Source organism: Brassica napus, chromosome C2 (genome assembly GCF_020379485.1).
Source record: "Brassica napus cultivar Da-Ae chromosome C2, Da-Ae, whole genome shotgun sequence".
Taxonomy (NCBI): domain Eukaryota; kingdom Viridiplantae; phylum Streptophyta; class Magnoliopsida; order Brassicales; family Brassicaceae; genus Brassica; species Brassica napus.
In genome coordinates, this window is record NC_063445.1 from 14,885,460 (window position 1) to 14,945,211 (window position 59,752).

General features: G+C 31.4%; 5 protein-coding genes and 2 long non-coding RNA genes across 36 annotated transcripts; 2 read left to right on the top strand and 5 right to left on the bottom strand.

Annotated features, from left to right (window-relative positions):
• Nucleotides 1-1,838: 1,838 nt before the first annotated feature.
• LOC106400906 (NDR1/HIN1-like protein 6) lies at nucleotides 1,839-4,938 on the bottom strand. Of its 5 annotated transcripts, none has more exons than XM_048748223.1 (7): nucleotides 4,301-4,938; nucleotides 3,123-4,065; nucleotides 2,942-3,021; nucleotides 2,740-2,851; nucleotides 2,582-2,658; nucleotides 2,364-2,479; nucleotides 1,839-2,118 (listed from the first exon to the last, which is right to left on the bottom strand). In XM_048748223.1, exons 1-2 carry the CDS (start codon nucleotides 4,749-4,751, stop codon nucleotides 3,770-3,772), a joined length of 747 nt encoding a protein of 248 aa, XP_048604180.1. In that variant the 5' UTR covers nucleotides 4,752-4,938; the 3' UTR covers nucleotides 1,839-2,118; nucleotides 2,364-2,479; nucleotides 2,582-2,658; nucleotides 2,740-2,851; nucleotides 2,942-3,021; nucleotides 3,123-3,769. The 5 variants fall into 5 exon arrangements, with proteins under 5 accessions (XP_048604180.1, XP_048604182.1, XP_048604181.1 ...); XM_048748225.1 differs by having other exon boundaries at nucleotides 1,839-2,479; nucleotides 2,942-3,018; nucleotides 3,123-3,183; nucleotides 3,872-4,065; nucleotides 4,301-4,845; XM_048748224.1 differs by having other exon boundaries at nucleotides 1,839-2,479; nucleotides 3,123-3,183; nucleotides 3,872-4,065; nucleotides 4,301-4,845.
• An 866-nt stretch (nucleotides 4,939-5,804) lies between these two features.
• On the top strand, nucleotides 5,805-8,739 carry LOC106381831 (callose synthase 2-like). 14 transcript variants are annotated; one of them, XM_013883046.3, is made up of 9 exons: nucleotides 5,805-6,176; nucleotides 6,376-6,467; nucleotides 6,551-6,651; nucleotides 6,759-6,880; nucleotides 6,980-7,093; nucleotides 7,206-7,288; nucleotides 7,368-7,422; nucleotides 7,504-7,591; nucleotides 8,321-8,739. In XM_013883046.3, exons 1-6 carry the CDS (start codon nucleotides 6,043-6,045, stop codon nucleotides 7,222-7,224), a joined length of 582 nt encoding a protein of 193 aa, XP_013738500.1. In that variant the 5' UTR covers nucleotides 5,805-6,042; the 3' UTR covers nucleotides 7,225-7,288; nucleotides 7,368-7,422; nucleotides 7,504-7,591; nucleotides 8,321-8,739. The 14 variants fall into 14 exon arrangements, with proteins under 14 accessions (XP_013738500.1, XP_022569495.1, XP_013677220.1 ...); XM_022713774.2 differs by having other exon boundaries at nucleotides 7,522-7,591; XM_013821763.3 differs by having other exon boundaries at nucleotides 5,806-6,176; nucleotides 6,980-7,058.
• LOC106381832 (sm-like protein LSM8) lies at nucleotides 8,107-10,165 on the bottom strand. 3 transcript variants are annotated; one of them, XM_013821771.3, is made up of 6 exons: nucleotides 10,041-10,165; nucleotides 9,764-9,818; nucleotides 9,631-9,671; nucleotides 9,478-9,552; nucleotides 8,528-8,580; nucleotides 8,107-8,440 (listed from the first exon to the last, which is right to left on the bottom strand). In XM_013821771.3, the coding sequence occupies exons 1-6, from the start codon at nucleotides 10,101-10,103 to the stop codon at nucleotides 8,350-8,352; spliced, it is 378 nt and encodes a 125-aa protein (XP_013677225.1). In that variant the 5' UTR covers nucleotides 10,104-10,165; the 3' UTR covers nucleotides 8,107-8,349. The 3 variants fall into 3 exon arrangements, with proteins under 3 accessions (XP_013677225.1, XP_022569498.1, XP_048604186.1); XM_022713777.2 differs by having other exon boundaries at nucleotides 9,925-10,130; XM_048748229.1 differs by having other exon boundaries at nucleotides 9,966-10,125.
• Nucleotides 10,166-12,174: 2,009 nt separating this feature from the next.
• On the bottom strand, nucleotides 12,175-13,035 carry LOC106381833. Its single transcript, XM_013821772.3, has one exon. The coding sequence runs from the start codon at nucleotides 12,870-12,872 to the stop codon at nucleotides 12,348-12,350; it is 525 nt and encodes a 174-aa protein (XP_013677226.1). The 5' UTR covers nucleotides 12,873-13,035; the 3' UTR covers nucleotides 12,175-12,347.
• A 5,459-nt stretch (nucleotides 13,036-18,494) lies between these two features.
• Nucleotides 18,495-18,946, bottom strand: LOC125581950. Its single transcript, XR_007319739.1, has 2 exons — nucleotides 18,848-18,946; nucleotides 18,495-18,759 (listed from the first exon to the last, which is right to left on the bottom strand). It is a non-coding gene; the product is annotated as an uncharacterized LOC125581950 (long non-coding RNA).
• A 2,223-nt stretch (nucleotides 18,947-21,169) lies between these two features.
• LOC106441218 (microsomal glutathione S-transferase 3) lies at nucleotides 21,170-22,402 on the top strand. Its single transcript, XM_013883041.3, has 4 exons — nucleotides 21,170-21,473; nucleotides 21,640-21,715; nucleotides 21,799-21,971; nucleotides 22,073-22,402. The coding sequence occupies exons 1-4, from the start codon at nucleotides 21,361-21,363 to the stop codon at nucleotides 22,146-22,148; spliced, it is 438 nt and encodes a 145-aa protein (XP_013738495.1). The 5' UTR covers nucleotides 21,170-21,360; the 3' UTR covers nucleotides 22,149-22,402.
• Nucleotides 22,403-42,344: 19,942 nt separating this feature from the next.
• LOC125581951 lies at nucleotides 42,345-44,867 on the bottom strand. Of its 11 annotated transcripts, XR_007319747.1 has the most exons (11): nucleotides 44,769-44,867; nucleotides 44,624-44,697; nucleotides 44,458-44,535; nucleotides 44,125-44,368; nucleotides 43,906-44,001; nucleotides 43,630-43,816; nucleotides 43,439-43,548; nucleotides 43,242-43,313; nucleotides 43,081-43,108; nucleotides 42,966-42,995; nucleotides 42,345-42,885 (listed from the first exon to the last, which is right to left on the bottom strand). It is a non-coding gene; the product is annotated as an uncharacterized LOC125581951 (long non-coding RNA). The 11 variants fall into 11 exon arrangements; XR_007319750.1 differs by lacking the exon at nucleotides 43,242-43,313 and having other exon boundaries at nucleotides 43,439-43,535; XR_007319744.1 differs by lacking the exon at nucleotides 43,242-43,313.
• Between the last annotated feature and the right edge of the window lie 14,885 nt (nucleotides 44,868-59,752).

Sequence of the window (59,752 nt, forward strand, 5' to 3'; positions counted from 1 at the left end):
GATCAAAAACTTATCGAAAAATGATATTAAACCATTTGTTAAAAACGAGTTCCCACGATGAAGTGTGATTCCCCTCCTTTAATCTACTTTATTTTTTACTAGTGGTATTCCGGCGCTACGCGCCGGGTTCGTATGTTTCATTCTCTAATGATTTCAAAATTATTTTTTTGATCATTTTGATAGTGGTTAGTGATAGTAGTGTATCTTTGTTTTGTAGTCGTTTAGGTCAAAGAAAATAGCATAAATGGATTTTTCAACTATTAATGCAATAAATATAAAATAAATAGTTGATAGTTTAACCAAAATAAATATAGTTGAACTTAAAACATAAAGTAAAATCTAAATCTAAAAAATAATAATAATATATAACATATAAAGTTTAATAATATATGTCAAAATACTTAAATTTAACAAAAAAAATAGTTTAAATTAAATTTTTGGATGGAAATGCAATAGATATTTCACGTACATTTGGTATTTGAGTTTTTTTAGCTATTTGATATATTTAATTTTGATTATTTATGTATATTTTCATGTACTTTGGATAACTTCAAAATATCTTATGGATATTAAATCTGAAAATAATTAATATATTTACACAAATAAATCTAATTCGGATACATTCGGATACTCGAAATATTTTGGTTCGGATCGGGTTCGGTTCCAGTTCTCTCTAGATTCCAAATTTTTGAACTCATTTAAATAATTAATCAGTTTTGCTTTGGGTTCAGTATTACTTTCTCGGATCGGAGTCGTTCGATTTTTTGAGTTCGGATTTTTTTGCCCGCTCTAATTGAAATGTTATTTTGACTTTATATGTAGTTTATATTGTTTTGAACACATTTTTGCAGTAGGAAATGCAGAAAAGTTTTGAATAATATATTTAAATTATAAAAGTTTTTGATATCAGTATTATATTAATTAGTCTAAAGCGTTCTGCTTAAAATTCAACGTTCAAGAATTACGTATTCATTCATATGCACAGTTATTGTATGATTGAATAAGTCTTAAATATAGAGATTATACAAATCAGATTGGCAAATAAAGATGGGAAAGTGCAAATTGAGTAATTCCACGCTCTGAAGATTTTCTTGGCTTTTATCCAATAAACCAGTGAAGTTAAAATTCTCAATCAATCTTTGAGGCTGTTTGTCCATTAATGCATTCTTTAACACCTTCCCAGTTGCAGAGATCTGTTCCTTGCCATGGAATCAAGTTGGACGGATCAATGAATTATCTTAGACTCAGTAGAGCTTCAACGTCGCTTGATCTCATCGTAGAAAAATATGATGTAAACATCACTAAGAAGAACATGTAGAAATAAGAAGAGTAAGAGGCCATGATCGAATCGAACATAAGAAGAAAGTTTGCTACTCAGGTTTAGTAATAGGCATGTATTATCCAAATTCTTGGTCACGCAAACATAACATGTAAAATGTTACGTCAAGCCAATGCTTCGTTGAGCTGTAATTAGCAAAAGAGCAGTTGAGATGTTTATTAAATCTCACTTCTTTCTTCACTCAGCCCTTTTTAATACATTTGTGTATATTTATGAATCATATATTTGCATATTTGGTCATATATACATGTGCTTACACATGTGCCTCATTCAATAATGGTTCATAGTGGATATCAGAGAATTTAAAAAATAGAAAGTTTTGCGTCTTTTTATATGATGTCCATTCAACTTACCTTTCATCTTAGCTTCAACACGCTAACATAGTAAGCACGGATAAGAGTTGTGTATAAAAGTGAAGTAAGTTCTGATCCTACTTTCTTCATCTGAACTGAAGGAAAGCATAAGCAGCCATATCACTCATTTTCTTGGTCCTCCCATACGCACTAATCATGTAAAACTAATCCGAAAAATTATTCAGAACACATCTGGTTTACAGTCAATAATACACTTCTTGACAGGGTCAAACATAAGAAATATCGTTTGTCATGACTTTGATTCAAAAGTTAGTAGTAACTCACCTTATCCCTGAAACCAAAATCAACATTTTTAACCGTGACTACCAATCTTCCATTTGTTCCACCTTATGGTGACCGAATTTTCATCTGCTCTGGCTGAAATAGCTTCTCAATGAGTTTCTGTTCTTGGAGCTTTTTAAGTTTCTGTTATAACCCAGAAAAAGGGGAAACATAACCTCAAACTTCCATAGCCAGTTCACAGATAAAAGAGGAGAAAGAATAGTGATATAGCCCATATGCTTAAGAAATTGTGGACATTTCAATCGATAATCAGCAAAGTAAAAGAGTAGGCAAGAATAATGAAGTAAATTTGTGCAGCTTGCTTATTTTTTATGCAGTAGTAGCAGGGCCAGAATTTGCACCAGCACTAAGCCTAGTGATTAAGGTACCTCATAACTCTTTCCAGAACCAAGCATTGGAAAAGCATGTTTCAGTTTGCTGATTTAAACTTCCACTGATTTACATTCATCTGCATCTCTAGCGTTGCAGGCTTTCAGCCTTCCTTCTGCACAATAAAAAGGAAAAAAAAAGATAATATTTACTATCTAGTACATGAGTCTGATATTCAATAAGATAAGTAAATAAAAATTTAGATACTTGCACATACATTTTGATATAGAGTGAAGATATGAAACCAAGCTTCGAAGTCATCTAATTCATCCCAAAGTTTGTTCTGAAAATGTTCTGTAATAAGAAACAGAAATTCATGAACCAAATTTGATCTTATCAGTAAGCACAATGAAACAACATTCAATACAATTTAACCTTATTTTGATTTGAAGAGAGAAAGATGTTTGTCCTTTAATCTAATCAATTGACTTTGATCATCATTGTCAAGCAACCTCATCATCTCCAACGTTTGAGTTTTGATTTCCTTCTGAATAACCAAGGAGGAAAGAGTCCGTTAAACCATAACATATCCCAGAGTGAAGCCTTTCGAAATCAGAGTCCTTATAGAGATTTTCACCTTGGAGAGATTATCTTAGTTGTTATGAATATCTGAGACCCATCGTTCGTTTGCATCATGACTCTATCAACATGGATCTTCTGATTCATATATATAGATTCATTATAAAGATTAGAACCCTCATTTAAATATTTTTAGGATGTCAAAAAAAAAAAAAAAAAATTTAGGCACGAACTCTTACCTAATTTCAGTCGCCAAAGAAAGTACTCACGATTCTCCTCGTTGCTCGTAACACCGAAAAGCTGAAAGATATTTCAATGATGATCAGGGTGATGGGTTCTTCAAGATATCGAGGTGAATCAGATGAAAAGGATGATTGAAGGTTTGAAGATTGGAACTGTTATAATAGAAGCATTAAACCAAAATGGATGCAATAAAGTAAGGAAGCTGTAAAGGTTAACATGATCCATTAATTTGTAACTTTTGAGAAGAATAAAGGGCCAAGAATAAACCGTAAAGATCTGATGAACAAAAAGTCTGGAAAAAAACCAATGCAAGACATCAGAACTGGCCCAACGAAAATTAACTCAAGATGATTTTAGGAGCTGACAGGTGTCAAAAAATGCTCTATCCTTCCTGCTGACGTGGTTTAATAAGGAGAGAGCAAAGCCTCCTTTATTGTATAAGATTTTTTTTGTTTCATAAAAATTGATTTTCTACGTTTCCTAGAAAGCAATTATTCGTAACAAAAACCAGTAATTTGTATAACAAGGGTCTGACACAAGAGTGTAGCTTAAAAGGAGACTTTAATGAAAATATGAATTACAAAAAATGAAAACACAATACAATACCTTACCAAATGACAAATAGAATACCTAAGAAACAGAATTATAGCCTGAGCCTAAACTTGCAGCTACTACTTTGAATCTTAATAACATTATTTGGAGCCAAACTATCCACAAATACACCACATCGAACCAGGAATCTCACCTCCATCAGCTTCAACTTCCCGAATTTGATTCGAACCGGCTGGTCAACTCTTAATCTCAATGGTATATTCCCGGTTGTTTGTTGCTGCTCTTCTAATGTTGTCATTATACCCGCTGCATCCTGAGTTTGGCCAGACATTTCTACGTCTATCACTGTGGTATTTTCATGTCCCTGATAGAATTTTGGCAACGATCCTACAAACGAAACAGACAAAATGGATAAATCAGTTTGTATATTTCTTTACAACATTAAATCGTTTGTATAATTAAAGTTTTGAAACCAAGAAAAAGAGAAAAGCTTTGAAACCATCCAAGTGCCAAACCAACCCAAAGGAAAGCGAACCGGATTATACTGATATTTTGAAATTTTGAAGAGGAAGCAACGTAATCTAAAATATATTAAACCGGAATAAACAAAATGCGCACGTACCCTCGCTGAGTTTGGTTTCGTTGTACCACACGGTAATCTTGCTCCCATCTTCATAGTAAATCCCGATCTTCTCGTTCGGATTCTTAGCGGTTATAGTCACGTTAAAAGCCGTGGACAAACTCGAGTCTTGGTTGAGTGCAAACTGGGTGAGCTGCAGCCGGTCAATAGAGTAATCCGGTAGCTTCGGTTTAAATACAAGGTAGAGTATACCAATCGTCGCGCCTACTGCAACAACAAGGAGCAAGAAAAGGCAGAGTGTGTAACACACGCACCTGCAGCAACAGCTTCTTCCTCTCTTCCTCGGCGGAGCCAACGGTACGTATGTGGACCGTTGGGTCAAAACGTCTTTGGCCGGGTCTCCTTGTTCTGATCTAGAGGCAGCACGTGGTACCAGAGGAGCCGATGCTCGCGCTGATGGGGCTTCCGGGTGTATTTTCGGGTGACGAGACATTTTGGAGAATTCTTGATCACACAAATACTAAGAAGAGTGGTGTTTGTAGATCTTGTTTAGGCGTTAGGGAAATATAAAGGAGGTGTGACTTTGAAGTATGGGGTTTTAAAGTCAACACGGTAAGGGTATTTCAATGGAAAGACAATCTTTCAAGATTTTATTTATTTATAAGTTTATATTATAACCTATTTTGTTCGAAAGGAAATGAATCTATGGTTTTTGTCTACCTATATAACTTTATGTTTCAATACAACCTCACACGTGTTTATGAATTTGTTTTTGTGTTTCAGATAGCGGTCATATATGGGAATTTAATTTAAACCCATAAAAATATCTAAGTTTTAGTAGGGTGGGTAGCAAAGATTTTATGTAATTTATATATGTGAACTTGCAATAGATGGCAAAAAATATGACTATTGGCAAAAAATATGACTATTTAGGAAAGCAACCATACCTTATCACACAATATAATTAAACTTTATCTATTTGATATCATTCCTTTCTAAATGATGTTTTTTTTCTTTCCTTTGTATTTTCTCTTTAGTCTTTTACTCTTTATCTCTTAAATCTTTTCTTCTAATCTTTTTTTTTCTTCGTCTTATCTCTTCTCAAATACTTTTTTTTTATTTCCTTTACTTGTTTCTAAACTGTAAAAAAAAATTGAACACATATACACATCAAATCATATTTTCAGAATAACACATAATTTTAATCTAGAAATAAAATTGAACACGTTTTCGATTATGTTGATGTCTCGAGTTTTATTTTGTTGATGCTAGTGACGATATACATTTGTTGACCTAATCTCCTTAGACTTTAGGGATCAGTGTTCTCATGCATTCCGTCATGGCTCAATTTTCTTATTATATATCTTCTTAAAATGCAACTGGATTTTGTTTTCATTAAATTACAATTCGCAACATATTCGACATAAACAACTATTAATGATTTTTTTGTGTGTGTTGACGTATTATATTTATATATCGTCGTCGGAGCGTTTAAACAAAACTTTCTAGAAGACTACTTTCTGTTCTTTAGACCATGATCAACGGTGACTCTTAAAGGGGTTCTTATGCTAATTTGTAATTAAAAAAAAAGGAAAACAAAAATTAATTTAAGACCCGTGTCTTAATTAAGAGGAGGAAGAGCCGAGTCTTGGAGACACGTGTTAGAAGAATAGAGAGTTTGGTGTTTCTCCCCTTTCTCTCTTGCGAAGGATCAATCGACGATTCATCGATTAATCTCTTCCTCAGTTGTTCTGTCGACGATTCATCACCAAACCTCGGCGGTAATGGCGACGAACAAAGGGGAAGTTTTGATGCTGGAGGCGGCGCCTGAGGCTACGAAGCCTTGGGCAAGCGCGGCGAATGCAGAGGCCTTGGGCTATGAAGCCTTGGGCAAGCGATTCATCACCAAACCTCGACGGTAATTTTCTGATCGCTATTTAATGGCAGTCTCTGTCTTTTCTCCTTCATGAGCCTTTGATTAACTCTTTTGTTTTAGCACATATAGTTTTGTAAAAGCTCTTTAAATTTGAAGAAGTCTTCATCAAATTTTTTTTTTGTTTGAGGATTTAGAAGATGTCTCAAACTACTGGTAAACTCGGAATGGTTACTCTGTACAGTGAAGTGGTGCCATCATCTCTTGTGGAGATTGCTCCTATCCTCCGTGTAGCCAATGAAGTAGAAGCTAGTAACCCTCGTGTTTCTTACTTATGTGAGTTGAAATAATGTAAAAGTCCCCTGATGATTTGATCATATCAAATGAATTGTAAACAAAATTCATTGGCTGTATTTTAGGTCGGTTTTATGCATTTGAGAAGGCATGTAAGCTTGATCCCACATCAAGTGGTCGTGGTGTTCCCCAGTTCAAGACTGCTCTTCTTCAGCGCTTAGAACATGTATCATCACTTCATTTACCTTATTGTTAGCTTGCTCATAAAACTATTGCGGCATGGGGAATTGAGGATTAAGTGTCAGTTTACCTTATTTTCTTAAACTTGTGCAGGAGAATGAAACAACTCTCGCAGGAAGCCAGCAGAGTGACGCACGCGATATGCAAAGCTTCTATCAACTTTACTACAAGAAATACATCCAGGCTTTGCAAAACGCTGCTGACAAAGATGACCGGTTTGTGTTTGATGGAACTGTTTGTTCGGATCGGTGTTTTATCTCTATCTTTTATATGTGTTTTCATTCATAAAACAAAGGTTTTTTTTGGCCTTGTAGTGCTCAACGTACAAAGGACTATCAAACTGCTGCTGTTCTCTTTGAAGTCTTGAAGGCTGTTAAGGAAGTGCCTGTTGAGGTAGTTTTGTGCCTCGTACTTCTATTCTTACGCAGGTCTTTAGCCATATGATTTCATGGAGGAAATCTTGATATCGCATGAATAAGGTTACCACATTCTTGTCTCACTTGTTTCTGTTTATCCTTTTTTCTTGCTGGTGGATACTAGAAGGCCACACAAAAGTTGAAGAAAAAATCCAAAACGACGTGGATCCTGATAGTCAAATTCAGGCTATAAAGAGATTTCCTAAAGTTAACCAAATAATCATATCCATTTATGTTTAGTCATTTTCTTAGTCAGAAAAATTAACACTTACACACTGTTCTACAGATACAAGCTATGGTTATCGCACTTCGTAACACTAGGGGTCTACCATGGCCAGCAGGTTATCACTCTTTTTCTCTTACATAATTACTGGCTTTGGACTTAAACACACCGAGATTGATCTCGAGTCTCGACACTCTAGTTGGTCTCTGTTTTCCAGAATGCAAAGACTAGCTCAGGGGCAGAACGAGGAGATTGAAAAAGTTAATCGCGAGAGGAAGTATCATAAGGTGATAATATTAATGAAGTATTTATACAAAAATATTTAATAATTTTTTCTTTATATACAAAAATGTTTAATAATTTATTTAATAAATAAATAAATTTTATTTTTATATACAAAAAATATTTAATAACTTTTTTTAAGAACCCTTAATTAAGAAACCCCCATTGAACTACTCAAAATAGGAGTTTCTTAACAAAGGTTCTTAAGCTATATTTATTACTAAAAAAATCATTAAGAGCTCCATTAGGAGTTTCAGGGTTAAACATGCTCTTAAGTGGTCTTTTTCGCATTTGAGAAATGATAACTGATACTCTTGTTTCAAAATAGTTAAATTTTAAATTTTTGGAGACCGATTAAAAAATTACTAACTTTTATTCAGTTTATTATAAATAAAGTTAATTCACCTAATAAAAAAATTATACTGCAAAATATAAATAGTAACCAACAAACATCAAATTATGCATAAAAACTTGAAAAAAGCACTTAAAATAAAAAACAAAAAATATTCTAAAACATCACTTAAAGTGAAATGAAGAGAGTAGTAAATTTCCTCATAAGTTTTGTATTCGCTTACAGAATTGGAATCAAAAGCTTACTAAAACATGATTAATAAATAAAAGATCATAACACTAGAATATCGCAAAAGAAAGCTTTCGTTTTGTGGTTTATACACAAAGCAGATAGATAGCAAGACAAACTAATTCAAATTGTTCACAATCTTGTCATTGTTCAGGCTTTGTCGTACATCATTACTATTTTCAATCAATGCACGACGGGTTTCAAAGGATGAGCTCTTAGTTTCGAAAAATCCAGACTAGCATCGAGCTCTTCGTCTAGCTCCCCAATAACACCTCTGATCAAACATAACAATTGTAGCGTTAGATAATCAATCAATCAATCGATGATGGGTCAACATGAAAATGTGAGGATGAGATTTTACATGTTGTCGCCTCTGATAATGTACAAACCCAACACAAGTTGTTGTACTCCTTCCTGATATATCAAGACACGTAAAACACCAACACATTCAGAGAGTGAAAACCAAAGTAAGATGTCTCAATCCTCTATCAGTAACTTAGAAGTGACTTTGTTCATGTTTGAGCCCACCAGACAGTAACGGAAGTGATTAATAAGACAGTTAAAGACGCAACTCTTTTGAAACCATCCATCCACCCTTTTCTGTTTCCTTACATGTTTTAGACAGAAACAACATGGAATCCGAAAGATGTATCCCCAATATCTATCATTTGGACAAAAGCATCTCTTGATGAAAACAAAAGGGAAGTGTTCATTCATGTATACACACTGTGGATAAAGATTTGACTTACCTAGACTAGCTAAAGCGTTTCAAAAATGTTCTCCCAATATTTTCCAATCAATTATGACACTGATGATAGCATTAAATCTGTTTCAGTGCAAGCTCAATTTCAACACATATTGTAGCTGCCCACACTTTTATGTCCTTCCATTCAGACAAAGTATTGCAGGAACTAGCCTATCTTAAATGTACATTCCTTAATATTCTGTTGAAAAGATGGCACTACAGCAAATAAATCAAGCAATGTACATTATTGGAAAAGACGTACGACCAACTAATGACATAATATCAGACAAAGAAAGGTGCTCTGACAAGTAACAAAAGTTATAACTAGAATCCAAGTGAGCTTGCCCCTCTATCTTTCTAGTCTTATCAGTTCACTACACAAAGAATTTGGAGTGGTAACACATCACAGAGACGTGAAGAAAATGACTCCATGGCTAGACCACTCAAGAAGACTAGCCATCAGGTCACAGACCGGCTAATAATAGTAGAGAATAGTGTTTGCACCCATTTGATTGTGTGATAAAGGGGAAAAATTCAGATGAAATACTCAAAAAACAGAAGCTTACCTTTGTGGAAAAGACGCGTTCATGAGATTCATCCAGAATTATATTAGTCGCCTGGTCAAAACCTTTGAGAACTCCCTGATTCATCCAGAACTACAGTTATTTTATTTTCCTTTGAAATCAATATAACAAAAAAAGAGAGGGTAATAACATTACCACAATGTTGCGTCCATCGTTTGTAATAACCGAAATGATCTCTGCAACACAACCCAAAAGCTAAGATTTTCAGACAACCCATGGGACAGAACATCAAGAGTGGTGATTAGTGAGAAGAAAAAAGACAACTCACGATCGACAAGAGACTCAAGTCCAGTAGTTGTTGCCATCCGAAGAGTTGGTAAGACCTGAAAGGGTTACTTAAATGTTTCAGCGAAAAATTCATCGAACAGTTGGTGGGCATTACGGATCTCAACAGAATCTATAGCAACCCAGATATGAACTTTCTATTACGTTTACGTGAACCTAGAATTACAAGAAAAAACAAACGATACTTCCATCTTAATTCGACCCAAATCGAGAAAAAAATTCACGAAGGGAAACGAATATAAAAATGGTTCTGGCTCAACCCCAAATCCCCCCCTCCAAGTCTTCTTTAACTTCAAGTCTTCTTTAACTTCGAAAAAAATCATGTAAACTAAGTTTATAATTTGCTAGTGTAACGAGAAACAAGAATAAGTACAATGCTTTGCTTTTTATACAAATTTGGAATTTCATGAATGTTAATGCTTAAATTATTAAAGTCTTTTAACACAAATGATCATGTAATAATATTTAAATAAAGTGAGAAGTAGACATAAACAATATTTTGACGTGAAGATTTATGGTTGTAAATCTTGTGATTTGTAAGTTACAGAGACGACAAAAGAAAAAAATAAGTTACGGCGTTGTTTTATTAACTTTTTACAACTTTATTTTTAATTTAAAGAGCAAGTTAATTATTTTGTTAACAAATTAATGGTTTACATATGAATCTGGGTTTTGTCGGTTCATTGATCACCGGTTTCCGGATTTTTAACAATTTAATATGGATTTTAACCGGTTCAACTTTAGATGGGTTTTGTTATTAATCCAACACAGATTGTCTTCGGTTCGTGGTTTAACCCAATTCAATCGTCGGTCCGCCCCGGTTTTAAAAACACTTCTTTAGATATGATCAAGTTAAAAAATTCAAATCATTTTTAATAAAACATGTTAAATTTTTTTAATTCTCACCAATATTTAGAACAAACTTAAAATTAGTTTTTTTTTGCCAAAATAGCATAGAAGAAATAAAATGACCAAATGAGGTTTCATTAAAAAAAATAAAAGACTATTATATATATATATATATATTATAGATATATAAATATTAATAAACATTTAAATAAATAGTAAAGAAGTTTACCTTTTAATTTTCGTAAAACACTAAAACTTTTTTTTTTCAATTCTAACTTTTCAATTTTTTCTTATTTCTTTTTTTTGAAATTTTTTTTGAAATCCGAAAAATTCTTTTTGAAACTATTTTTAAAATTTTTAAAATTAATTTTTTTTTAAAAAAAAAAGTCCTAAACTGCACCTCCAAAACTCTAATCCTCACATCTAAACTCTAAAATCTAAATTAATTAACCCTAGAAATATTGATGTTTTTTTTACCTTTTTAATTAAATATTTTTAACTATTTTAACCTTTATGTGCTATATTTATAATATATATATTGGACCAAAAAATATATATATATGTGTGAAAGCAGCAACGGATTTTCCCCATAGACCTGGCCAATTTCTAGACAGTTGGTAGATCTCTTTTGGGCATAGCACTCTTATATATTTGAATGTTTGTATGAACGTATCATTTTGCAAGTTGGGTTTTAAAAAACTTTACATATGTATGGACGCACTCTGTTCTAAAAACATTATGATCCTTTGTTAGCTAGCTAATGCTAACCGTCTTGTTGTAACTATAATCTTCTTTTGTTGTGTGATGATGCCCCCTTTGTTAGTCATTATCAATCTTTCTAAAGACAGTTTAGGATCGCACAATGGATCAAGATATTTGTTCACATAATCAACTGTGTACAAAGCTAAGGTGAAAAATTATACGCAGAGTATGGGAGGTTGAAATTGCACCTTGTGTTACCCAAAAGGCAAAACAAAGCCTACAAAAATCTATACCAAGACAATTCAGGTACGAATCTGACATAAAACAAGCTACAATCAAAATGATAAAATAGAAAAAGGACCAGAAGTTGTCCAAAAAAAAAAGACCAGAAGAAACCGAGATAGCATAATAGCTGTTACTACGTGAATTAGTGGAATGTGAAAGAAGGCTCTAATGAATCGTAATTGTTTAGGGAGGATTACAGAGCAGAGAGCCTTTGTGTAATCGACAAGCCTCATCTATGCTAGGCAATGGATGCTTCTCTGCTTACCACACCTTGACCCAGTCCCAGACGCCCCTTTTAAAACACAGCTAAAATTTCCTAATTGTTTATCCTGATTCAAAACCCTCAAGCTTAAAGCTCTTTCACATACAGAAGAAGACAACTAAACTAATCAATAAGAACCATACAATACCGTTTGATGAAAACAAAGTCTACATGATCAGACGGTTTAACTTCAGCTCCTAAACGAGCAACATCGGTATACATGAACAAACCATAAAGTAGAGAGACACATTGGTGTCAAGATAATAGATCTGAAAGAGCTATCTCCGCAGACAAAAAGTAACAATTCTAATTTTAAACTATAAAAATGCATTACACAAATCTTAAAGCACTGATAGTTCAGTATACAAGACTCAACTTTATTGACAGGTAACATAGATAGAAACTGAATTCACAAAAGGATTCATTCTTCTTACTGTTTGGGTAAATAGGATAAGAACAACCTATAGAATTAAGCAGCTTCCTTCACAGGAGCTGGATCAGGGATCTTGACGTACCCCAACTTCTTCAAGCTAGCCGCATCCGATTCCTCGTTCTCGTAATCATCTTCCTCGAAATCGTATCCGTGGCGGTTCACGACGAGAGCCCAAACGAGGTACATGGTAGCTGCGGTTAGGGCACCGCATCCGACGCCGAACAAGAGACCAACCACGACGCTAAGGATGTCACTGGCGCGGTCCTTGATGTTCTCGGAGAAGGGTAATTGAGGGGGATCCTCTCGGATCTGAGGCTTCTCGGCGGCGGAAGGGAGGAATCCGTGACGGCGATTGACGAAGAAAGGGACGATTGGGTGGGGATAAAGACGGCGGGTCGTGAAGACGGTGACGAATTCGAGGTTAGGGTTTTCTGGGGTTATTGAGAGGGAATAGGAGGAGATGAGGAAGGTTTTGCAAGGACGAGCGGCGATGGTTGAAAGGGAAGAGACGATGATCGCGAGGAGGAGGAGGCGGAGGGAAGAGGATGATGACGATGCCATTGTTGTGTGTGTATTGATTTTCTTTGACTTCTTCCCTGCTTTGAAACAAAAGACGATCTACCGGGAGATTCGGTGAAGAAGATTATATTTTTTTACTTTTTGACTATTTCCCTAAAAATAAAGAGAAAAAGACAAAAATAGCACTAAATCAAATTTTTTGCTCACAAATTAGCATTCAAGGTCAAAAGTCACAAAAATAGCACTTAATGTCTTATCAAAAGTCACAAACTTAGGGTTTAGAGTTAAAGGGTGGGGTTTAGGATTTAGAGTTTAGGGTTTAGAGTTTAGGGTTTAGGGTTTAGAGTTTAGGGTTTAGGGTTTAGGGTTTAGGATTTATAGTTTAGGGTTTAGGGTTTAGAGTTTAGGGTTTAGAGTTGAGAAATGAGGTTTTGGGGATAAGATTTCAAATTTTGAAAAATAAAAAAATTAAAATTTTCAAAGGATAAACTTAGAAAAGTGTTATTTTAGTCATTTTAGTTTTTGAGTGCTATTTTTTGATATAAACTTAGAAATGTGCTATTTTGGAGATTTGCCCAAAAATAAACCCCTTTAACGTTAGTCCAATTTTCCGTTTATTTGGATGATCGATGATAGCACCGAGAAATAGACGCCGTCAAAAATATATTGGTAACGTCGGATTTGATTTGATTTTTCTTTAAAAAGAAATTAGGATTTGACGGATGTTCATTTCATTTTTTTATAAATCAAAAATATATACTGTATACGACTATACGTATTAATTAATTTAATTATATTCTAATTTTGGAGATTACATAATAGTTGCATTAACATTTTTTGACATATTTATATTTATAATTCCAAATTTAATCTAACTATATTTAATATTAATAATTCTTATTATAAAATATGAATTATATAAGAACAAAACAAATTTGAAAATACCTAAGTGTGCTACATATAATTAATTTTATTATTATAGAAAACTGAATTATTTAAGGTCAATATTGGACTGTACATAAATTAGTTTTGAATATACTTTTCTGCAATTAAAATGGGCCTATATATATATATATATATATCCAAATTTTATTGTATGTTACATACACTTAATCAGTTTATTGGCGTAAGAAATGAAGTGATATACATAAAAACGATCTACGAAGCCTTTCAAGCTTGAAATCGTAATTATTTTGTAAGTTTTTCGTAGGGGTAGGCGTTCGGGTATCCATTCGGATTCGGTTCGTATCTAATCAGGTTTCGGGTTTTCGGGTTTAAAGATTTCAGCTTCATTCGGGTATTTCTAAATTTCGGTTTGTGTTCGGTTCGGATCTTTGCGGATTCGGTTCCGGTTCGGATAACCCATTTAAATTATTTTTAAAATTTTAATATTCATTATATGCTTAAAATTTCTCAAAATATATTAAACAAAATAATACATTACATATAAATTTGTATAATATATGTCAAAATACCTAAAATTAACATATAAATTGATTTGATTTGAATATTTGGATTGGAAATCAATACATATTTCAAGCATTTTGGTGTTTTGAATATATTTTAGTTATTTTAGACATTTACTTTTGACTATTTATGTATATTTTCAAGTATTTTAGACAACTTAAAAGTATATTATATATTTTGGATGTTTTTAACATATATTAAATCTAAAATTAAGTAATATATTTAGGTATATAAATCTATTTCGGTTACATTCGGGTACCCGGTTTCGATTCTTTAGATACCAAAATTTTGAACCCGTTCGGATATTTAATCAATTTTGATTCGGGTTTGGTACTACTTTTTCGGATCGGATTCGGTTCGGTTCTTCGGATCCAGTTTTTTGCCCTGCCCTAGTTTTTCGTATAAATCCAATCTGAAAGAGTTTTTTTTTTTGTTTGGAATTTGTTATATCTCTTTTATTTATTATATAGGGAGAATTGGTGTCCATACCACTTTTAAACTCCTTTATTAAGCGAGTAACATAGCTGAAGAGAAGAATTTAAATCCCCATTTGGTCCCTACGCAGCTAATGGGTACAGTATAGCCGCAGCCGACACTTTCCTAATTAATAAATTTTAACCTTTATCTGACATCATTTATAGTTTAATCAAAATACATAATTTTAAATTTTATCTAATAAAAAATCAAAATTGGTTTTTCAGTTTCCTTTTGAATTTACTTTTTGGGTTTCATTGTCCTCTTCAAAAATGTGATCTTTGATGGTATATCTTTTTGGTTTTGGTCTTTTAAATCTATATGTGCAAATAGGAGAAGATATGTGTTATGCGGTATCAGCAAAAGTTGTGTAGAGTTTTGAGTTGAAGCAATTTAGAGAGTTCTTTCCAAAATTTGCAAGTTAAAAAGTGAACTCTTTTAAATTGGATCATGATGTGTTCTTGAAATTTTTTTCCTGGTGTGGATAACTTCTATGTTAATCGCCATTATATCGATTGTCAGATATTATTTAGATTTTAGTGAATCTTTAGTTTTATTTCATTATTAATTGTTATAAACATGTACAACAAATTGTAACGGTTAATAAGTTGTCAAATGGTTATATACATACTTTGTTACTTGATACATTGTAGGAGACACGATTTATTAGTTGATATGTGAATTATTATCTTATACATATTTTGTTAGTTGATACACGACTTAAAACCAAAAGATGACTATTAGTTGACATGCATGTTATCAATTCTTTTTAACATTAAACTAGTAGTTATAACTTGTTACCAAAACATTTAATTGTTACATAGTTTGTTAGATGTTACATGGTTTGGATACATAACTTGTTATATGATACATTGTTTTTGGTACATGTTAGTTGATACATTATTTATTATATATCGTGTACATGATTCGTTAACTGATTTATGATTTGTTAGCTGTCACAAAATCAGTTACAAAATAGTGGTTTTAGATAATTTTCTCTCTAACTTCAGTTTCACAAAAAACATGAGATGAAAATGTGGACCACGCCACAAATCATGGTGAAAAGTGACAAAATAATAGTTATGAAAATGTAAACCTAAAAATTACCAATCGAATCATCTATCAGTGTTTTTATATATATGATATAAAAACATTTATCAGTTAACAATAGTTATAGTTCCTTTGTTATATAGAACCAACAAATATATTAATTATTATAATTTTTACATGGTACCATTTATATTAAAAATATATAATTATGTGTAGAGTGCTAAAAAAACTAATACCATAGATATATTGGTTACTCAAACTTTTGATATTAAATAATGTATAAAAAATCACGTAACAGCTAACAAATGATGTATCGAACAATGTATTCGTTAACAAATCATGTACCGGTTAACAATTCATGTATCTGATAATGATAGACTATTCTGTAATCTTGAAAATCATTTATCAATTAGCCACAACCTCTTTGTAACAACTAACATATTTTTTTACTCCATTGATTCACTACTTTGGATTTACGATCTTCACCTTATTTTTTATAGATTTTTGCAAAAAGTGAATTTTTGGAATCGTAATTAAAATTCATCAATGTTTTTTGGATCTTTGTAAAAAAACATTGAAAAAATATTCTGATTTTGTCTTTTATAAATTTGAATGATAAGTGAAAAAATAAGAAGAAAATTAAATTTCTACTAATATAATAAAAAAACCATAAAATTAACTCAAAAACAAAAAAAAAGTGTAAAGAAGAGGACTTTAGCTACATACCTATCTCCATGATCACTCTTTTGTTTACCTGCCGCGCATCAGAAGTTTTATCAGAAGACAAGGCCTGCAAGTCTCAGAATTTTGTGTCAGTCGGGAGGGCAATTTCGTCTCTTCCATTCGATAAAGATAAGCATTGGGCTGTTAATGTCAATCATGTGTTAGATTTCAAATATGAGTCTTCTTTTATGATATTGAGCTAATTGTCCCTATTATATATTGTCGATGAAGTGGGGTGGGACATGAGTGTAATCGATAGTTTAAGAAATCATGATCGGTTTCAAGTGGAATAATATCTCAAATTCAGCATAGGCCATCGGTTTAGCTTAAGTCCAGGTTTTGTGTATCTCAAAAATAGGAACGAAAGAACCATATGTTTCATGCTTCAGTTCAATTAGCCTTGTGATTTTAATTGGCTGCTGCTACGATCTTTTCTTTATACCAGAAAACAAATATTGGTCTTTATCTTTTTGTTAAGCACACTGTTGTCAACAAAGTTGGTTTCTTTATTTTAGTTTCTTGATAATCTAAGCGGTAATACTTAAACAAAGCATACATCAGATTTCTATCTCGATAAAACGTACCAAAATCAAAAGTATTGTTTTTATCTCTATAAGTTTATCTTTTTCCAACAGTGTAACTTCCATTGTAGTTAAAACGTTAACTGTGTATTTCAAAGTGTCGTTGTTGAATGTTAATAGCCATCATTTCTTTGTCTCTTGTATTAATATAATTGACATATCATACTTAAAATTAGAATTGTTGAATTAATGTACTGTACACTTAATAGACTCGGTAGTTTTGATCTTTTGAAAATTGGATATGTTCGAGTGATGTGCACTATTTGCTACTTTTTGAATTTATAGTAATAATGTTTGTTGTTAAAAAAAAAGAAGTAATAAATTTTTGATTATCACGAATTTGAAAGATTACTTTGCTAAAATTATATATTTTTTGTATATTACGAAATCTCTAAAATATTGGGAAGTTATTTGTTTTAATTGATTAAGCTTTTTAATGTTAGCATAAAATAAATATATAGTTGAATAAATAATAGACCTATTTAAAGTTATGACTTTCTTAAAGAGAAACCAAACTAAAAAATCACACATCAAATAAGTAATGACTTCTATTTTAATAGAATAGATATTAATAAAAATCGATGAGACTAAAGACAATGTTTTATATAATTTAAACATTCACTAATTTTATTATATCTCTTCATATATATTTGTGTAAGTAAATAAATAAATAAATATATATATATATATATATATATATATATATCTAATTTTAGATATTTAAATTTTTTTGTAAACTCTAAGCTATTTGTGCGTGATATTTATTTTATTAAATATTCGATAAAAATGAAACAGATTAAATCAAGCTATATATCTTCATAAAATTTAAATTTGATTTTGGAATCTCTTTTGTGGATAAAATTAAACAGCATAACCATAAAATTAAGATAGTTTTTTTTTTAAACATGGTCAAAATGATTAAGTGTTTATAATAATAAACCAGAGCTTGGCTCGTGCAACCTCACGGATGTTTGTTTTAGTGGTACATACATATGCAATTTTTCATAGCATGAAAAAATAATGGTTGCACAGACATACATCGGTATCGATGTTTGTATGTTTGTTATTATATAACATTTATAATAGATCGATAATTTTTAATTATATGTAATTTGTTGATTGGTCATATTGAGGTTGAATATAAAACCAATCAAAATGATTGTTATATAACATATTTGCCCTCAAGAAGAAGACAAGAAGCTGCCCAAATTAATAGAAATTTCTTGTCTGACGACTTGAAACCTGACCCCGTCTGAGCATATTTTTTCTGGAGAGCTTTGGATATTATAAGCTGTTTTTTTACCACAGGGATCCATTGCCCATCTTAAATTCATACAAAAAATTGTACAGAAATCATTACATAATAACATACCTGGCCGAGTCGTTTATTGATATAATTATAAGAGAGAAACATATATTTTTATTTGTGGAAATTGATTAAAAAAGATCAGATTAATGTTTGCATACACAACCACATCTTACAATAAAAGGATCGGGATTACATTCCACATGACACCTATTTGGGCAGCGACGACCAAAATGGAACTTTTCCTCACCATACGGCAAAGATTCACCCTGCAACATAGTTTCAAGAGCTTCTTCGGGTAATAACCTTGTTGCCTCAATACTCATCACTACAAAACCAAACCAGTATTGTTGTTGTTATAAATAAAAAAAGTGCATGTTTTAACTTTTATGCTACATATGAAATATGAAATTTACTGGATGCAACTAAGAAGATAACAAAGGCAAACTTCGTTGACATGATCTTCTCCATTGTTTTAGATGTTGAGAAAAGTACTGGTATCTGATCAATGTCGTGGGAGCAGTTTTATAGGATGAAATTGAGTCAACTTTCTTATCAAATTATGGAAAGAAAATCATCAAGATATGTATTATTTAAATTTCATAATTATACATAGACTAAATTGTTTTCTTAACCAAATTTAGTTAAAAGAACGCATAAGACTAAATCAGTTTAAAATTAAAACTTGAATACACTTCTAGATCTTGACTCGTGCACCCGCAGGACATATGAAATTCTTCAAAAAAAAATATATATAATGGTTGCACCAACATGCACCAGTATCGGTGTTTGTATGATTTGTAGTATATAACATTTATGATAGATTGAGAGTTTTTAATTATCGTTAGTTTTTTGAGTGCTTATACTGCAGTTGGATATAAAACCAATCAAAATGATATGTTATATAACATATTCGTCAATTATTAATTTTAATTATAGTAGCCATTTTTACGTATTTATTTATAGATTAAAACACCAATTATTATGTTTATGTATATTAGTATATATATATATATATTTCTTCAAATTTTTATATGCCAAATATTTTACATTATTCTTTAACAAAATTTTACAACAAAATTAAAAACGATTATTTAAAATGTGATTCCAAACTATAAATGTTATATATTCATGTATAATGTTATTTCATTTCACATACAAAATAAAAACTATAAAAGTAAAATTTATAGAAATACAATAAATAAATTTTAATTTAATATATATTTATAAAATAAAACACCAATTATTATGTTTATGTATATTTCTAAATCTATCTTTTCAACAAAACAAAATAAATCCATGTTTCAAAATAGAATGTATTTTTAATTAGATATATATATATGTCTTTAAATTTTTATATGCCAATTAACTTTTATGTTTATTTTTGAGGAAATATTAAACTGAAATTTATTTATTGTATTCTTATAAATTTTACTCTTATAGTTTATATTTTTTATATTAAATGAAATATTATTATACCTGAATATATAACATTTAAAATTTGTAATCACAATTTAAATATTTTTTTAAAAATTTTATTGTAAATTTTCGTTAAAGAATAATCCGTTTAAAGAATATCGTAAGTTTAGTAAGTTTGGTAGGTCTGATCTGAGAAGAATCTAACAAAATAAATGATATGTGGTTAATTGTTTAATTTTGGTTAGAAAAAGAATCTAACAAAATAATGATTTACGGCTAATTAATTAATATTTATTAATTCATTGGCACAAGTTGTAATTAATATGATTAAAGAATGATTAATTTTAAAAGGTATTTCAGTTTTAATAATATAGATACTAAATAGAAAATGAATAAAAAGTAAAGTTTAGGAAATAAATAAATGTAGGATCGTTTATTAAAAACAAAAACTTGATGTTAACATGTATCTATTCTATTAAAATAGAAGTCATTGTTTATTTTATGTATGTTTTTTTTTAAATGGACCCTTAGAAAATCATGTATCATTTATTTTATATTAATATTTTCTGACTTACATCCATAACTTACGCCTATAATATCAGTTCACTTAACAAACATATTTTGTCATCATTAATGAATCACACACGATGACCTGGGCTTACGATCATTGTATAATGGGCTTAGGATAATTTAGTTTAAATTTAACGACCCATTGCTTTATCATTATGATCAACCTCAAGAATTTTAAACCCATATATGACTAGATTTTAGTAATTAAATGGAATGTTTATCTTTAATCTATAGTATTAAAACATAAGTTATGACTTATTTTATGTGTGATTTTTTATACCACCATATATAAAATTACTTAAATGATTATAAACTTAAAAAATTACACTTAATTTAGGTTATTCAGTCAAAGATTTAAATCATACAAATAATCCGATTAACATATATATATGACTAAAACCTAAAAAAACCTAAAATACAAGTATACTCTTAAGGAAATTAATATTTAACTTAATATTAAGTTGAATAGATTTTGTCTTAAATAACACATAATGTAAGATTTTAGTTAGTGTTCATGTTTTAATAACAGAGATATCACTAATAATTTGAAACAAAAAAATTACTGCATGCAAACTATAAGATTGTTGTGTTTGATAATATTAAAATAAACTATTAATAATATATAAATATTAAATTTATATACCACTAATCATGTAAACCAAATAGTTATACGTATAAAATAAAAATAATCATCCGCACACCGGTTCTTCTTCTAAAATGAGGTTTATTTGCACAAAAAGAAAAGAAAAGAAAAGATTACAGGTGTTTTTGGACAAAATTTGTTTTCTTTTTTAAAAAATAAAAATATTAACAGGAAATATTTGCCGACTCCAAAAATCAGAAATACATCTGCCGACCCTAAAATCATTTCGTATTTTGCAATCCATTCCTTGACGAACTCTCTTGCGAGTTTCAGAAAGCTCATAGCTGAAAATCATCCATGGCCCTCACCGAATTCCTACCTAACGAGTACGGATATGTGGCTCTCGTCCTCGTCTTCTACTGCTTCCTCAACCTCTGGATGGGAGCTCAAGTCGGCATGGCCCGCAAAAGGTTTGCCTTCAATTTGATTCGGAGGCGATCTAAATTTTTTTTTTTCACGTTACAGTTTCGTCAGTGTTTTTTCGTAATCTGAATTTTTAGATCCTTTGTTTCTTCTGTAGTCGCCTCAATTCTATTCCATTTTAGAAGTATGTTGTTGTTTGTCATCCTGATGCAGGTACAATGTGCCGTATCCAACTCTATACGCTATAGAATCAGAAAACAAAGATGCTAAACTCTTCAACTGCGTTCAGGTTTTTATTTTTTTTATGAAGAATTTTTATTTTATTTTTCACTTAATGATTTTTCTACTTATTATTGAGTGTTCTGGTTGCAGAGGGGTCATCAAAACTCTCTGGAGATGATGCCAATGTACTTCGTACTGATGATCCTTGGTGGAATGAAACACCCTTGCATCTGCGCTTGTTTGGGTTTGCTCTATAATATCACTCGATTCTTCTACTTTAAAGGCTACTCTACTGGAGATCCAATGAAACGCCTCACCATCGGGTTTGAGTTTTTTTCTTTGTTCTTTTTCCCCCTTGCTGATCTGACATATGTTGTTTTTTTTCTTTCATTTTTGTAGTCTTGTAATCTCTATGTTTTTGCAGAAAATACGGTTTCTTGGGATTGCTTGGTCTCATGATCTGCACCATCTCATTTGGAGTTAGTCTGATCCGTGGTTAAGCCAGTCTTTTGTGAGGTTGATGGTTCTTTGTGTTTGTTCATGAACTTTGGATCCAGTCCTTGTAAGCTGTCTACAGACGTGTGTAATAATCGTTGTAAGTTGTCTACAGAGTTGTGTAATAATCTTAGAGTTGTTGCTGTACTTTTTGAAGTTTATTAAATCATGCTCTATATGTAGAACAATAAAACTTCACATCCCTAAGCAAATATTGCAAGTCTTACCTCCTCTTCGGTGGGGGTGCATTTCGTTTTAATTTCTGTTTTATATCGTATCTTTTTGGTTTGATAGATTCGGTTACGAAAGATTAAGGGATTGGAAAAGAATAACTATTTGTAATAATAGGACACTTCAGCAGAGGGTGAATTCTGAAAATTAGGAATCTGGAAAAAATTTGTCGTTAATTTTTTTGTTATAAATGTTAATCAAAACATTAAATCCTAATTTCTAAGTGGACCACTAGAATTAAGGGGGATTAAAGAGAAAACACCCTTTTGAATAATTTAACTTGAAACACAGACCAGGCACATCTGGTGTTACAGGGAGCAACATAACACATTAATAATTCCAACGATGAATGCAATAGCTTAACCCGGGTGGCACACCATTCATCCAGACCCCGTTGCTTGATTCAGACGGAAATTCGATTGCCCAGCAGCCTAGAACACATCAGCTTTGGCCAAGATGAACTTTTGTTTTGCCCATTCCGCCATCCCAAATGGCGGAACTACCGCCAGTACTGACATACAACAGCTCTAATAAACCAGGTACCGAAAAAATTTACGACATGTTTTTCTGTTCTACTTCAATGCACGTCAACATGATACATCAGAACAACAAGCTCTAGAATCAAAGACTGAAAGTTTATCAATATAAAGAACTAACTCTTCTTTATTAATGCTTAAGAAAATTCACTCAAAAACTTAAGCTCTCAAACCCTCAATTTCTAATCCCACAAGTTATGCCACACTTTGACATATCCTTTTTATATAGAGATTATCTTTTCCTAATCCTATTACATAAATATATCTAGATAACTTCTAAATATATTATTAATCCCAATCATAATAGGATTAGGTAATTAACTTTCTTCTCAAGTTTCTTTGATCTTCAAGCTTATCTCAACATTCTCCCCATTAAGCTTGAAATCATTTTTCAACAAATCTTGCATTCCGATCAAATCCTTCATCTCCTTGAACTTGATCCTTCCAAGAGCTTTAGTAAGAATATCAGCCTTCTGTTGATCACCAGACACATGCTCCACGGCAATCTTCCCTCTCTCAACACACTCTCTAATGAAATGATATCTTGAGTGTATATGCTTACTCCTTCCATGAAAGACAGGATTCTTTGTGAGGGCTATAGCTGACTGATTATCAATTCTGATCACGGCTTTCTCAACCGTCTGATCCATGACTTTACTTAGCAGCTCTTGTAACCATATAGCCTGTTTAGCAGCCTCCGTACCGGCCATGAACTCTGCTTCACAGCTTGATAATGCAACCGTGTCCTGTTTGATAGAACACCACGTAATCAAGCTTTCTCCAAGGTAGAATATGTGACCTGCAGTGCTTCTCCCGTCGTCTGGATCAATGTTATGGCTACTATCATTATAGCCAATGATCTTAGGAATCTTCGATACTGATCTCGTGAATATGAGGCCAAGCGATGTCGTCCCTTTCACGTACCTGAGACAATGCTTCATTGCGGCTTCATGTGACACTCTTGGACTCTGCATGTACCGACTCAATACTCCAACAGTAAACGAGAGATCCGGCTTGGTGTGTAGAAGATACCTCAGACAACCAACACTCCTTCTATATTTCGTCGCATCAACCTCTTCTTCATCAATGGACTTTGCGAGTTTAAGTCCACTTTCCATAGGCGTGTGTGTCAAGTTGCAATGCTTCATACCGCTTTCCTCTAAGATCTTTGTCGCATACCGCATCTGGTTTAAGGTTATGCACTCGTCTCCTTGACTTACTTCAATCCCTAGATAGTAACTTAGCTTCCCAAGATCACTCATCTCGAATTTAGAGGCCATCTCCTCCTTAAAGACATTAATAATCTTCTTGCTAGCTCCAGTAACAAATAAGTCATCGACATACACCGCTACTACAAGTATGTTTGCGTCCACGGTTTTCCTATATACCGAAGCCTCTTTAGTACATCTTTTGAAACCAAGCCCTAGTAGAATCTGATTTAATTTGTGGTTCCATGCCCTTGGAGCCTGTTTCAAACCATACAATGCTTTGTGAAGCTTATAGGCTCTCTTTTCACTTCCTTTCACTTCAAATCCTTCAGGCTGTGTCACGTAAACTATCTCATTCAGCTCTTCGTGCAGAAAGGCGGTCTTGACATCCAGATGGTGTACTTCCCATCCACTGGTTGCTGCAATGCTGACTAGTAGTCTGATGGTTTCAAGTCGAGCCACAGGTGCGAATACTTCATCGAAATCAACTCCGTATTGTTGGACGTAACCTTTTGCCACAAGACGCGCTTTGTATTTCATGATAGACCCATCAGAGTTTCGTTTGATCTTAAAGATCCATCTAAGACCAATAGGTTTTATACCTTCTGGTAGATCAACTAAACTCCACACTTGGTTCTTCTCAATTGATTGTAGTTCGTCGAGGCAAGCATCTATCCATTCCTTTAGCTCGCTTGCTTCAATGAAATTCTTAGGCTCTCCATTCAGGCATAGTAACAATGTCTCTCCTTCTTTATCTGCGATCAACACATAGTCATCAAGATACTTTGGTTTAGACGTCTGTCGTTTGCTTCTTCTCAGTGGCCTCTCGTCATGATCGCTCTCACTATCCTCATCATCTATTTGAGTCGTATCTGTGACTTCTGGTAGACTCTCATCAGCTACCATACGATCATCTCCATTACCATGATGCTCTGTTTCGTGATCAACATGTGTCTCATCAACTGTTTTAGCTATCCCATGATTTCCAAACTCCCCAAGTGTTACCTCGAAATCATTGTAGTTCTTAGTCTCAGTGTCGATTTTCTTCCAGTTCCAGCCTTTTGTCTCATCAAAGACAACGTCCCGAGACACGACAATCTTCTTAGCATCAGGATCATACAGTCTGTACGCTTTAGACCCAGGCTCTGTCCCGAGATGAACGAGCATGCGTGATCTATCGTCTAGCTTCTTTAGATGCACTTTGTCAACTTTTGTGTAGCCTATACAACTGAAAACACGTAGATGACTCAAGTTTGGTCTTCGTCCTCGCAAAACCTCATAAGGAGTTTGATCCTTGAGAGACCTTGTGGCTATCCGGTTGATCAGATACGTTGCATGCCTTATCGCCTCTCCCCATAAATAGTTTGGCATATGCATATGCTTTAGGATGCTCCTTGCCATCTCCATTAGCATTCTGTTCCTTCTCTCTACCACTCCGTTTTGCTGGGGTGTGTATGGAGCCGTAAGATGCCTCTTTATCCCCTTGTCTTCACAAAACAAGTTGAACTCATGAGATGTGAATTCTCCACCACGGTCTGAGTGGAATGTAGCTAAAGTCTCTCCCACTTCTTGCTCTATCAACCCTTTTAGCTTCTTGAATTTATCGAAACCTTCACTTTTCTCCTTAAGTAGGATTGACCACATATATCGGGTGTGATCATCTATAAACACAAATATATATCTTTTCCCACCTGATGTACTTGGCGTGATAGGTCCGCAGAGATCTCCGTGTACTAGCTCGAGTGGTCTGGTTGCTCTATACATTGTTGATTTTGGGAATGCTTGCCTTGCGTGTTTTCCAAGTAAGCAGGATGTGCATAGTTCCTTTTCAACATTAATGCTTGGAACTCCATCAACAAGTTCCTTTTGCATCATTAGTTTCATTGTAGCAGTGTTGATGTGTCCAAGTCTATAGTGCCACCTATTTGACTCGCTTATTTGACTCAAGTGTAGTTGTGTTGCATCTCTAATGCCCATACGTACTTTGTAAAGCCGATTCTTTGACCTTTTTGCAGTTACAAGAAGCTTTCCTTGCTGGTCACTCATTGTTAGATAGTCATCTTTGAGCCTTATGTCACACCCTGACTCTGTTGCCTGACCGAGGCTTATGATGTTACTCCGTAGGTCAGGGATAAAATACACATCATTCATTCTTCTTGCTTCTCCATTCATATCAATGAACGAGATAGTATCTTTTCCCTTTATATCGATCTTTGAGTCATCGCCGAACCTCACCTTTCCTGTGACTGTTTTGTCCAGATCAGAAAAATATCGTTGATCACCCGTCATATGATTACTCGCTCCGTTGTCCAAGTACCATATGTCTGCAGTATCCATGTGTGTCTCATACTTCTCAGGATTGCAGTTTTTCTCATTAAGATACACCACTTCATGCATCATCAACTCATCTGCATCTTGTGTATCGACATTGTCATTCTCTTGAGCTTCTTGAAGCTTTAGGAGACGGTCAGGACAGTCTGTGGCATAGTGTCCTAACTTATCACAGCGAAAACACATGATTCTTGAAGTGTCTCTATCTTTATTATATCGTCCTCTTCCACGTCCTCTGTTATATGATCGACCTCCTCGTCCTCTGCCTCGATAGTTTCTATTGTAGTCACGATTAGAGGCCGTGGATTGTGATTCAGTGTTTGTATACATCAATTTGTTTTGATCGTCTTGTTGCTCTTCTTCTTCACAAATACGCTCCTCGTAGGCTTTTAATCGGCCGATGATGTCTTCAAACTTGGTGTTGTTGAGGTCTAGTACTTGTTCGAGGGAGGCAACGATGTGTATAAACTTTCTTCGCGGGAGACTTGTAAGAAACTTCTTTACCAGTTTAGGTTCTTCAATACTAACTCCTAAGGCCGCAGATTTTGATGCTATCTCTGATAACTTACCGCTGAAGTCATCGATCGTCTCTGTATCTTTCATCTTTAGCCTTTCAAATTCAGACATCAATGTCTGTAACCTCGCCTCTTTGACTCTCTCTGCTCCAACGTGTCGAGTCTTAATGGCTTCCCATACCTTCTTTGCCGAGTTGAGCTCACCAACTTGAAGAATCAACGCTTCAGGAATCGATTGAAAGAGAAGGGCTACAGCCATGTTATTCTTATCTCCGTCAGGGTTTTCTTCTTCCACAGCTTCCCAGACCTTATGCACCTTCAAAGCTATTTTCATTCTTATCTCCCAAACCGTATAATTTGTTGCAGTAAGCATCGGACACTTAATGGAGGTTCCTCCTCCTTCTTTAGTTTTCGTATCTATTGCCATGATCTCACCACTCATCTTACCTACGCTCTGATACCAAATCTAGAATCAAAGACTGAAAGTTTCTCAATATAAAGAACTAACTCTTCTTTATTAATGCTTAAGAAAACTCACTCAAAAGCTTAAGCTCTCAAACCCTCAATCTCTAATCCCACAAGTTATGCCACACTTTGACATATCCTTTTTATATAGAGATTATCTTTTCCTAATCCTATTACATAAATATATCTAGATAACTCCTAAATATATTATTAATCCCAATCATAATAGGATTAGGTAATTAACTTCCTTCTCAAGTTTCTTTGATCTTCAAGCTTATCTCAACACAAGCCATGCATCGTCTGGAGCAAATCATGCAAACCAAGGTGGAACAACAAGCTCAGATCAACGACTTACTAGCCTCATCACCGAGAACTCCATGAAATGTAGTCCTAGGGAAGACATACACTCCAGCATGACTCAACAGATCCGACAACAACCATTCCGGACTGGATTATGAAACAATGAACACATAAGTGAGGTTGGTAAAAAAAAAGTGAGATTGGTGACCTCAAACGAAACTTGGCCCAGACCCATGCCAACCTCCCGATTGATGCAATCCCAGTTCCATCGAGTCATCAGCTCAGCTCCTGAAGTAGACAAATTCATATAAGAGACACAAAGGACACCATTCACAACTCACATCACAAGACTCCTGCTCCCAAACATCAAACTGAAGATTCCCCCCTCCTATACAATGGAAAATAGAACCCCCCCCCCCCCCCCCGAGCTCACATGATCGCCTTTTGCATGCAATGAAGGGTACTCACTTCAACGATGGATAACAAGATGTCGGTTACTGCAAGTTCTTCGTCGAGAATCTGGTAGGACCGGCTCTCACCTTGGTTTCTCGTGTAGAGACCAACACATCAACAACTTTAACCAGCTTTCGATTGTGTTTGTGAAGCGCTACTCTATGTGTATAGAGAAAAGAACTTATGACACCGATCTGTGAACAGTGTCCCAGAGATAAGGAGATCCGCTTCGATACTTCATCAGAAAGTTAAAAACCATCCCCTCCAACATTGTTGTGAGTGACTGTGCATGCATATCTGCACTGCTAAATGACTTATGGCATGAATTACGCCTTTATGAAGAACTCTTACTTAACAAACCATCCACACTGGAAGACTCTCTCCACAGAGCTTCAAAATACATGGAAATGGAAGAAGAAAAGAAGGCGTTTGCTGAAAAAACATGCGACGATAAGCAAAGACGACGAGGAGGATTGAAAGAGACGGAAATTCACAAGATCGGAGCCGTAAGGTCAGCAAATGAAGTTTGATTGGTTGATAGGTTTTTATTTTTCATTTATTTAATTAAAATTTTTAAAAGGAAACTATTGATAGAATTACCTAATCTAATCTATATTTCCAAACATACAATTAAACATCTTAAATATAGATGAATTAACATAATTTATTTATATAATTAATTAAATATCTAGATTACATTATATAAATTGATAAGATACATATCAATACATGTGATACTTTTTTTTTTACAACAAACATTTACAGATTCATGTTGACCCTGTAAACCAAATTGGTAACTCCGCATCCATGTGAACGACGAACCGTTTCCTAGCACTGCGTGCTAAACTATCCGCCCGTAGGTTCTCCATCCGGGGTACATGAACGATGTCTGAGTTGAGGAAACTTATTTTTAAAAGCTTAATGTCTTCCAAGTAACTTTCAAATGCTGGTCATTCTTCTGGTTCCGAAACCATCTTCACCAATTGAGAACAATCTGTTGCAAACGTAACCTGAAACTGTCTTAAATTGTTCATACGTTCCATTGCCCAAATTAATGCCTCCACCTCTAAATGAAGAGGTGAAAGACATGCCCTTACATTTCTTGCCCCTAATAAACCATCAAAACCCGGTAACGTGCTATACCAGCCTTGTCCAGAAAATAAATCTTTATCTTTCCATGAACCATCTATGAAGCACCATTGTCCATGAATACATATGATACTATAGAAACAATTATAAAACAGTTTTTATTATGTATATATTGGTAGTGAATAAAATAAATCATAGATTTTAGAAAACTAATTAATCTAAACTTAATAATATCAATTAAATTCACTCATTCACTATATATATAGGATAAAAATGTGTCAAATGAATGCACAACAGTCAAATATATAATTCTAAAAAATTCCAATCATTTTCCAATGACAATGTGATATCATATATGCATTATCACTTTTAGCAATGATTAAAATATTTTAATATTTTAAAAGATAAAAATTATATGGTAAGTTATTTAAACGTATATTAATCAAGAATTTTTTTAATTTAATTCATCTATTAATATAAACAGATGAATTAACATTATTATATGGTAAGTCATTTAAAATTATATTATTTGGTAATTCATTTAATTTATTATATGGTAAGTCATTTAGTTATATTAATCAAAGTATTTTTCACAGGATTTTTCTAGAGTTAATACTCTATTAATATAATTCATATAGCTTGGATTATAATAAAATTAGCATGCTTATTTTTAATAGGAAAAAAAGCAGACATAAATAAAAAAACATGAGCGAAGAATAATAAATATTTTTTTGTGTTCTTGGTATTTTTATATTCTTATGTATTTGTTTTATTTGTTTGTCGAGTACATGTACTTCTTTGTGTTACTATAAATGTGAACTAATTAGTTTTATGTGTTTTTAAAATGTTAAGATAAATTTAGTAAGAAAGTTTAATAAAAATGACTATCTCTACAAGTGTTAAAGTCAAAGATGAAAAATATAATATAAATTGAAAGTAAGAAAAAATTATTTATAAATTAATGAGATGTATTTTTGCGCTATAATAAACTTTTAAAATGTACGATAATAAAATTTTAACAAAATTTATACAAATAAAAATATTTTATTTCATATAATATTGGATCTCACATAAATATTAAGTATATATGCCTAAAATAACGACATTTGGTTATTTAAAAAATGAAATATTATTTTTTTCTTATTAGTTAATCAGTTTTAATTAATATAGGTATGTTTTAATTTCATTTAATATAAATTAAAACAATAATTTTAAAAATATATAAACTTTGATTAGTTTTAACTAAAAACATTTGTTTGAATGAGTTAGTGTTTGATAAAATAGTGTGATGATCAAAGGTAATTTAAGGAATAATTTGTTTGCTTAACCCATTTGAGTTTTATGTTAAATACTAAATTAAAAAAATGAATGAGAAAGTGTGATTTGGAACAAATTATGAGAAATATTGCTTAAACTACAATTTTCCGAATACATGTTTTTATGTTTAATAGGTTAAGTTTTAAGAAAATAGTTATAATCTGATTGGTTGTTAACATCTATTAGTTATTATTTTAATCAGATCTAAAAATGAATGGTAACTCTAGAACTAATTAATACAAATTACCAAACACAAATGATATTACAAATAATGATTTATGGTAGTTAATTGTAGAATTAGAGAAAGAATATATATGCTTTATCAATTTCTTTATTTTTAACATTTAGTTATATATAATTAAATAAAATACTTTAGCATTTTTATAGAAATAGATTTAATTGTTATATATTATTATATAAAAGAATCATAATAAATTTTATGTTTTTAGAATTATAATAAATTTTATGTTTTTAAAGCCCACACAAAACCGTTTACAAAATATTTTTCATGATAAAAGCTTACGATCATTGTATTGTCATATTGGAGTTACACAAAAAACACACTTTTTTTTCTCTCTTGAGAGCTAGAGTATTTTCTGTTTTTCATGTGTTAAACTAAAATATAAAGTAATTCTACAAGCAATTATCTGAATTAATTATAATATTTTTTTCTGTAAGAGAAAGATTTTTAATGACTAAGGTTTATGTTTTTGAACTATTTTAAATTTCACATATCTTTTAAAAATATATACTAAAATTTTTTAGTATCCAAATATTTGAAATTAAAAATTAAAATTTTAAATTTCTAATTATTATTCAAAAATTATAACAGTGTAAATATATATATTTTTATATAATATAACTGTCCGCGAAATTGGGGGCAAACACCTTGTTCAAAATAAAAGAAAAAGCAAAAGAATAAGGCCGTACAGAGCCTATTCTCGGGCTTGTGTGGGCAGGACAGCAGCCGAAGCATCTTCGGCGGAGATTGAAGAAAGGTTCAAGCCGAACTGGTTGATGACCAAAGGCTCCCCAGCAGGAAGGTCTTCATCCCGACTCTCACTGGAGATCACCATCGTGAGCAGGTCCCAGCTCATAAATCGGCACAATAGGAGACTGTTACACCTGGAACCATCGGAGACAGGAGAAGCCCTCAGATCTCTCTCCGGATCCAATTGGATGATTTCCATCTTGTCGAGGTCCACTTGAAAATATTTTAGAGAATGTGCCCATGTCTTCCAATCGGCCTCAAGGCCCGTAAATCCCCTTGCCGATAGCTCGTCATTATACCAGTTCGGGTAACCGCCTGGAAAATCAACAAGGTGTTGTTATAAATGACCTCAAAATCGACCAAATCCTGCATGTTCTTGTCAAAACGCAGCTTATACTTCATGACCACCGATCGTCGAGCTCTTTTCTCCTCCTTAGGATCTCCTTTGCCTTCAACGCAGTCAGCCTCTAGAGCTCCTCTTCACTAGCCCTTTGCGCCAACGCGCGAGCCAATTGTTGAGTGCCCTTTCTCCTGGCATGCATCTGTTAGATCCTTTACGAGATCAGCCTTACGCTGCTCAGTCGTGATCCTAGCCTCTTTCCCCGCACGTTTCACACCCTCGATGCAATCACAGAGACAAGACTCTGAAGCTTCAAGCTTCTTGATCTTCTCATCTTTGGTCTTCTCGATGACCTCCAATTGCTTGAGCTTGGCTTCCATTTGCGCGTGGACACCTCCTGGTTCTTGGAGTGCTTTGCCTTCAACGCGTCCCTACATTGAAGGACATCCTTCTTGGCCACGACTGTCTTTCCCTGAGCTTCTCGAATCTTGTACTCTAGAAAGAGCGGTTGCGATTCAACCAGACCATATGCTATCAAAAACAAAATCATTTAAAAAAATACCAAGAACTGATTGCCTTGTAAAAAAATTAAAATACATAAATAGATGTTTTAGAAGAATACATAAATATTACTGCATATACGAATATAACTAAAAATTGTTTAATAATATATTTTCCTAAATTTCAATGTTAGAAGAATTTAAGAAAGAATACATGACCCAGCACATTGTTGATTATAAAATTATATTCAGTTTTTATCGTGCTATTATATCCTCTGTTGAAAACAAGATCGGATTTTCTTTTCCAATACCTTAATATATGTTTGCATAAGAGAAAAAGACAAAAATAGCACTAAATCGAGTTTATGTTTCCAAACTAGCACTCAAGGTCAAAAGTCACAAAAATAGCACTTAATGTTTTATCAAAAGTCACAAACTTAGGGTTTAGAGTTAAAGGGTGGGGTTTAGGATTTAGGGTTTAAGGTTTACGGTTTAGTGTTTAGGGTTTAGGGTTTAGATTTTAGGGTTTAGGGTTTAGGGTTTAGGGTTTAGATTTTAGGGTTTAGGGTTTAGAGTTTAGGGTTTATGGTTTATGGTTTAGGGTTTATGGTTTAGAGTTTAGGGTTTAGGGTTTAAAGTTTAGGGTTTAGGGTTTAGAGTTGAGAAATGAGGTTTTGGGATAAGATTTCAAATTTTGAAAAATAAAAAAATTAAAATTTTCAAAGGATAAACTTAGAAATGTGCTATTTTGGTCATTTTAGTTTTTGAGTGCTATTTTTGTGATATAAACTTAGAAATGTGATATTTTGGAGATTTGCCCTTTGCATAATGTGTTTCAGATATACGCGCTCGCGATAACAAGTATAAGGTCAAAATTATGTTTAAATTGTCCCATCCAATAGTTACTACTGTCGCATGGATTTATTTTTTACTGGAGGGTATCCGCGTTTCGTACGGAATGTTATTTTATTGTTGTTAAGAATATGATTTTTTGGATAATGTAATTATGTGGTCATTTTTATTTGTTAAGAACATTATTTGATTTTTTATTGTGTTATGTAGTAGTAGTAGTGATATGTTAATATATTTTATCTTTATTTTTTCAATAATGTATTTTGTATGTATAATACTTGTTAGTAGTGAAGTGAGCTTCTAATGTAAAAATATATTGAATTTCAATAACTTTGCATTTATATATTTGTTGATTCTAAGATTAACGGTTTCAGTGTTAAAATTGTCTTTTATTTTTTTCATATTTTTGAACATTATAACTTTTAAGATATTTTTTTGCCTTCTTCCCATATTTTGGCATTGATCCGTCAACTTCTATGTATTTTGTTTACCTTTCTGGTATGCTGTGTTTTTCACCATCACCGAAAAAGACGCACCTCCTGCTCTTGTTTTTTATCTCCTTCTTCACCTTGAGATTTCTGGTATTTGTTGTAGATCGGGTTTAGGAGTTCCCAGTTGTGCGGTTGTTTCCCGTCATCTTAGGTTGTTCATTCAATATTAGTTGCTCCTCTTTTTCCTTAGATTTCAGCTGGTGTTAGGAACTATATCTCCTTGGGTTGGATCAGAATTTAGTCGTCTTTTGATGTTGTCTTTCTCGTTGTTGGCTTACCGTCAATAGTCCCTGCTCGTCTTGGTTTTTAAGATCTAGTTTTTGGTGATTTGACTTCTATACTCTTTTTCATAGTTCGAAGACGGCACCAATGTAGTACTGATTTTGTTGGTGCTTGATAAAGCTTCTTTGTTTTCTGGTGATTTCTTTTTTTTAGATTTTATCTTTATATCCTTCTTTATTTTTATTTTTTCTGGCCAAGACACTCTATGGTCCGGTAAAGTAAGTTAGTCTTCGGTCTTGATCTCTTTTCCGCTCCAGATCTTTATTGAGTTAGTATTACAATGGCATTTTGTTTTTCTCAGTGATTGTTGAGATTTTAGGTTTAAATTTGGCTATTTTGTGATTTTAATAATTTAATAAAAATATAGTTTGTAAATGAAATAATAAAAAATAATAAAAATAATAAAATAGTGAAAGTTTATGATACTTTCAGTTGTGAATAAATTAAACATTTAAAATATATTTATATGATTTTACTTATTTATTGAATTTTAGTGACCAATAAAATAGATTCTCAAATTACGATGAAGGTTAGTGTGAGAATGATTAGATAATGCACAATTAGAAAATGATGGACTAAATAGTAATAATATAAAAGAAGAATGATCTAAAATACAAAAAAAAAATGAGGACATGTGTCGAAAAAAACCCCTGGCACTTGTCAGAAAAAGGGAAAAAACCAACTTTATATATATAGATAGATTAGTATTTGCTCTCTTGCGAGTATACAACAAATTCACCCTTATAAAAGTGTATTTACCTAAAGCTTATTATGATTTTTTGCATTCACAGATCACATGACTTGAAGTGTATATATAAATTTCAAATATGTTGAAAATTTAGTTTAAAATTGAAATCTTTTAAGAAATTTAATTGACGCATTAAAATATATATTATAAAGTGAAATTGTCTAATAGACATGGTACTACGAAAACTATATTAATAATGTTTTATGGACTCCGTCTTGTCTCTTTGAGACTAGGAAAAACTAATGAATTATTAAAGCAAATCATGAAAAAAGAAAACGTGACAGTTTATACCAGGAAGAAAAAAAAGAAATGACTACACTTGTAATATTGGCCAAGAAAATGGTGGTAAATTGGTTGCAGACGTGAATGTGAATATGAGAAAGAACAAAATCAAGACCCAAGAGTTTCTTTTTAGATTTATACTCTCACTTAATTAAATTTTAAAAAATGTAATAAACAATAGATATTTTCATCATCTAATATGAAAAAAACTAATGTGAAAACAATACAAAGTAGTATAAAATTTTAATGAATATTCAAAAGGAGGAATATATAGATGTTTTCGAAGAATACATAAATATTACTACATATAAGAATATAATTTAAAAAATTAATATATTATATTTTCTTAAATGTCAAAGTAGAAGAATACATGATCCAAGTAAGATACATTGCTGATTCTAAAATTAGATTCAGTTTTTATAGTGCTATTATCTCGAGGGGAGTGTTAAAAATCTAGTTTTCTATAACAAGTGAAATGTCAAAAAAGATTATGTTTACTTACTACTAAAATGGTGAATCATTTATAAAGTAAGTCCATGAACCAGAAATTTAGAAAAATGTTTTAATGTTTGACATAACCAGTTAGACCATCTTGATTCAAGAACAATGCAAAAAAAATATTTATTTGAATATCTATTGAAGAAAAATAAGATTTTTCTGAATGATTTTCACATGTTGTTTGCATACAAGATGAGTTGACAATAAATTTTTCACTAGCTAAATCATATTTGGAATCTATTGGCATGAACACAAAAATATATTGGTGGATTGATCACCAACTATACATTTTTTTATAACCCTAGTGAATTCACATCTTAAATATTTGATAATTATTGTATATCCATCGGGATAAGTGTTAAATATCTTATAAATTATATTAAGACACATAATAATGAAACAAAATTAATTCACATTATGCCAATAAGTAATAAATTGTTATCTCCATCATTGATTTTGGGTCATAAACCAAATATTTATCATTTAAAATTTTCTTATGTGCAATATGCTGGTTGCTCTACTCTAGAGATTTAAGATCAGTTTTTAAATGAGATTGTGAATAAATGTTGGACAGAAATCTTCATTGATACTTATGAATCTAGAGGTATCCATGAAGGATATAAATAATGTGTTCAAAAGCTGGCAAAGAAAATAAGTTAAAATGAATTATTTATAATCTTCAAGCTATAGAAAATTTGAAATACAATTGCAAAATATAATTTAATTATATAGCTTAGCAAAATAGTTTTCAAGCATATTTATTGACTTAAATAAATATAATGACTAAATCAATATACACTCTATAAATTCTAGTAAGAATTAATGTCATAAATTATCAAAACATGATATTTTATAAGATTGATGTTGGTTAACGTCGTATAAGGCTATGCATACAAAATTAATCACCTCCTTTAGTTATTTTCCTTTTCGGCATGAATTGCTTTTTTTTGCTTACGTAAAAATAGTTGATTTATGTCTTTAAATTTTTGGAGATATTCGTGATTCATTCACTTCGTCTGAATAATCAAATTACATTCGTCCTTCTCTTTGGTTCGGTTGAAGATCAGATCAGATTTTCTATACTATTACGTTAGTAAATATCAATATTTAATTTAGGGTCATAATTTTTATCTACTATTTAAAAGTCTTAGTAGGACGATTTGATTGATTATTTAATATGACATAATGATTATTATTAGTCTAACAAATCTGTTGAAAAATATAGATTTAAATTTTATTTTTAATTATAATAAAATCTGTTGAGAAAATATCTACCCAAATCTTATTAAAAGTTTTAAGTTTTTTTTTTAAATCATGCAATAATTAATTTCGTAATTAGTAATATAATATGATTATACATTAATATTAATTAAATTTTTATTATAAAACAAAAAAAAATTCTTTGCTATTTTTATAAATTTGATAATATATTATATAAAATAGAAGTACTATAGAATTAAATAAAACAAAACTATATAAAATTGGTAAATTAAACTATTTTATTTTAAAATTGCTTTCATTTAAATAAATAAAACAAACTATCATTGCTTTCATTTAAATAAATAAAACAAACTATCATTGCTTTCATTTAAATAAATAAAATAAACTATCATTCACCGTTAAAAATGGTTAAAATTCATAAAGTATGCATATTTTATACAAAAAATATTAGCATATGTTAAACTTTTATATCTACAACTATATATTATTTAATTAATTTGAAACTCACAACAATATATTATCTAAAATGATTATATACAAAACATAATAGTCATTGCTAACTTTTAGTTCATGTGTTATTTACAAAATATAATATTTTATGTTGTGACACCTACTGATATCTCTATGTTTTTCATTACAAGTATGGCTCATTGCGTGTGTTTTTTATCATTCGACAATGGTGTCTAAAACAAAGTAACAAGTATAAAACAAATGATTATATATTAAAAATGCTGAATAAAAAAAATTAAACAATAAAATTATAAAGTTACACAATATATAACAATAAAATGTAAATCATATATTTAAAATATTTACAATAATGTTAAATGTATACGTTTATAAAATAGAAATATATCCGCACGAACGTGCGGGTCAAACTCTAGTTATTAAAAGAAAAGGAGTACTAAATAATCTACTGACAAAAAGTTGTTAGACCTATTTGTTAGAAACTTAACATGTTTTCTTTTATATAGTATCAATAATATTAACAGAGAATAAAACATTCATTAATAGCAGAATATTCTTTTGGTTTTGGGGCTTTAACTACACTTAAGTTAACAATAAAATTGACCAAATTAATTATACCCCTCCCCACAATAATAGGTCAGTATGGTATCTTACCAAATACAAGAGCGGTTATTTTATTTATTCATTTCGAATTTTGAATCAAATCACATAGAATAAATATTTATTCACATGGATGGAGTTTAAGATTTTTTACTAAGGGCGGCAAGGAGGTGATTATTAAATCGGTGATTACGGCTCTGCCAAACCATGTGATGTCTGTATATCGGTTACCGAAAACGACTGTGAAGAAGCTAACGGGTGCTGTTGCGCAGTTTTGGTGGAGTCCAGGAGGTAGTACAAGAGGTATGCATTGGAAATCATGGGATAAATTGTGTGTCCATAAAGATAATGGTGGGTTAGGTTTTAAGGACTTGACTGATTTTAATACGGCCATGCTTGGGAAGCAACTGTGGCGGCTGCTCGAGAAGCCAAATTCTCTTTTTTCTCGAGTTTTTAAAGGACGGTATTACAGGAATGCTTCACCCCTGGATCCGATTCGCTCATATTCCCCGTCATATGGCTGGAGGAGTATTACTTCTGCTAGATCTCTGGTTTGTAAAGGACTAATTAAAAGGGTGGGAACAGGATCATCTATTTCAGTATGGAATGATCCATGGCTCCCATCCACTCGCCCGAGACCAGCTAACAAAAACCTTCATAATAGTTACCCGGAGCTCACAGTGGATTCTCTCATTAATTCGGAATCCCGCACATGGAATTTACAGGCAATTAGGGATTTGGTGGATCCACACGATGCAAAAATAATCGAAAGTATACCATTGTGTAGAAATCGGATGGAAGATAGGAATGGATGGCATTTCACCAAGAATGGGAAATATACAGTACAATCAGGGTACCAAGTGGAAAGGATTTATCCTGATAAGGAAAAGCCACCAGAATTTTATGGACCCAATGTTGATATACTTAAAGCTTTCTGCTGGAAAGTGAGGTGTCCTCCAAAGTTAAAGCATTTTTTATGGCAGTTGATATCAGGATGTATGGCGGTAACGAAAAATCTAAGGGCAAGAGGAATACAAGGAGATACGTGCTGTGCACGGTGTGGTGATCCTGAAGAATCAATAAACCATGTGTTTTTTGAATGTCCCCCAGCTCGTCAAGTCTGGGCACTATCTAAAATTCCATCAAATCCGAATATTTTTCCTATTGGCTCTCTTTTTGCTAATATGGACCATCTATTTTGGAGAGTTAATCCAAAGATGGAGGATCATCAGTTTGCATGGATACTATGGTACATTTGGAAGGGTCGAAACAATAAAGTATTCAGTAATCTTGATATTGATCCCAGGGAAACACTTCGATTAGCAGAACTAGAATCAACACTTTGGGCTGAGGCACAGGTTAGTAACAACAGGTGTGCACAAGAAGTACAAGTTAGGCCTAACGTAGGAACCACAGGAAGATGGTGTTTCACAGATGGTTCTTGGAAAGATAACGACCTATTTTCAGGACAAGGTTGGCTCAGTACATTATCAGGGTTTGATGGTTTACTAGGAGCAAGGAATGTAAGGGCTTGTCTTTCACCGCTTCATTCGGAGATGGAGGCATTAATTTGGGCAATGGAATGCATGAGAAACTTAAGACAGTTTCAGGTTACGTTTGCAACGGATTGTTCTCAATTGGTGAAGATGGTTTCAGAACCAGAAGAATGGCCAGCATTTGAAAGCTACCTGGAAGATATTAAGCTGTTGAGAAGAAGTTTCGTCAACTCAGATATTGTTCATGTACCTAGGACGGAGAATACAAGGGCGGATAGTTTGGCACGTAGTGCTCGGCAACAACCGTCTTTCGTCGTACACATGGATTCAGAGTTACCACTTTGGTTTACAGGGTCTATATGAGTCTGTAATCTTTTTGCTGTCAAAAAAAAAAAAAAAAAAAGACTAAGTAAACATACTAAAAATGCACTAAGATTTTTATACTAATTAACAACTTATCTATGTTTTTTCTACAATTCAAAATCATTCAGAACTAAAAGAAATAAAAGGGTATAGATTAACAAACAAAATAACATCTAATTATTTAAAAAAAAACTATGTATCAATATTTAAAATAAATCATTCAAATATTATGCATATATTCAATATTAATATTTTTTCTAATATAAACTAAAATCCTATACCCTAAACCATATATCATATTCACATTTGAATATCATTAATTTTAATTTTCATCCATCATAAAAAAGAAATTCTTTGAATATTTCGTCTAACCAAATTAAAATTTTACCGAAAATTAACATAATAAATAATTAAAGAAAAAAATATCATAAAATTAACTTTTAAACCTTAAAATGAAAACATAAACTTATACTAAGTTATTTATAACAAAAAAGAACTAATACTGTTGTATCAATAAATTTTATTTTTTCTGTTAATATTTTTTCGAATGATATAATAACATTTTAATCAAAAGCTAAGAATTCACAAATTTATTCAATTTTAGTTTTCTAAATATATGAAAAATTTAATCAAAAATTTAATCATGTTTTTTTGAATTTATATGAGATCAATCGGTATCGTATTACGGGTTAGTAGCATATTTTTGGATTGTTATTAGGTTTATCAGATTTTTTATAAATGTGAACTGGATTATATTATGGGTCGTCGAATCTATCGATGCGACCAAGAGTCAGGGTTGGATATAAAAATGATGCTTCAAACTCAAACATTACGATAAAACAACTTAAAAATTATTTATTTAATAAAATTTAAATTCAAGAAAATTTTATCAAAAAGATCAAAATCTAGTAGTACGTCGCATGATGTATTTCAAATATAAGCGCATGCGCTTACACATGGAGTATAAGATCAAAATTATGTTCAAATTGTCTCATCTAACAATTACCATTGTAGCATGATTATATTTTTTATTTTTTTGCTTTCTTATGAGTATATAACAAATTCATCCATGACATAATTATATTAATATTATCTAGGTAAAAAATCGGATGAGAAACTTTTCCTTCGTATTATTTTCCAAACACGCTTTTTGTACTCTTTTTTGTTCAGTTATATATATATACTAGGGCAAGCCCGCGCTTCGCGCGGGATTTTGACGTAGTTAAGTGTTCAAATCGTACATTTGTTTTAAATTTTGAAAGACTGGTTATCTATTTTTATGAAACATAATTGAGAGCTGAAGTAGGTATGGATGACTAAATTACATAATTACATAGTTGTAATTCTTTGAATAAAATAATAATTATTTTTATTTAGATGATGCATTTCATTTGTTTTATGAATTTATTTGAGATCATCTACTATCACATGTTTTTTTGTAGACTTTTGTGTATCGCGGTTAGTCAGAACTTTGTAATTATTTGCTTAAATATAAAAGTTCAAGAAATAATGTTATGATGTCATTTTGATTCTTTAAAATTGTGTCGATACTTGGTGATAGTCCTATGGATATTTTTATTATTATTTATTAGATAACTTTATTTAAAATAAAATAAAATGTTTTGAGTATGTATATTCACTGCTTGTATTTTTCCATCAATTTCATATCAATTTGTAAAGTTAGAAATATTTGTGTGAATAGATTTTTTTTCCGTTGGTTTGAGTTTGATGATACGTGAAAAATTATATCACAAATGTATTTCCTTTTTTTTGGTTGTTATGATTTTTAGATATTTTGGAAGTTTATATATATTTTAGATTAGATATGCATTTCACTAAATTATTGTTTTGTTGACTTATTTTCGCAGTTATATTATGTATTTTCAATAATTTTTCATTTTTATCTGTTATATCTTCTAAACTTTAATTTTAATATAATCTTTATAAAAATATTTGTTTTGATGGTTTATTAATCATTCGTTATGGTTTCCATCTTTCTTTTTGTTAATTTCTTTAACTGAGCTCAGTGCAAAAAAACACAAATTTCATTAGAATCACTTCAAAAACATTATTTAATTAGATTTTTCTCTTTTGTTCTTAAATATTTTCTATTTATCCTGGAAATTTTGTATTTAAGTATGAAAACTTGAATAGTTCCTTCCGTGAAATCCACAATCTATCATATATATCATTTTAATCACATCTGGTTTTTATATACACCAAACTCTTTTGTGCAACTATCTAGTCACTTATGTCTTTAACAACACCATTGTTTATTGAAAGTCAACTTTCTCTTTCCATTCATTACTCATTCATATCTATACAACTTGGACTACTCGATCATTAGTGTTATGTTAATCTATGGGATACATTGAATACTATGCTGACATTAGCCATCCACTCGTGTCTTTTATGTTTTTTTATCTTCCAAACCTTTTTTAATGTTTTGGCTCATTTTTTTTTTATTTCTTAGTTTTTAGATATGTATTTTAAACTTTAGATTTGAGATATTAAAAAAAATATTTTCAAATTTTATATTTTTTAAAGATTTGTGATTTTTTTTAATTCTGAACATTTCATACAAAATTAAGTTATTCTACGTCAATTTTGTATTTAGAACTCTCTTTACTTAAATATTTATTTATAAATAATTAAACCGAAGATGGGATAACTGAGATATAAATCGAAGGAAAATGTGAAACTTGGTTGTCTAAGTTTATAGTTGATGTTCCTTTTCATAAGGCTTTCTTCTTTTCCTATTTTATTTACAGTATAAAAATATATAGCTGGAGATACTGTGGTGGTTCTTCGTCAACATACAAGAGTGAACCGATACGGTGTTGGTTTTGACCATGTATTCGGTAAATGAATGGCCAGGTTTTCCAGTGATAGTATGATCGACATGAGCACCCGATGAAGTAAAAGCAATCATTCCATTCGCAACACGTATTAAAACTCGGAACATTGGTGCGTCAAGGAGCTTTTTCAAAGGTGAAGGAAGTTCGCGGAGTGGTAGGAGCTCAACTTCCTTGTTACAACATATGTAGAACCTTCTATTGGCATGCTGGTTGACTATCCTTACTGCTTCACCTGTCCTCACTGAGGTATTAGATATAGGACATGTTACCAAATCTCAATTGCTGGAGCTGTTGCTTTTTCTGGTTCCTATACACATTTAGAAATTTGGTTTAGTTGTTAGTTAAATGCGGCGGTCCGAGCAGGCACAAGTAAGGTAAATGTGTAACCTATGTTCTTTGTACGTGGTTGAAGTGGTCCTGTTGCAAGTAAGGAAGCCAGAGATTAGTTAGTGTTTTATGTTAGCTGAATAGAGGAGGACGTATTAAGGTTGAATATGTGAACCTGCTGTTCATGGACGGTGCGTTTGGCTCTGTTAGAAATAATAGCATTATTTATTTGCCACACAAAAAATACACTGTGATTTGCTCCGTGCATATGCACGAAAAAGTATAATTTATGCATGTGTTATAATGAGTATCTGGTTGGAGAGGAGAATATATTACTTTTTGCCATACTTTGCTGATGTTTAAATTTTATAAGTTGAATCCTGAGAGCTCTGTTTTCTTTAGCTTTAGCTATGAATAATAAGAGGATGTGGAAGAGAAATTTGGGTTAAATGACGTAAATGGTAATAATTGTTTGAGAGGTAGCACCTTGATTTGCAGGAAAATTATTTGCATTTAACAGTTTTATAGTCTACCTGGTTCTGAGAAGTTTGAACACTACAATCTTGAAGACTTCTAGATTCCCCACTTCTCTGCGGAGCTACGTGTGCAGGTGGATATGGCGACAGTGACCTGCAGTTAAAAACTATGGAACCACGTGTTAGTGTACACAAGCAATTTTCCTGAGATACGAAGAATTGATTCCAGAAGGTTAGTGACCACTTACCGAGGTTAGGAGGTGAGAACTTTTTTGAGTCCCTCAATATTTTTCCTAGCCAGTCTTGCAGCTTTTTCGAGATGAGCTGTGTCCAAAAATGTGGTGCAATATGGAACCTTATCATCTTAACTTTAATTATAGAGATTGGGAACATGACCTGCAACTTGTCCACTTCTTTTGAATGTTGTAATAGATCCTGCAACATTAATAAATGGAGAAGACGTATAGAATATTAGGGAAACTGATCGGCTAGGTGTTTATTAAATATTTCTTTCAATACCTTACCTTGTCTTGGCTAACTGTGAAAGCCCCGTTGAGACCTTCATTCTTCGCTGTTTTTGGAGTGTTATGACTCTTTCACGAAGGGATGTCGGGTGTTTTCTATTCGCCAGCTCAAACAAAAATATTTCATGGGGTTGAAGTGATATGTTGTTGAAGTTGATCTCATCTATAATCTGAGTTAACACTGAGTCCAAACAAACTCAGAAATAGTAGATTAGTTACCTAACGAAGTCCACAGCCATGAGCTCTCAAGCAACCGTCTTTAAATCAGAAAAATGGAACGAAGTAATCGGCATTCCTGGATATTCTTGATACTTTTTGAGTTGTCTGTACCAAAGTAATGGTCTGCGAATTCTCCCAGACCTGGAATCACACGCGAGTCCTCAGTGAGTGAGGCATTGATTTCTGAAGTCATAATCTTTACCATTGGATGTTTCTTGCAGAGCCCTTGAATCCCTTGAGGTGCCTGCAGTTTTATTCTTGTGTTAGTACAAAACATTGGTGATAACTTGAGTGAGGAAAAGTATACAAAGGTTTTGTTTGGATGGTGTTTACTGCTATGACGTTAAGAAAGATAATATGTGATTCTGGAACTCCCTTGCTGATAAGCAAAGATATTAGATATAGCATTCACTGCAGAATTTCATGTTAACATTCTTATTCTTAAATGTTTTCTTGTTGTTAACCTTTGTTTATAGCTTTTGTGTGGGTTACTACGAACCTGAAGCTATAACAGGGTCAAGGAGGAAGACATGTCAGGCTTGCGATATCTTTTGGTAACTTCTCATATATCAACTGCATGGAAAGATAATTCAATCATTGAGCTGAGATGTGAGAAAACGTATTCTCAGAGAAGAGAAACCGACCTGACACCATCATTTTTCTCTATGTGTATTAAGATTTTACCAATCTTAATACTGTTGCAGCAAGCTCTTAGTGTGTTCTACATGCTTTCTCCTCCACTGTAAATACTAAAAACATAGAGTTAATCACAGAGACACAGCCTCGAAAAGAAATGAGAAAGTATAGTGATGTGATAGATACCTTCTGATCACTGAAACGCCACACAATCTCTTGCAGAAGTCCACTCTAGTATACATTGATCGTGTTAAATATCAAAAAGGTATCAAGCTGGTCTGCAAATCTCTGAAGAATTCATAAATATGTTCTTTTGCATGATTGCGATGTTAAGATTAATGAATTCGATCCAGTAACTCAATGAATACATATATAGTACAATTGTTTGATAGGAGGTGAAAAATCTGCATTGAAGAACAAATTGATTGCCTCCCATTTTCACAGTGGGTAACTCTCCGTCGAGTAATTGAAGGGAACGGATCCGTCGGAGGTTATGGCTTGGTTCCCCCAAGAAAAGGACAAACTCCAGATCTTTTTATGAGGAAAAGAGATGGAGAACGAATAGTACTAGTTTTACATTTTCCTGTCGATTTTATATCTCAGTTTCCCATCTTCGGTTTAATATTTATAAATAAATATTTAAGTAAAGAGAGTTCTAAATACAAAATTGACGTAGAATAACTTAATTTTGTATGAAATGTTCAGAATTACAAAAAATCACAATCTTTAAAAATATAAAATTTGAAAATATTTTTTTTAATATCTCAAATCTAAAGTTTAAAATACATATCTAAAAACTAAGAAATAAAAAAAAATGAGCCAAAACATTAAAAAAGGTTTGGAAGATAAAAAACATAAAAGACACGAGTGGATGGCTAATGTCAGCATAGTATTCAATGTATCCCATAGATTAACATAACACTAATGATCGAGTAGTCCAAGTTGTATAGATATGAATGAGTAATGAATGGAAAGAGAAAGTTGACTTTCAATCCAATGGTGTTGTTAAAGACATAAGTGACTAGATAGTTGCACAAAAGAGTTTGGTGTTATAAAAACCAGATGTGATTAAAATGATATATGATAGATTGTGGATTTCACGGAAGGAACTATTCAAGTTTTCATACTTAAATACAAAATTTCCAGGATAAATAGAAAATATTTAAGAACAAAAGAAAAATCTAATTAAATAATGTTTTTGAAGTGATTCTAATGAATTTGTGTTTTTTTGCACTGAGCTCAGTTAAAGAAATTAACAAAAAGAAAGATGGAAACCATAACGAATGATTAATAAACATCAAAACAAATATTTTTATAAAGATTATTAAAATTAAAGTTTAGAAGATATAACCAGATAAAAATGAAAAATTTTGAACATAAAAATACATATATAACTGCGAAAATAAGTCAACAAAACAATAATTTAGTGAAATGCATATCTAATCTAAAATATATATAAACTTCCAAAATATCTAAAATCATAACAACCAAAAAAAGGAAATACATTTGTGATATAATTTTTCACGTATCATCAAACTCAAACCAACGGAAAAAAAATCTATTCACACAAATATTTCTAACTTTACAAATTGATATGAAATTGATGGAAAAATACAAGCAGTGAATATACATACTCAAAACATTTTATTTTATTTTAAATAAAGTTATCTAATAAATAATAATAAAAATATCCATAGGACTATCACCAAGTATCGACACAATTTAAAAGAATCAAAATGACATCATAACATTATTTCTTGAACTTTTATATTTAAGCAAATAATTACAAAGTTCTGACTAACCGCGATACACAAAAGTCTACAAAAAAACATGTGATAGTAGATGATCTCAAATAAATTCATAAAACAATGAATGCATCATCTAAATAAAATAATTATTATTTTATTCAAAGAATTACAACTATGTAATTATGTAATTTAGTCATCCATACCTACTTCAGCTCTCAATTATGTTTTCATAAAATAGATACCAGTCTTTCAAAATTTAAAACAAATGTACGATTTGAACACTTAACTACGTCAAAATCCCGCGCGAAGCGCGGCTTGCCCTAGTATATATATATAACTGAACAAAAAAGAGTACAAAAAGCGTGTTTGGAAAATAATACGAAGGAAAGTTTCTCATCCGATTTTTACCTAGATAATATTAATATAATTATGTCATGGATGAATTTGTTATATACTCATAAGAAAGCAAAAAAATAAAAATATAATCATGCTACAATGGTAATTGTTAGATGAGACAATTTGAACATAATTTTGATCTTATACTCCATGTGTAAGCGCATGCGCTTATATTTGAAATACATCATGCGACGTACTACTAGATTTTGATCTTTTTGATAAAATTTCTTGAATTAAATTTTATTAAATAAATAATTTTAAGTTGTTTTATCGTAATGTTTGAGTTTGAAGCATCATTTTTATATCCAACCCTGACTCTTGGTCGCATCGATAGATTCGACGACCCATAATATAATCCAGTTCACATTATATAAAAATCTGATAAACCTAATAACAATCCAAAAATATGCTACTACCCGTAATACGATACCGATTGATCTCATATAAATTCAAAAAAACATGATTAAATTTTTGATTAAATTTTTCATATATTTAGAAAACTAAAATTGAATAAATTGTGAATTCTTAGCTTTTGATTAAAATGTTATTATATCATTCGAAAAAATATTAACAGAAAAAATAAATTTATTGATACAACAGTATTAGTTCTTTTTTGTTATAAATAACTTAGTATAAGTTTATGTTTTCATTTTAAGGTTTAAAAGTTAATTTTATGATATTTTTTTCTTTAATTATTTATTATGTTAATTTTCGGTAAAATTTTAATTTGGTTAGACGAAATATTCAAAGAATTTCTTTTTTATGATGGATGAAAATTAAAATAATGATATTCAAATGTGAATATGATATATGGTTTAGGGTATAGGATTTTAGTTATATTAGAAAAATATTAATATTGAATATATGCATAATATTTGAATGATTTATTTTAAATATTGATACATAGTTTTTTTTTTAATAATTAGATGTTATTTTGTTTGTTATCTATACCCTTTTATTTCTTTTAGTTCTGAATGATTTTGAATTGTAGAAAACATAGATAAGTTGTTAATTAGTATAAAAATCTTAGTGCATTTTTAGTATGTTTACTTAGTCTTTTTTTTTTTTTTTTTTTGACAGCAAAAGATTACAGACTCATATAGACCCTGTAAACCAAAGTGGTAACTCTGAATCCATGTGTACGACGAAAGACGGTTGTTGCCGAGCACTACGTGCCAAACTATCCGCCCTTGTATTCTCCGTCCTAGGTACATGAACAATATCTGAGTTGACGAACTTCTTCTCAACAGCTTATATCTTCCAGGTAGCTTTCAAATGCTGGCCATTCTTCTGGTTCTGAAACCATCTTCACCAATTGAGAACAATCCGTTGCAAACGTAACCTGAAACTGTCTTAAGTTTCTCATGCATTCCATTGCCCAAATTAATGCCTCCATCTCCGAATGAAGCGGTGAAAGACAAGCCCTTACATTCCTTGCTCCTAGTAAACCATCAAACCCTGATAATGTACTGAGCCAACCTTGTCCTGAAAATAGGTCGTTATCTTTCCAAGAACCATCTGTGAACACCATCTTCCTGTGGTTCCTACGTTAGGCCTAACTTGTACTTCTTGTGCACACCTGTTGTTACTAACCTGTGCCTCAGCCCAAAGTGTTGATTCTAGTTCTGCTAATCGAAGTGTTTCCCTGGGATCAATATCAAGATTACTGAATACTTTATTGTTTCGACCCTTCCAAATGTACCATAGTATCCATGCAAACTGATGATCCTCCATCTTTGGATTAACTCTCCAAAATAGATGGTCCATATTAGCAAAAAGAGAGCCAATAGGAAAAATATTCGGATTTGATGGAATTTTAGATAGTGCCCAGACTTGACGAGCTGGGGGACATTCAAAAAACACATGGTTTATTGATTCTTCAGGATCACCACACCGTGCACAGCACGTATCTCCTTGTATTCCTCTTGCCCTTAGATTTTTCGTTACCGCCATACATCCTGATATCAACTGCCATAAAAAATGCTTTAACTTTGGAGGACACCTCACTTTCCAGCAGAAAGCTTTAAGTATATCAACATTGGGTCCATAAAATTCTGGTGGCTTTTCCTTATCAGGATAAATCCTTTCCACTTGGTACCCTGATTGTACTGTATATTTCCCATTCTTGGTGAAATGCCATCCATTCCTATCTTCCATCCGATTTCTACACAATGGTATACTTTCGATTATTTTTGCATCGTGTGGATCCACCAAATCCCTAATTGCCTGTAAATTCCATGTGCGGGATTCCGAATTAATGAGAGAATCCACTGTGAGCTCCGGGTAACTATTATGAAGGTTTTTGTTAGCTGGTCTCGGGCGAGTGGATGGGAGCCATGGATCATTCCATACTGAAATAGATATCCTTTTCCCACCCTTTTAATTAGTCCTTTACAAACCAGAGATCTAGCAGAAGTATACTCCTCCAGCCATATGACGGGGAATATGAGCGAATCGGATCCAGGGGTGAAGCATTCCTGTAATACCGTCCTTTAAAAACTCGAGAAAAAGAGAATTTGGCTTCTCGAGCAGCCGCCACAGTTGCTTCCCAAGCATGGCCGTATTAAAATCAGTCAAGTCCTTAAAACCTAACCCACCATTATCTTTATGGACACACAATTTATCCCATGATTTCCAATGCATACCTCTTGTACTACCTCCTGGACTCCACCAAAACTGCGCAACAGCACCCGTTAGCTTCTTCACAGTCGTTTTCGGTAACCGATATACAGACATCACATGGTTTGGCAGAGCCGTAATCACCGATTTAATAATCACCTCCTTGCCGCCCTTAGTAAAAATCTTAAACTCCATCCATGTGAATAATATTTATTCTATGTGATTTGATTCAAAATTCGAAATGAATAAATAAAATAACCGCTCTTGTATTTGGTAAGATACCATACTGACCTATTATTGTGGGGAGGGGTATAATTAATTTGGTCAATTTTATTGTTAACTTAAGTGTAGTTAAAGCCCCAAAACCAAAAGAATATTCTGCTATTAATGATGTTTTATTCTCTGTTAATATTATTGATACTATATAAAAGAAAACATGTTAAGTTTCTAACAAATAGGTCTAACAACTTTTTGTCAGTAGATTATTTAGTACTCCTTTTTCTTTTAATAACTAGAGTTTGACCCGCACGTTCGTGCGGATATATTTCTATTTTATAAACGTATACATTTAACATTATTGTAAATATTTTAAATATATGATTTACATTTTATTGTTATATATTGTGTAACTTTATAATTTTATTGTTTAATTTTTTTATTCAGCATTTTTAATATATAATCATTTGTTTTATACTTGTTACTTTGTTTTAGACACCATTGTCGAATGATAAAAACACACGCAATGAGCCATACTTGTAATGAAAAACATAGAGATATCAGTAGGTGTCACAACATAAAATATTATATTTTGTAAATAACACATGAACTAAAAGTTAGCAATGACTATTATGTTTTGTATATAATCATTTTAGATAATATATTGTTGTGAGTTTCAAATTAATTAAATAATATATAGTTGTAGATATAAAAGTTTAACATATGCTAATATTTTTTGTATAAAATATGCATACTTTATGAATTTAACCATTTTTAACGGTGAATGATAGTTTATTTTATTTATTTAAATGAAAGCAATGATAGTTTGTTTTATTTATTTAAATGAAAGCAATGATAGTTTTGTTTTATTTATTTAAATGAAAGCAATTTTAAAATAAAATAGTTTAATTTACCAATTTTTATAGTTTTGTTTTATTTAATTCTATAGTACTTCTATTTTATATAATATATTATCAAATTTATAAAAATAGCAAAGAAGAATTTTTTTGTTTTATAATAAAAATTTAATTAATATTAATGTATAATCATATTATATTACTAATTACGAAATTAATTATTGCATGATTTAAAAAAAAACTTAAAACTTTTAATAAGATTTGGGTAGATATTTTCTCAACAGATTTTATTATAATTAAAAATAAAATTTAAATCTATATTTTTCAACAGATTTGTTAGACTAATAATAATCATTATGTCATATTAAATAATCACAAATCGTCCTACTAAGACTTTTAAATAGTAGATAAAAATTATGACCCTAATTAATATTGATATTTACTAACGTAATAGTATAGAAAATCTGATCTGATCTTCAACCGAACCAAAGAGAAGGACGAATGTAATTTGATTATTCAGACGAAGTGAATGAATCACGAATATCTCCAAAATTTAAAGACATAAATCAACTATTTTTACGTAAGCAAAAAAAAGCAATTCATGCCGAAAAGGAAAATAACTAAAGGAGTGATTAATTTTGTATGCATAGCCTTATACGACGTTAACCAACATCAATCTTATAAAATATCATGTTTTGATAATTTATGACATTAATTCTTACTAGAATTTATAGAGTGTATATTGATTTAGTCATTATATTTATTTAAGTCAATAAATATGCTTGAAAACTATTTTGCTAAGCTATATAATTAAATTATATTTTGCAATTGTATTTCAAATTTTCTATAGCTTGAAGATTATAAATAATTCATTTTAACTTATTTTCTTTGCCAGCTTTTGAACACATTATTTATATCCTTCATGGATACCTCTAGATTCATAAGTATCAATGAAGATTTCTGTCCAACATTTATTCACAATCTCATTTAAAAACTGATCTTAAATCTCTAGAGTAGAGCAACCAGCATATTGCACATAAGAAAATTTTAAATGATAAATATTTGGTTTATGACCCAAAATCAATGATGGAGATAACAATTTATTACTTATTGGCATAATGTGAATTAATTTTGTTTCATTATTATGTGTCTTAATAAATTTATAAGATATTTAACACTTATCCGATGGATATACAATAATTATCAAATATTTAAGATGTGAATTCACTAGGGTTATAAAAAAATGTATAGTTGGTGATCAATCCACCAATATATTTTTGTGTTCATGCCAATAGATTCCAAATATGATTTAGCTAGTGAAAAATTTATTGTCAACTCATCTTGTATGCAACAACATGTGAAATCATTCAGAAAAATCTTATTTTTCTTCAATAGATATTCAAATAAATATTTTTTTTGCATTGTTCTTGAATCAAGATGGTCTAACTGGTTATGTCAAACATTAAAACATTTTTCTAAATTTCTGGTTCATGGACTTACTTTATAAATGATTCACCATTTTAGTAGTAAGTAAACATAATCTTTTTTGACATTTCACTTGTTATAGAAAACTAGATTTTTACACTCCCCTCGAGATAATAGCACTATAAAAACTGAATCTAATTTAGAATCAGCAATGTATCTTACTTGGATCATGTATTCTTCTACTTTGACATTTAAGAAAATATAATATATTAATTTTTTAAATTATATTCTTATATGTAGTAATATTATGTATTCTTCGAAAACATCTATATATTCCTCCTTTTGAATATTCATTAAAATTTTATACTACTTTGTATTGTTTTCACATTAGTTTTTTTCATATTAGATGATGAAAATATCTATTGTTTATTACATTTTTAAAATTTAATTAAGTGAGAGTATAAATCTAAAAAAAACTCTTGGGTCTTGATTTTGTTCTTTCTCATATTCACATTCACGTCTGCAACCAATTTACCACCATTTTCTTGGCCAATATTACAAGTGTAGTCATTTCTTTTTTTTCTTCCTGGTATAAACTGTCACGTTTTCTTTTTTCATGATTTTTCTTTAATAATTCATTAGTTTTTCCTAGTCTCAAAGAGACAAGACGGAGTCCATAAAACATTATTAATATAGTTTTCGTAGTACCATGTCTATTAGACAATTTCACTTTATAATATATATTTTAATGCGTCAATTAAATTTCTTAAAAGATTTCAATTTAAACTAAATTTTCAACATATTTGAAATTATATATACACTTCAAGTCATGTGATCTGTGAATGCAAAAAATCATAATAAGCTTTAGGTAAATACACTTTTATAAGGGTGAATTTGTTGTATACTCGCAAGAGAGCAAATACTAATCTATCTATATATATAAAGTTGGTTTTTTCCCTTTTTCTGACAAGTGCCAGGGGGTTTTTTCGACACATGTCCTCATTTTTTTTTTGTATTTTAGATCATTCTTCTTTTATATTATTACTATTTAGTCCATCATTTTCTAATTGTGCATTATCTAATCATTCTCACACTAACCTTCATCGTAATTTGAGAATCTATTTTATTGGTCACTAAAATTCAATAAATAAGTAAAATCATATAAATATATTTTAAATGTTTAATTTATTCACAACTGAAAGTATCATAAACTTTCACTATTTTATTATTTTTATTATTTTTTATTATTTCATTTACAAACTATATTTTTATTAATTATTAAAATCACAAAATAGCCAAATTTAAACCTAAATCTCAACAATCACTGAGAAAAACAAAATGCCATTGTAATACTAACTCAATAAAGATCTGGAGCGGAAAAGAGATCAAGACCGAAGACTAACTTACTTTACCGGACCATAGAGTGTCTTGGCCAGAAAAAATAAAAATAAAGAAGGATATAAAGATAAAATCTAAAAAAAAATCACCAGAAAACAAAGAAGCTTTATCAAGCACCAACAAAATCAGTACTACATTGGTGCCGTCTTCGAACTATGAAAAGAGTATAGAAGTCAAATCACCAAAAACTAGATCTTAAAAACCAAGACGAGCAGGGACTATTGACGGTAAGCCAACAACGAGAAAGACAACATCAAAAGACGACTAAATTCTGATCCAACCCAAGGAGATATAGTTCCTAACACCAGCTGAAATCTAAGGAAAAAGAGGAGCAACTAATATTGAATGAACAACCTAAGATGACGGGAAACAACCGCACAACTGGGAACTCCTAAACCCGATCTACAACAAATACCAGAAATCTCAAGGTGAAGAAGGAGATAAAAAACAAGAGCAGGAGGTGCGTCTTTTTCGGTGATGGTGAAAACACAGCATACCAGAAAGGTAAACAAAATACATAGAAGTTGACGGATCAATGCCAAAATATGGGAAGAAGGCAAAAAAATATCTTAAAAGTTATAATGTTCAAAAAATGAAAAAATAAAAGACAATTTTAACACTGAAACCGTTAATCTTAGAATCAACAAATATAAAATGCAAAGTTATTGAAATTCAATATATTTTTTACATTAGAAGCTCACTTCACTACTAACAAGTATTATACATACAAAATACATTATTGAAAAAATAAAGATAAAATATATTAACATATCACTACTACTACTACATAACACATAAAAAATCAAATAATGTTCTTAACAAATAAAAATGACCACATAATTACATTATCCAAAAAATCATATTCTTAACAACAATAAAATAACATTCCGTACGAAACGCGGATACCCTCCAGTAAAAAATAAATCCATGCGACAGTAGTAACTATTGGATGGGACAATTTAAACATAATTTTGACCTTATACTTGTTATCGCGAGCGCGTATATCTGAAACACATTATGCAAAGGGCAAATCTCCAAAATATCACATTTCTAAGTTTATATCACAAAATAGCACTCAAAAACAAAATGACCAAATAGCACATTTCTAAGTTTATCCTTTGAAAATTTTAATTTTTTTATTTTTCAAAATTTGAAATCTTATCCCAAAACCTCATTTCTCAACTCTAAACCCTAAACCCTAAACTTTAAACCCTAAACCCTAAACTCTAAACCATAAACCCTAAACCATAAACCATAACCCTAACTCTAAACCCTAAACCCTAAAATCTAACCCTAACCCTAAACCCTAAACCCTAAAATCTAAACCCTAAACCCTAAACACTAAACCGTAAACCTTAAACCCTAAATCCTAAACCCCACCCTTTAACTCTAAACCCTAAGTTTTGTGACTTTTGATAAAACATTAAGTGCTATTTTTGTGACTTTTGACCTTGAGTGCTAGTTTGGAAACATAAACTCGATTTAGTGCTATTTTGTTCTTTTTCTCTTATGCAAACATATATTAAGGTATTGGAAAAGAAATCCGATCTTGTTTTCAACAGAGGATATAATAGCACGATAAAAACTGAATATAATTTTATAATCACAATGTGCTGGGTCATGTATTCTTTCTTAAATTCTTCTAACATTGAAATTTAGGAAAATATATTATTAAACAATTTTTAGTTATATTCGTATATGCAGTAATATTTATGTATTCTTCTAAAACATCTATTTATGTATTTTAATTTTTTACAAGGCAATCAGTTCTTGGTATTTTTTTAAATGATTTTGTTTTGATAGCATATGGTCTGGTTGAATCGCAACCGCTCTTTCTAGAGTACAAGATTCGAGAAGCTCAGGGAAAGACAGTCGTGGCCAGAAGGATGTCCTTCATGTAGGGACGCGTTGAAGGCAAAGCACTCCAAGAACCAGGAGGTGTCCACGCGCAAATGGAAGCCAAGCTCAAGCAATTGGAGGTCATCGAGAAGACCAAAGATGAGAAGATCAAGAAGCTTGAAGCTTAAGTCTTGTCTCTGTGGATTGCATCGAGGGTGTGAAACGTGCGGGGAAAGAGGCTAGGATCACGACTGAGCAGCGTAAGGCTGATCTCGTAAAGGATCTAACAGATGCATGCCAGGAGAAAGGGCACTCAACAATTGGCTCGCGCGTTGGCGCAAAGGGCTAGTGAAGAGGAGCTCTAGAGGCTGACTGCGTTGAAGGCAAAGGAGATCCTAAGGAGGAGAAAGAGCTCGACGATCGGTGGTCATGAAGTATAAGCTGCGTTTTGACAAGAACATGCAGGATTTGGTCGATTTTGAGGTCATTTATAACAACACCTTGTTGATTTTCCAGGCGGTTACCCGAACTGGTATAATGACGAGCTATCGGCAAGGGGATTTACGGGCCTTGAGCCGATTGGAAGACATGGGCACATTCTCTAAAATATTTTCAAGTGGACCTCGACAAGATGGAAATCATCCAATTGGATCCGGAGAGAGATCTGAGGGCTTCTCCTGTCTCCGATGGTTCCAGGTGTAACAGTCTCCTATTGTGCCGATTTATGAGCTGGGACCTGCTCACGATGGTGATCTCCAGTGAGAGTCGGGATGAAGACCTTCCTGCTGGGGAGCCTTTGGTCATCAACCAGTTCGGCTTGAACCTTTCTTCAATCTCCGCCGAAGATGCTTCGGCTGCTGTCCTGCCCACCAAGCCCGAGAATAGGCTCTGTACGGCCTTATTCTTTTGCTTTTTCTTTTATTTTGAACAAGGTGTTTGCCCCCAATTTCGCGGACAGTTATATTATATAAAAATATATATTTTACACTGTTAATTTTTGAATAATAATTAGAAATTTAAAATTTTAATTTTTAATTTCAAATATTTGGATACTAAAAATTTTAGTATATATTTTTAAAAGATATGTGAAATTTAAATAGTTCAAAAACATAAACCTTAGTCATTAAAAATCTTTCTCTTACAGAAAAAATATTATAATTAATTCAGATAATTGCTTGTAGAATTACTTTTATTTTAGTTTAACACATGAAAAACAGAAAATACTCTAGCTCTCAAGAGAGAAAAAAAGTGTGTTTTTTGTGTAACTCCAATATGACAATACAATGATCGTAAGCTTTTATCATGAAAAATATTTTGTAAACGGTTTTTGTGTGGGCTTTAAAAATAAAATTTATTATAATTCTAAAAACATAAAATTTATTATGATTCTTTTATATAATAATATATAACAATTAAATCTATTTCTATAAAAATGCTAAAGTATTTTATTTAATTATATATAACTAAATGTTAAAAATAAAGAAATTGATAAAGCATATATATTCTTTCTCTAATTCTACAATTAACTACCATAAATCATTATTTGTAATATCATTTGTGTTTGGTAATTTGTATTAATTAGTTCTAGAGTTACCATTCATTTTTAGATCTGATTAAAATAATAACTAATAGATGTTAACACCAATCAGATTATAACTATTTTCTTAAAACTTAACCTATTAAACATAAAAACATGTATTCGGAAAATTGTAGTTTAAGCAATATTTCTCATAATTTGTTCCAAATCACACTTTCTCATTCATTTTTTTTAATTTAGTATTTAACATAAAACTCAAATGGGTTAAGCAAACAATTATTCCTTAAATTACCTTTGATCATCACACTATTTTATCAAACACTAACTCATTCAAACAAATGTTTTAGTTAAAACTAATCAAAGTTTATATATTTTTAAAATTATTGTTTTAATTTATATTAAATGAAATTAAAACATACCTATATTAATTAAAACTGATTAACTAATAAGAAAAAAATAATATTTCATTTTTTAAATACCAAATGTCGTTATTTTAGGCATATATACTTAATATTTATGTGAGATCCAATATTATATGAAATAAAATATTTTTATTTGTATAAATTTTGTTAAAATTTTATTATCGTACATTTTAAAAGTTTATTATAGCGCAAAAATACATCTCATTAATTTATAATAATTTTTTCTTACTTTCAATTTATATTATATTTTTCATCTTTGACTTTAACACTTGTAGAGATAGTCATTTTTATTAAACTTTCTTACTAAATTTATCTTAACATTTTAAAACACATAAACTAATTAGTTCACATTTATAGTAACACAAAGAAGTACATGTACTCGACAAACAATAAAACAAATACATAAGATATAAAAATACCAGAACACAAAAAAATATTTATTATTCTTCGCTCATGTTTTTTTATTTATGTCTGCTTTTTTTCCTATTAAAAATAAGCATGCTAATTTTATTATAATCCAAGCTATATGAATTATATTAATAGAGTATTAACTCTAGAAAAATCCTGTGAAAAATACTTTGATTAATATAACTAAATGACTTACCATATAATAAATTAAATGAATTACCAATAATATAATTTTAAATGACTTACCATATAATAATGTTAATTCATCTGTTTATATTAATAGATGAATTAAATTAAAAAAATTCTTGATTAATATACGTTTAAATAACTTACCATATAATTTTTATCTTTTAAATATTAAAATATTTTAATCATTGCTAAAGTGATAATGCATATATGATATCACATTGTCATTGGAAAATGATTGGAATTTTTTAGAATTATATATTTGACTGTTGTGCATTCATTTGACACATTTTTATCCTATATATATAGTGAATGAGTGAATTTAATTGATATTATTAAGTTTAGATTAATTAGTTTTCTAAAATCTATGATTTATTTTATTCACTACCAATATATACATAATAAAAACTGTTTTATAATTGTTTCTATAGTATCATATGTATTCATGGACAATGGTGCTTCATAGATGGTTCATGGAAAGATAAAGATTTATTTTCTGGACAAGGCTGGTATAGCACGTTACCGGTTTTGATGTTTATTATGGGCAAGAAATGTAAGGGCATGTCTTTCACCTCTTCATTTAGAGGTGGAGGCATTAATTTGGGCAATGGAACGTATGAACAATTTAAGACAGTTTCAGGTTACGTTTGCAACAGATTGTTCTCAATTGGTGAAGATGGTTTCGGAACCAGAAGAATGACCAGCATTTGAAAGTTACTTGGAAGACATTAAGCTTTTAAAAATAAGTTTCCTCAACTCAGACATCGTTCATGTACCCCGGATGGAGAACCTACGGCGGATAGTTTAGCACGCAGTGCTAGGAAACGGTTCGTCGTTCACATGGATGCGGAGTTACCAATTTGGTTTACAGGGTCAACATGAATCTGTAAATGTTTGTTGTAAAAAAAAAGTATCACATGTATTGATATGTATCTTATCAATTTATATAATGTAATCTAGATATTAATTAATTATATAAATAAATTATGTTAATTCATCTATATTTAAGATGTTTTAATTGTATGTTTGGAAATATAGATTAGATTAGGTAATTCTATCAATAGTTTCCTTTAAAAATTTTAATTAAATAAATGAAAAATAAAACCTATCAACCATCAAACTTCATTTGCTGACCTTACGGCTCCGATCTTGTGAATTTCCGTCTCTTTCAATCCCCTCGTCGTCTTTGCTTATCGTCGCATGTTTTTTCAGCAAACGCCTTCTTTTCTTCTTCCATTTCCATGTATTTTGAAGCTCTGTGGAGAGAGTCTTCCAGTGTGGATGGTTTGTTAAGTAAGAGTTCTTCATAAAGGCGTAATTCATGCCATAAGTCATTTAGCAGTGCAGATATGCATGCACAGTCACTCACAACAATGTTGGAGGGGATGGTTTTTAACTTTCTGATGAAGTATCGAAGCGGATCTCCTTATCTCTGGGACATGTTCACAGATCGGTGTCATAAGTTCTTTTCTCTATACACATAGAGTAGCGCTTCACAAACACAATCGAAAGCTGGTTAAAGTTGTTGATGTGTTGGTCTCTACACGAGAAACCAAGGTGAGAGCCGGTCCTACCAGATTCTCGACGAAGAACTTGCAGTAACCGACATCTTTTTATCCATCGTTGAAGTGAGTACCCTTCATTGCATGCAAAAGGCGATCATGTGAGCTCGGGGGGGGGGGGGGGGGGTTCTATTTTCCATTGTATAGGAGGGGGGAATCTTCAGTTTGATGTTTGGGAGCAGGAGTCTTGTGATGTGAGTTGTGAATGGTGTCCTTTGTGTCTCTTATATGAATTGTCTACTTCAGGAGCTGAGCTGATGACTCGATGGAACTGGGATTGCATCAATCGGGAGGTTGGCATGGGTCTGGGCCAAGTTTCGTTTGAGGTCACCAATCTCACTTTTTTTTTTTACAACCTCACTTATGTGTTTCATTGTTT

Bases quoted from the DNA above. Each gene is read 5' to 3' on its own strand.
- LOC106400906 (XM_048748222.1), bottom strand. From the start codon at position 4,751: ATGTCTCGTCACCCGAAAATACACCCGGAAGCCCCATCAGCGCGAGCA. The intron at 4,066-4,300 runs GTACGTGCGCAT...TTTCGTTTGTAG, and splicing joins CGAAACCAAACTCAGCGAGG to GATCGTTGCCAAAATTCTAT.
- LOC106381831 (XM_022713770.2), top strand. From the start codon at position 6,043: ATGGCGACGAACAAAGGGGAAGTTTTGATGCTGGAGGCGGCGCCTGAG. The intron at 6,652-6,758 runs GTATCATCACTT...AAACTTGTGCAG, and splicing joins TTCTTCAGCGCTTAGAACAT to GAGAATGAAACAACTCTCGC. The intron at 6,881-6,979 runs GTTTGTGTTTGA...TTGGCCTTGTAG, and splicing joins GCTGCTGACAAAGATGACCG to TGCTCAACGTACAAAGGACT.
- LOC106381832 (XM_048748229.1), bottom strand. From the start codon at position 10,103: ATGATTTTTTTCGAAGTTAAAGAAGACTTGAAGTTAAAGAAGACTTGG. The intron at 9,672-9,763 runs GTGAGTTGTCTT...GTTGTGTTGCAG, and splicing joins ACTTGAGTCTCTTGTCGATC to AGATCATTTCGGTTATTACA. The intron at 8,441-8,527 runs GTAAAATCTCAT...ATGTTTGATCAG, and splicing joins ATTATCAGAGGCGACAACAT to AGGTGTTATTGGGGAGCTAG.
- LOC106381833 (XM_013821772.3), bottom strand. From the start codon at position 12,872: ATGGCATCGTCATCATCCTCTTCCCTCCGCCTCCTCCTCCTCGCGATC.
- LOC106441218 (XM_013883041.3), top strand. From the start codon at position 21,361: ATGGCCCTCACCGAATTCCTACCTAACGAGTACGGATATGTGGCTCTC. The intron at 21,474-21,639 runs GTTTGCCTTCAA...ATCCTGATGCAG, and splicing joins GTCGGCATGGCCCGCAAAAG to GTACAATGTGCCGTATCCAA. The intron at 21,716-21,798 runs GTTTTTATTTTT...TTCTGGTTGCAG, and splicing joins AACTCTTCAACTGCGTTCAG to AGGGGTCATCAAAACTCTCT.